General features: G+C 40.2%; 1 protein-coding gene across 1 annotated transcript; it reads right to left on the bottom strand.

Annotated features, from left to right (window-relative positions):
- Positions 1-12338: 12338 nt before the first annotated feature.
- On the bottom strand, positions 12339-46609 carry LOC123741870 (zinc finger protein 239-like; the record flags this gene model as incomplete). The annotated part of the gene is made up of 3 exons (XM_045716099.1): positions 12339-12562; positions 16950-17749; positions 46473-46609. Coding segments are annotated over 3 exons (1161 nt in total), but the record flags the coding sequence as incomplete, so codon positions are not given.
- Between the last annotated feature and the right edge of the window lie 25480 nt (positions 46610-72089).

Below are 72089 nucleotides of genomic sequence, written 5' to 3'. Positions count from 1 at the left end.
GTGTCAATACTGCCCCCTAGCCCTAACAGGTTAACTTCGGCGATGTCATTTTCAAAATAGCCTCCAACACTCTACTCAGCAAACTGGATGCAGTCTATCACAGTGCCATCCGTTTTGTCACCAATGCCCCATATACCACCCACCACTGCGACCTGTACGCTCTCGTCGGCTGGCCCTCGCTACATATTCGTCGCCAAACCCACTGGCTCCAGGTCATCTATAAGTCTTTGCTATGTAAAGCTCCGCCTTAACTCAGCTCACTGGTCACCATAGCAACACCCACCCATAGCACACGCTCCAGGAGGTATATCTCACTGGTCATCCCCAAAGCCAACACCTACTTTGGCCGCATTTCCTTCCAGTTCTCTGCTGCCAATGACTGGAACAAATTGCAAAAATCGCTGAAGTTGGAGACATATATCTCCCTCACTAACTTTAAGCATCAGCTATCTGATCAGCTTACCGATCGCTGCAGCTGTACACAGCCCATCTGTAAATAGCCCATCCAACTGCCTACCTCATCCCCATGTTTTTATTTACTTTCTCTGCTCTTTTTCACCCCAGTATTTCTACTTGCACATCATCTGCACATCTATCACTCCAGTGTTCATTTGTTAAATTGTAATTACTCTGCTTCTATGGCCTATTTATTGCCTTTCCTCCGTACTCCATTTGCACACACTGTATATAGATTTTTCTGTCGTGTTATTGACTGTACGTTTGTTTATCCCACTTGTAACTCTGTGTTGTTTGTGTCGCACTGCTTTGCTTTATCTTGGCCAGGTCGCAGTTGTAAATGAGAACTTGTTCTCAACTGGCCTACCTGGGTAAATAAAGGTGAAATAAAAAAATAGAATCTTAACTTTATTGACAACACCCAAATGGATACTGTCATTAACGCAGTTCTTCAATAATTACACATAATTCTTAATGCTTTAGCAAACATTTTATTAAACAGGACATTCAAAAATATCCTTACAATTATAATCCAAAGTAGTGTGAAATGAACTCCTAAGCAACCTGGAAATGGAGGTTACTCCCCTGAGTTTTCCCCTATTCACATTCAGAATACATTGTGAAAAACTAAAATCTTTGCTCACCATTTTTGTTCCAGGCAGATATAGTACATCCGTAACTATCGCTTTCCTCATTAGCAGGGAGGAGTTTCTACAATCAAATTGCCCTCGTGCCGCAATTTTAGCAAACACAGAAAGGGGCCTATATTGGAGACCAATATTCGTCTGGCACACTGCTTAGAGTTTCAACAACATGAATAACTTATTTCTAGCCTACAATCATCGATGTTACTACTAATGTGAAAACAAGACAAAATATGAGTTTTCTTGCTCATTTTAAGACAATTGTCAAATTATTTTAACATTCATTACAGACGTCAATTGTTGTCCAACATAATGGCTCCGCTGTTGGCATCACCTTTTACAGTGGGTTACCGCTGTTGTGGGCCTTTAATCATCTGTCTGACTTTGTTGTTCACACAGGAGAGATACTTCACTATCGTGGATCCTCTGGGGAGCCTCAACAACCTCATGATGCTGAAGAGGCAGAGAAGAGTCTCTCCACATTAGGACACCTCAATAAACACCTGCAGACATCCACAGGGAAGAGAACTCACTGCTGCTCTGACTGTGGGAAGAGATTCACCTCCCCATCAGGCATTAAAATTCATCAGAGAATCCACACAGGAGAGAAACCTTATAGCTGTGATCAATGTGGGAAGAGTTTTACTACATTTGGCCATCTGGTATCACACCAGAGAATACACACAGGAGAGAAACCTTATAGCTGTGACCAATGTGGGAAGAGTTTTGGTGGATCTGGAGTGCTGACAGTGCACCAGAGAACACACACAGGAGAGAAACTTTATAGCTGTGGTCAATGTGGGAAGAATTTTGCTGCATCTAGAACTCTGACACTACACCAGAGAACACACACAGGAGAGATACCTTATAGCTGTGATCAATGTGGGAAGAGTTTTACTACATCTTGCTATCTGACTATACACCAACGAACACACACAGGAGAGAAATCATATAGCTGTAATCAATGTGGGAAGAGTTACTACATCTGGCTCTATGACTTCACACCAGAGAATACACACAGGAGAGAAATCTTATATCTGTGATCAATGTGGGAAGAGTTTTAGTCAATCTAGCTATCTGACAAAGCACCAGAGAACGCACACAGGAGAGAAACCTTTTATCTGTGGTCAATGTGGGAAGAGTTTTAGTCAATCTAGCTATCTGACAATGCACCAGAGAACGCACACAGGAGAGAAATCTTATAGCTGTGATCAATGTGGGAAGAGTTTTAGTCAATCTGGCTATCTGACTATACACCAACGAACACACACAGGAGAGAAACCTTATAGCTGTAATCAATGTGGGAAGAGTTTTGTTTCATCTAGCGGTCTGACAGTACACAAGAGAACACACACAGGAGAGAAATCTTATAGCTGTGACCAGAGATAATCTGATAAAAGACTTCTGATCAAATATCAGAAAATACATACATGAAGGAGTTGTTTCATGATATCAATGAATTAATGTCACAATGTAGAATGTTTAAACATTGTAGTAGGAGTATTTTAATGATGTCACAATGTAGAACCTAAACGTTTGTCCCCTGTTCTATTGATTTCAGCATGATATGGATATTAGCCTCAGGGGGAAAATCCAGGCTCTGAAATGGAAGAGTACTATTTATGTGATTTAACAAAAAGTGACTAACAAAAAAAGAGTTGTGTTACACTTACCATGTTGGTGACCCACTGGAATCAAAATGCAACACTTCAAAATGTATCTGGCTGTTTTCTACATGTTGTCCACTAACAAGTGATGTACACATTATTCCCAGATTCCGCGTGGTTTTTGAGCTGTTAGTTTTAACAGGACGTGCAACCTCATCTCCCTCCTCTCGCACAATTGATTTCAACATGATATCGATGAGTGATGACAAATAAGTGTTGTGTTCCTTTGTTCAGCGACCCCTAAATTTAAATGCATCACTCCAAAATGTAGTTGACTGTCTTCTGCTGGTTGTCCTCTAGTCAGTGAGGTAAAATATATCTCCCATTTCCATGTGTTTTTTTAGTTGTGTTAGTTTCAACAGCACGAACAACCTGATTTCCCCCTAATGGATATCAGTGATTTATTGCTGCTTGCGCAGTTTTATAAAGGTGCTTGTTTAAAAAAAAATCCAAGTAATATGATTATTGTGGCAGATGTTTGTGTAAATAGGCACATGTTATGTTTAGGTTTTCAATTTATCACAAACAGTTTTTGCATATTGGTTATTGATTTGGACACGTTAAAACTGTGTTTTGACATCGGGGATATCCCACCCAGCAAAATGTAATTGAAAAGACTTTGAAAATAAGACTATGCAACCAAATATTTAATATTTACATTTCATGTGACATTTAGTAATCATAATTATTTATGTAACCAACTGACAATTTTTGGTACAATTATATTGACATTGTTGCCCTGCTTTTATAATATCAGGGTTCATTCTCAGATGTGCCAACCCAAATGTACTAGAGCATGACATTGGGGACTGGGCCCCGATCCAACAACATGCCTATCTAGTGAACCCTGAGAAGAGAGAGAAGCTCTGCAGTGAGGTGGAAAGTTACTATGGATATTGCAGGAGTTTCCTCTTGAAATCAGACATGTCTGTGGTGAGGACAACTTGGTTGCTGATTGTCTCAAGGTGGGCAGTCAAAAAGATTTGTGTTTTGCGTTTAGCCAGTGCGTTGCCATGGATCACAATTTATTATAACTGCACGTTTTTCCGTATTGGAGATGAGTTTTGTTTGGGCTCGTTCCAAGGGGACGAGAGTTCTAGAAGCTAGTGAGTTTTAGGAAGATGAGAGTTCTAGAAGCTAGTGAGTTTTAGGAAGACGAGAGTTCTAGAAGCTAGTGAGTTTTAGGATTCTATAGAGAACCAAGGTGGGGGATTCTATAGAAAGAAAAAGGTGAAAAAATACTATTGTATATTATTATTATTTAAAAGTAAGTGTTTTTTCTTGTTTTTAAATGTTGACAGCCAGTAGACATCATGTTTATATTGGTGAAGGTGAAGCATTGTAGTTGATTATAATGTGAAATGGAAGTTGTTTTCTGTTGGTGGTGAGCAAACTTGTCCAACGAAAATATAGGATATATTTGTTGTCTTAAAGGGGAAGGTGTTACAGGCTTTGGTTTTTCCATTTATGTTTTGTGGTTGGACTTTAGCTCGTTAGCACTGATTGGTGTCACCTCGTTAGTCAGAATGTGTTACACCTGTGCTGGCTTGTCCATCTCGTTATTGTTGAATATTGCATCCAATTGTTAATATTTTAATCAATGGATTTTCCTTGGAATGTTCCGTAGTCTTTCAGTTGTGTAGTAAATATCCGTTTATTTTCATTGTTTTTTCCTGTGAAGCCATTGCGTTGCATCCATGTCTGAAAAGTGCTGTATAAATAAAGCTTGATTTGATTTGAGCATATTGCAAAACAAAGGAACCCAATGACTGACCAATCAACAGACTTCATTATTTTTACATTTTATTTAACCTTTATTTAATTAGGCAAGTCGGTTAACCTCTAGAGGACCCCTTCCCGCTCTGATCCCGCTAATGGGATTTATTGATAAGATACCATGGCGGGAAATTCAAAACTGCAAGAATCTAATAATTTCAATTTCTCAAACAATCAACTATTTTTCACCATTTGAAAGATAAACATCTCCTAAATCCAACCACATTGTCCGATTTCAAAGAGGCTTTACGGCGAAGCATAAAGTTAGGTTATGTTAGGAGAGTACATTGAAAATAGCTGCGTGTAATGTTTTGTCAATTCAAAGACGGGCGTCACCAAAAGCAGAAAACCAGCTAAAATTATGCACTAACCTTTGACAATCTTCATCAGATGACACTCCTAGGACATTATGTTATACAATACATGCATTTTTTTGTTCCATCAAGTTCATATTTATATCCAAAAACAGCATTTTACAGTGGCGGTGAAATTCTGAATTTTTTTTCCCTCAAATGCTTCCGGTGAAGCAGCGTTACAATTTACAAAATTACTATTCGAAAACATTGGTAAATTATAATATTGTCATTCAAAGAATTATAGATTAACATCTCATAAATGCTACCGCATTGCCAGATTTCAAAATAACTTTACTGGGAAATCACACTTTGCAATAAACGGGTGCTATGCTAAGAACAATAGGCTAGGATATACAGGTTAGCACCATCTTGGAACCATCTAATATCAATAATACTATTGTAAATAATCCCTTACCTTTGATTATCTTCATCAGAAGGAACTTCCAGGATTCCCAGATCCACAACAAATGTGGTTTCTTTCGACAAAGTTCATAATTTGTGTCCAAATAACTCCAAGTTGTTCCATGTTGTTAGCGCGTTCAGTAGGCTCCTCAAAATGTAGGGGGGGGGGGGGGGAGTCACGACGAAAAGTTAAAAAAAAAATCTATTTACGTTCGTTCAAACATGTCAAACGTTGTTTAGCATCAATCTTTAGGGCCATTTTTAACGTGAAACATCAGTAATATTTCAACCCGACCTCTCCTGTGTCTTGAAAAACGTTTTTGAAAAATGTCTCGCCTCACATGCACGCGCAGGTGCGCACAATAATGAAGTGACGACATCCCAGGGACGTCAACTTCCCTGCATTCTAATTCGGTCTCTGTTCATCATAGACGCTTCAAACAACTTTATAAAGATCGTTGACATCTAGTGGAAGCCGTAGGAAGTGCAAAATGAATCCTTTGTCACTGTGTGATTTATTAGCAATGACTCGAAAATAGTACAGCCACAAAATTCTAATTTCCTGGTTGTATTTTTCTCAGGTTTTTGCCTGCCATATGAGTTTTGTTATACTTACAGACACCATTCAAACAGTTTTAGAAAATTCAGAGTGTTTTCTATCCAAATATGTTAATAATATGCATATCCTAGCTTTTGAGTTGGTGTAGGAGGCAGTTAAAAATGGGCGCATATTTTTTTCAAAATTCTCAATACTGCCCCCTAGCCCCAACAGAACAAATTCTTATTTACAATGATTGCCTACCAGGGAACAGTGGGTTAACTGCCTTGTTCAGGGGCAGAACAACATATGCTACTCAAAAAAATAAAGGGAACACTAAAATAACACGTCCTAGATCTGAATGAATGAAATAATCTTATCAAATACTTTTTTCTTTACATAGTTAAATGTGCTGACAACAAAATCACACACAAATAATCAATGGAAATCCAATTTATCAACCCATGGAGGTCTGGATTTGGAGTCACACTCAAAATTAAAGTGGAAAACCACACTACAGGCTGATCCAACTTTGATGTAATGTCCTTAAAACAAGTCAAAATGAGGCTCAGTAGTGTGTGTGGCCTCCACGTGCCTGTATGACCTCCCTACAATGCCTGGGCATGCTCCTGATGAGGTGGCGGATGGTCTCCTGAGGGATCTCCTTCCAGATCTGGACTAAAGCATCCGCCAACTCCTGGACAGTCTGTGGTGCAACGTGGCGTTGGTGGATGGAGCGAGACATGATGTCCCAGATGTGCTCAATTGGATTCAGGTCTGGGGAACGGGCGGGCCAGTCCATAGCATCAATGCTTTCCTCTTGCAGGAACTGCTGACACACTCCAGCCACATGAGGTCTAGCATTGTCTTGCATTAGGAGGAACCCAGGGCCAACAGCACTAGCATATGGTCTCACAAGGGGTCTGAGGATCTCATCTCGGTACCTAATGGCAGTCAGGCTACCTCTGGCGAGCACATGGAGTGCTGTGCGGCCCCCCAAAGAAATGCCACCCCACACCATGACTGACCCACCGCCAAACCGGTCATGCTGGAGGATGTTGCAGGCAGCAGAACGTTCTCCACGGCGTCTCCAGACTCTGTCACGTCTGTCACGTGCTCAGTGTGAACCTGCTTTCATCTGGGAAGAGCACAGGGCGCCAGTGGCGAATTTGCCAATCTTGGTGTTCTCTGGCAAATGCCAAACGTCCTGCACGGTGTTGGGCTGTAAGCACAACCCCCCACCTGTGGACGTCGGGCCCTCATACCACCCTCATGGAGTCTGTTTCTGACCGTTTGAACAGACACATGCACATGTGGCCTGCTGGAGGTCCTTTTGCAGGGCTCTTGCAGTGCTCCTCCTGCTCCTCCTTGCACAAAGGCGGAGGTAGCGGTCTTGCTGCTGGGTTGTTGCCCTCCTACGGCCTCCTCCACGTCTCCTGATGTACTGGCCTGTCTCCTGGTAGCGCCTCCATGCTCTGGACACTACGCTGACAGACACAGCAAACCTTCTTGCCACAGCTCGCATTGATGTGCCATCCTGGATGAGCTGCACTACCTGAGCCACTTGTGTGGGTTGTAGACTCCGTCTCATGCTACCACTAGAGTGAAAGCACCGCCAGCATTCAAAAGTGACCAAAACATCAGCCAGGAAGCATAGGAACTGAGAAGTGGTCTGTGGTCCCCACCTGCAGAACCACTCCTTTATTGGGGGTGTCTTGCTAATTGCCTATAATTTCCACCTATTGTCTATTCCATTTGCACAACAGCATGTGAAATGTATTGTCAATCAGTGTTGCTTCCTAAGTGGACAGTTTGATTTCACAGAAGTGTGATTGACTTGGAGTTACATTGTGTTGTTTAAGTGTTCCCTTTATTTTTTTGAGCAGTGTATTTTTACCTTGTCAGCTCTAACCACTAGGCTACCTGCCGCCCTCTTGCATAACCAATGAGCACATATCTTAGTATGAAAAACAGTATCAATTCAGTATATCTTCCACTATGTCAAAACAGTATCACTTTTCAACCAACCCAGTGCATTTGTTGAAAGTGAAAAGTTTTGAAGTCAACAATACGTCAAGGATTCAACAACTGAAAACTGAAACAAACAATTGGATCAAACAGATCAATCCCACTGGACATTAGGTTTCATTCAGACCCTGCAGAGCTTAGATTCAGCCAGAACTAGTTAAACTAGGATATTTAAGTAGCTTTCGTGATCGTGTCTTAAATTTGGCTTAGTTAGTCGGAGACTGGAGTAAGGTAAGTAAGCCTGAATGAGAACACCTGGGTTAAGCCTGATTAGGTTCAGTATGAACACCTGGGTTAATCCTGATTAGGTCCAGTATGAACACCTGGGTTAATCCTGATTAGGTTCAGTATGAACACCTGGGTTACTCCTGATTAGGTTCAGTATGAACACCTGGGTTAATCCTGATTAGGTTCAGCATGAACACCTGGGTTAAGCCTGATTAGGTGCAGCATGAACACCTGGATTAATCCTGATTAGGTTCAGCATGAACACCTGGGTTAATCCTGATTAGGTTCAGTATGAACACCTGGGTTAATCCTGATTAGGTTCAGTATGAACACCTGGGTTAATCCTGATTAGGTTCAGTATGAACACCTGGGTTAATCCTGATTAGGTTCAGTATGAACACCTGGGTTAATCCTGATTAGGTTCAGTATGAACACATGCTGTTGGTCTAGTGGTGCTCATTAAAACCCGGAATAGAAAACACCAATACTGGTGTGAATCTGGAGACGAAACAACGGCAGAGGCAAAAATAATTTGTTCAAAAAAACGCTCCAAAACAAATGTTGTCAAACCATCCAGTTATTGAAGGTACATTTAGTCTGCTAAATTTAGTCATTTAGCAGATGCTCTTATCCAGAGCGACTTACAGTAGTGAATGCATACATTTAATTTCATTTTCATGCATTTTTTGTACTGGCCCCCGTGGGAATCAAACCCACAACCCTGGCGTTGCAAACACCATGCTCTACCAACTGAGCCACGGGGAAGGCCAGTATGTATAACACACCATGCTGGCGTTGTAAACACCATGCTCTACCAACTGAGCCACACTGCTGCTACTGAGCAGTAGAACAAGCGGGTTGGGCTGCAATTTGCTGTGAATTCAATGGAAATGTAACCACAAGAAGAGTACAACAACTTCAGGTGAGATATCTGCATTATTATCAGGATTACAGGAAGAAACAACAACTAGAGGTGAGATATCTGCATTATTATCAGGATTACAGGAAGAAACAACAACTAGAGGTGAGATATCTGCATTATTATCAGGATTACAGGAAGAAACAACAACTAGAGGTGAGATATCTGCATTATTATCAGGATTACAGGAAGAAACAACAACTAGAGGTGAGATATCTGCATTATTATCAGGATTACAGGAAGAAACAACAACTAGAGGTGAGATATCTGCATTATTATCAGGATTACAGGAAGAAACAACAACTAGAGGTGAGATATCTGCATTATTATCAGGATTACAGGAAGAAACAACAACTAGAGGTGAGATATCTGCATTATTATCAGGATTACAGGAAGAAACAACAACTAGAGGTGAGATATCTGCATTATTATCAGGATTACAGGAAGAAACAACAACTAGAGGTGAGATATCTGCATTATTATCAGGATTACAAGAAGAAACAACAACTAGAGGTGAGATATCTGCATTATTATCAGGATTACAGGAAGAAACAACAACTAGAGGTGAGATATCTGCATTATTATCAGGATTACAGGAAGAAACAACAACTAGAGGTGAGATATCTGCATTATTATCAGGATTACAGGAAGAAACAACAACTAGAGGTGAGATATCTGCATTATTATCAGGATTACAGGAAGAAACAACAACTAGAGGTGAGATATCTGCATTATTATCAGGATTACAGGAAGAAACAACAACTAGAGGTGAGATATCTGCATTATTATCAGGATTACAGGAAGAAACAACAACTAGAGGTGAGATATCTGCATTATTATCAGGATTACAGGAAGAAACAACAACTAGAGGTGAGATATCTGCATTATTATCAGGATTACAGGAAGAAACAACAACTAGAGGTGAGATATCTGCATTATTATCAGGATTACAGGAAGAAACAACAACTAGAGGTGAGATATCTGCATTATTATCAGGATTACAGGAAGAAACAACAACTAGAGGTGAGATATCTGCATTATTATCAGGATTACAGGAAGAAACAACAACTAGAGGTGAGATATCTGCATTATTATCAGGATTACAGGAAGAAACAACAACTAGAGGTGAGATATCTGCATTATTATCAGGATTACAGGAAGAAACAACAACTAGAGGTGAGATATCTGCATTATTATCAGGATTACAGGAAGAAACAACAACTAGAGGTGAGATATCTGCATTATTATCAGGATTACAAGAAGAAACAACAACTAGAGGTGAGATATCTGCATTATTATCAGGATTACAGGAAGAAACAACAACTAGAGGTGAGATATCTGCATTATTATCAGGATTACAGGAAGAAACAACAACTAGAGGTGAGATATCTGCATTATTATCAGGATTACAAGAAGAAACAACAACTAGAGGTGAGATATCTGCATTATTATCAGGATTACAGGAAGTAACAACAACTAGAGGTGAGATATCTGCATTATTATCAGGATTACAGGAAGAAACAACAACTAGAGGTGAGATATCTGCATTATTATCAGGATTACAGGAAGAAACAACAGCTAGAGGTGAGATATCTGCATTATTATCAGGATTACACATTTCTCATATTCATATTTTTGTGACATCACTTTTATTATTAAATGATGTCTGCCTTTTATAGACTGTGGAAGAACCTTAAACTGACTTTAAAAAGAGAGAAAGCAGAGATCAGAAGAGAGAGATTTACTACTGGTGGTGGACCACCAAAACAAGACAACACTGATGAATTGACTTCCTGTCAGGAAAAATAGAGCAGCAGCAACCTCTGGATGGTATACCAGATGATGACCAACCTCTGGATGGTATACTAGACGATGACCAACCTCTGGACGGTATACCAGATGATGACCAACCTCTGGATGGTATACCAGATGATGACCAACCTCTGGATGGTATACTAGACGATGACCAACCTCTGGACGGTATACCAGATGATGACCAACCTCTGGATGGTATACCAGACGATGACCAACCTCTGGATGGTATACTAGACGATGACCAACCTCTGGATGGTATACCAGACGATGACCAACCTCTGGATGGTATACCAGACGATGACCAACCTCTGGATGGTATACCAGACGATGACCAACCTCTGGATGGTATACCAGATGATGACCAACCTCTGGATGGTATACCAGATGATGACCAACAGGTTTGAAGAGCCAGCACACAGTGAGGGTGGAATGTGAACAGGTTGGAAGAGCCAGTACACAGTGAGGGTGTAATGTGAACAGGTTGGAAGAGCCAGTACACAGTGAGGGTGTAATGTGAACAGGTTGGAAGAGCCAGTACACAGTGAGGGTGTAATGTGAACAGGTTGGAAGAGCCAGTACACAGTGAGGGTGTAATGTGAACAGGTTGGAAGAGCCAGTACACAGTGAGGGTGTAATGTGAACAGGTTGGAAGAGCCAGTACACAGTGAGTGTGTTCCCTCCACATCTGCTATAACATCCCTGAGAGAAGATGCTGCCACCACCTTTCAGCAGAGAACAAAGTAGATGACCAGGCATGAAACGTTAACCAAAGAATTCCATGAGCATAAAATGAAATATCTGAAGGAAGAACATGAGATGAGAATTGTCCAGGTTGAATTGGATATGAAGTTGGAAGAGAGAGGTATGATCCAACAAAGAGACAGTAATGAGACAATAGTGATGACCAGCCATGGTGAACAATATGATATGTAAAACAATACATGTTTTGTCATTTGGATATTCATGAGAGTATTTTAAACACCACAAACTACATTTTAAACCAGCCTTGGTTTAGTCACTCATTTCATTTTGCTCCACACTATTTGAATTGTGTACAGAACAAACATTATCAAAGCAAAAATAATCCATAATGAATACATTCCATATTTAAATGCATCTCATCTAGTTGAAGTGCTGCAATGTGAAGCATCTCCCTGTGCAACTGTGCAAGTCCTCGTTGGTCATTGCCTGCCTCAGTCATGGACACATCTGCCTCAATCACATCTGCCTCAGTCATGGGAACATCTGCTTGATGCTGATCATGGGAGGATCAGGACAGTCATGGGAACATCTGCTTGATGCTGATCATGGGAGGATCAGGACAGTCATGGGTACATCTGCTTGATGCTGATCATGGGAGGATCAGGACAGTCATGGGTACATCTGCTTGATGCTGATCATGGGAGGATCAGGACAGTCATGGGAACATCTGCTTGATGCTGATCATGGGAGGATCAGGACAGTCATGGGAACATCTGCTTGATGCTGATCATGGGAGGATCAGGACAGTCATGGGTACATCTGCTTGATGCTGATCATGGGAGGATCAGGACAGCCATGCTGCTTCAGGTAGTTGTGCAGCACAGCTGTAGCAATGATCACCTTGCAGCAACTTCTTGGCTTGAAACCAAGTGTATTGCGAAAACACTGGAATCTATTTTTCCATACGCCAAACACACGCTGGACCATCCCTCTCGTGTGGATATGAGGTCTGTTGTATCTTTGCTGCTCAGCTGTTGTGGGATTTATGTCTGGAGTGAATAAAAAGTTACTCTAGTAGTCCACTATGTTGTCCTCTCTGAAACTGAGACCAATGAAGAGTTGAGGGAAATCCTTCAATGGTGAGTTGCACCTTTCCAACAGGCAACAATGTTTGAGAACTCTAAATGAGGATTAGCATCCACCCTGAACATTGATGGTTGACCAGTTGTTATGGTTACGGTACTCCTCAGCATCAGGAGTTGATGGAGAACCAGTTGTTATGGTTACGGTACTCCTCCGCATCAGGAGTTGATGGTAAACCAGTTGTTATGGTTACGGTACTCCTCAGCATCAGGAGTTGATGTAAAACCAGTTGTTATGGTTACGGTACTCCGCAGCATCAGGAGTTGATGGAAAACCAGTTGTTATGGTTACGGTACTCCTCAGCATCAGGAGTTGATGGTAAACCAGTTGTTATGGTTACGGTACCCCGCAGCATCAGGAGTTGATGGACACTTGATGGGAACATGACATCCATCTAACCAGCCAATCACTCCTGGGAGCTGCCCACATTCAGATATTCATATTGCACTTTATAGTTGGCTTGGCCAGCAGCATCAGGAAACTAGATGTAAAGACTCCTCCTGCAGACTTTATAGTTGGCTTGGCCAGCAGCATCAGGAAACTAGATGTAAAGACTCCTCCTGCAGACTTTATAGTTGGCTTGGCCAGCAGCATCAGGAAACTAGATGTAAAGACTCCTCCTGCAGACTTTATAGTTGGCTTGACCAGCAGCATCAGGAAACTAGATGTAAAGACTCCTCCTGCAGACTTTATAGTTGGCTTGGCCAGCAGCATCAGGAAACTAGATGTAAAGATTCCTCCTGCAGACTTTATAGTTGGCTTGGCCAGCAGCATCAGGAAACTAGATGTAAAGACTCCTCCTGCAGACTTTATAGTTGGCTTGACCAGCAGCATCAGGAAACTAGATGTAAAGACTCCTCCTGCAGACTTTGTGAACTATTAAACACACAGTTGCTTCACTGGCACCGACACAAATCACCAGTTTCACAATGAAAGATTCCAGATGCCAAAAATCTCACAGTGATCAGAACTTGGAGAGAATTGGGTAAAGGCCTTCCTCTTTGAGACAGAGAGGAAAGTCTAGGCTCAAGCAGAGATATGATCTCCAATGCATTTTCTTTGTACATAAGAAAGCGGTCTCAAGGTAATGTAATGGATTCCTCCTATCCACAAGTACTGGTCTGGCCTCTGTAGTGCATGCTGGTCTTCCTTTAGACATTCCACATCATCCAGGCTCCCTCACAAACAGCACTAAGTAGAAGTTAAACCTGCCTCTTTGAAAGATTCATTTAATCTTCCATTTAGTCCTGGAGTAGCTCTAATCCTCCCTCTTGCAATCGCCTTTGATTTGTCCAGAACAGTCTAAATCTACGACTATTTTAAGATAAGTCTGTGCAAGTCGCTTTGAGTTAAGACAGCTCAAACAAGCATTTTAGTCTGAGACTAAGCTTAAGCCTTCTATGTGAAACCGGCTCTGTGTTTTATATAATATGACTAAATGTGTTTCTGTGTTGCAGGGGCAGTCAAGAAATGGAACAGCAAGGCCACAGAACATGACATAAGCAGAGCTGTGGGAGACCACCTCAAGCCCCTGGTAGAGCCGGGGTGGTGTTTACCACTCCACCACGCCTTCAGCAGGCTGGAAAAGTGGGATTGATACTGTTTTTCATACTAAGAGGGACCAAGAGTTTGTTGATTGGTCAGTCATTGGGTTCATTTGTTGAAATCAAATTAAGTTTTATTTATACAGCACATTTCAGACACGGATGCAACACAATGGCTTCACAGGAAAAAATAAATAAAAATGAAAATATTTAGAACACAACAAACAGAAGACTAACAACTGAAAGACTAATGAACATTCTAAGGAAATGACATTGACTAAAATATTAATTGGATGCAACATCCAACCCAAAATATAACTTGTTTTTTAGGAGGGGTTCTGAAAGACACTATGGGGGTGTCCACTGAAAGTTGACTAGTAACAACAACTGGGATCTAAAAGACACCCACCATGAGACCCACTAAATCTGCCCAAGAAGAGGAAAACAACATAAAAACCCACACCAAACTTAAAGACAGGAAGCAAACCAAAAAGGTGGAGCAACTAAAGGTGTTGACTCTCCACATGTATCAAGACAACTGGAGCACTGGGCCAGACACTCTTAAATAGAACCTGGACCAGCTCAGGTGAAACACCTTCCCACTAACGAGATGGACAAGCCAGCACAGGTGTAACACATACTGACTAACGAGGTGACACCAATCAGTGCGTCCTACGTGCTAACGAGCTAGACGTGCTGACGAGCTAGACGTGCTGACGGAGCTAGACGTGCTAACGAGCTAGACGCGCTAACGAGCTAGACGCTCTGACGGAGCTAGACGTGCTAACGAGCCAGACGTGCTAACGGGCTAGACGTGCTAACGAGCTATACGTGCTAACGAGCTAGACGTACTAAAGTCCAACCTCAAAACATAAATGGAAAAACCAAAGCCTGTAACACCTTAAGACAACAAATATATCCTATATTTTTGTTGGACAAGTTTGCTCACCACCAACAGAAAACAACTTCCATTTCATATTAAAATCAACTAAAATGCTTCACCTCCTGTCAACAATTAAAAACAAGAAAAACACACGTATTTCTAAATAATAATATACAATTGAAATATTTTTTTCTCCTTTTTCTCTTCTTTCTATAGAATCCTAAAACTCACTAGCTTCTAGAACTCTCGTCTTCCTAAAACTCCCTAGCTTCTAGAACTCTCGTCTTCCTAAAACTCACTAGCTTCTAGAACTCTCGTCTTCCTAAAACTCACTAGCTTCTAGAACTCTGGTCCACTTGGAACGAGCCCAAACAAAACTCATCTCCAATACGGAAAAAGTCCAAATAAATTGTGATCAAATGTACACCCCTTGGTTAATATGTATTGGCAATAATTAACTTAATGGTGAGGCATGGAATAATAAAACGTATATTTTGTCAGGCTGAATGTTTGAAATATGAGGTGATGTGAGACATGATTCTTCAGTAGTGGAATAAAGACAATTAACGCTTGAATGTTGTGAAGAAATACTGGAGTGATGTAGGATTGTTAATAAAATTGATTACAGACCAAATGATTATACTGCGTCCATGTGTATTTATTTCTTTATTTTAACCTTCATTTAACAGTAACCGAAAGGTTGCTGGATTGAATCGCGAGCTGACAAGGTAAATCTGTCGTTCTGCACCTGAACATGGCAGTTAACCCTCTGTTCCCCGGTAGGCAATAATTGTCAATAAGTCAGTTATGAACAAATTCTGATTTTCAATGACGGCCCAACGCTCTAACCACTAGGCTACCTGCAACTAAGTTGAAATTAAGTTGTTTTCAAGTCACTGAAAAAACTTGGCATAGTCTTCTTTTCAACGTCTTTTCAATTACATGTTGCTAGGTGGGATATCCCCAATGTCAAAACACAGTTTAAACGTGTCCAAATCAATAACCAATAAGCAGAAACAGTTTGGGATGAATTGAAAACCTAAACATAACATGTGCTATATACACAAACATCTGCCACAATAATCATATTACTTGTATTTTTTTAAAACAAGCACCTTATAAACTGCACCAGAAACGCTGTTGTTTTGACAAGTAGCAATAAATCACTGATATCGATTAGGAGGGAAATCAGGTTGTACTGCTGTTGAAACTAACACAACTAAAAAACACATGGAAATGGGAGATATATTTTACCTCACTGGTTAGAGGACAACCTGCAGAAGACAGTCAGCTACATTTTGGAGTGATACATTTAAATGTAGGGGTCGCTAAACAAAGGAACTTATTTGTCATCACTCATCGATATCATGTTGAAATCAATTATGCAAGAGGAGGGACATGAGGTTGCACATCCTGTTAAAACGAACAGCTGAAAAACCACATGGAATCTGGGAGTAATGTGTACATCCCTGGTCAGAGGACAACTTGTAGAAAGCTGCTAGCTACATTTTGAAGTGTTGCATTTTGATTCAAGTGGGTCACCAACGTGGTAAGTGTAACACAACTCTTTTTTTGTTAGTCATTTTTTGTTAAATCACATAAATAGTAACTCTTCCATTTCAGAGCCTGGATTTTCCCCCTGAGGCTAATATCCATATCATGTTGAAATCAATAGAACAGGGGACAAACGTTTAGGATTCTACATTGTGACATCATTAAAATACTCCTACTACAATGTTAAAACTTTCTACATTGTGACATTAATTCATAGATATCATGAAACAACTTCTTCATGTATGTATTTTCTGATATTTGATCAGAGATTTTTTTTATCAGATTATCTCTGGTCACAGGTATGAGGTTTCTCTCCTGTGTGTGTTCTCTGGTGTTTAGTCAGACCACCAGACTCAGTAAAACTCTTCCCACACTGACCACAGCTATAGAGTTTCTCTCCTGTGTGTGTTCTCTGGTGTACTGTCAGCTGGCTAGATTTAACAAAACTCTTCCCACATTGACCACAGCTATACGGTTTCTCTCCTGTGTGCGTTCTCTGATGTAAAGTCAGATGGTCAGATCTAGTAAAACTCTTCCCACATTGATCACAGCTATAAGATTTCTCTCCTGTGTGCGTTCTCTGGTGCACTGTCAGATGGCCAGATTGACTAAAACTCTTCCCACATTGACCACAGCTATAAGATTTCTCTCCTGTGTGTATTCTCTGGTGTAGAGTAAGATAGGTAGATGCCGCAAAACCCTTCCCACATTGACCACAGCTATACGGTTTCTCTCCTGTGTGCGTTCTCTGGTGTAAAGTCAGATGGTCAGATCTAGTAAAACTCTTCCCACATTGATCACAGCTATAAGGTTTCTCTCCTGTGTGCGTTCTCTGGTGTAAAGTCAGCTGGCCAGATGTAGTAAAACTCTTCCCACATTGATTACAGCTATAAGATTTCTCTCCTGTGTGTATTCTCTGGTGCACTGTCAGATGGCCAGATTGACTAAAACTCTTCCCACATTGACCACAGCTATAAGATTTCTCTCCTGTGTGTATTCTCTGGTGTAGAGTAAGATAGGTAGATGCTGCAAAACCCTTCCCACATTGAGTACAGCTATAAGGTCTCTCTCCTGTGTGGATTCTCTGATGAATTTTAATGCCTGATGAGGTGAATCTCTTCCCACAGTCAGAGCAGCAGTGAGATTTTTTCCCTGTGGATCTCTGCAGGTGTTTATTGAGGTGTTCTGATCTGGAGAGACTCTTCTCTGCCTCTTCAGCATCAAGAGGTTGTTGAGACTCCCCAGAGGATCCACAACTGTCCCGCCTCTCTCCTGTGTGAACAACAAAGACAGACAGATGGTTAAAGGCCCACAACAGCGGTAATCCACTGTAAAAGTGTTGCCAACAGCGCAGCCACGATGTTGTACAACAATTGACGTCTGTAATGAATGTTAAAATTATTTGACAATTGTCTTAAAATGAGCAAGAATAGTCATATTTTGTCTTGTTTTCACATTAGTAGTAAAATCGATGATGGTAGGCTAGAAATAAGTTATTCATGTTGTTGAAACTCGAAGCAGTGTGCCAGACAACTCTTTGTATCCAATGTAGGCCCCTTTTTGTGTTTAATAAAATTGCGGCACGAGGGCGATGCACACACAATTTGATTGCATAAACTCCTCCCTGCTAATGAGGAAACCGCTAGTTATGGATGTAGTATATCTGGTAATGAGGAAACCACTAGTTATGGATGTAGTATATCTAGTAATGAGGAAACCACTAGTTATGGATGTAGAATATCTGGTAATGAGGAAACCACTAGTTATGGATGTAGTATATCTGGTAATGAGGAAACCACTAGTTATGGATGTAGTATATCTGGTAATGAGGAAACCACTAGTTATGGATGTAGTATATCTGCTAATGAGGAAACCACTAGTTATGGATGTAGTATATCTGGTAATGAGGAAACCACTAGTTATGGATGTAGTATATCTGGTAATGAGGAAACCACTAGTTATGGATGTAGTATATCTGCTAATGAGGAAACCACTAGTTATGGATGTAGTATATCTGGTAATGAGGAAACCACTAGTTATGGATGTAGTATATCTGCTAATGAGGAAACCACTAGTTATGGATGTAGTATATCTGGTAATGAGGAAACCACTAGTTATGGATGTGGTATATCTGGTAATGAGGAAACCACTAGTTATGGATGTAGTATATCTGGTAATGAGGAAACCACTAGTTATGGATGTAGTATATCTGAAATGGTGAGCAAAGATTTTAGTTTTTCACAATGTATTCTGAATGGGGGAAAACTCAGGGGAGTAACCTCCATTACCAGGTTGCTTATGAGTTCATTTCACACTACTTTGGATTATAATTGTAAGGCTTGTTTGAATTTCCTGCTTAATATAATGTTTGTGTCGTCATCGCAAATCAACCGCTTTGTACTTAAAAAACACTTCAACCAGTAAAATGCTCTTTGGCTTTTCCATCAGCCTGACAATGAGGGGTTGTACACTGTTTGCCAAATTGGCCCATAACTTCACCTAACAACAATCATACCTATGTAATGAACGAAGAAGCACTTTGGTTGTTGTTGCATGACATACATAGTGTCCTCTAGGACCCATAACAATAACATAGACCTACTGTAGGACCCATAACTTCCCCTAACAATAACAGAACTACTGTTGGACCCATAACTTCACCTAACAATAACATAGACCTACTGTAGGACCCATAACTTCACCTAACAACAACATAGACCTACTGTAGGACCCATAACTTCACCTAACAACAACATAGACCTACTGTAGGACCCATAACTTCACCTAACAACAACATAGACCTACTGTAGGACCCATAACTTCACCTAACAACAACATAGACCTACTGTAGGACCCATAACTTCACCTAACAACAACATAGACCTACTGTAGGACCCATAACTTCACCTAACAACAACATAGACCTACTGTAGGACCCATAACTTCACCTAACAACAACATAGACCTACTGTAGGGCCCATAACAACAAATATAGGAAAATAGCTCTGTGTGTTGAACAATAGCCTATCCATCAAGGAACATTTCTCTACACATTATGAGCAAAGTAGGGATGTTGGATCCAACGTGGAGCGTATCTCTGTGTCCAAACAGACTAACGAGACCCTACTGTAAATCAACCAGACAATAACACATTATAAACATCCATTTGTTAGGGATGTTGGATCCAACATGGAGAACGGCATAACTGTCTTTACCAGAGTAATGAATGAAGAAGCACTTTGGTTGTTGTTGCATGTTGTGGCTTCTGTCATGTGACTGTCATTCAGAAAATGATTTCCTGGATCAGCTGATGATAGTTGAACATGTGACTGTAACTAAACAGCTACAGTATTAAGAATGATGTGTAATTATTGAAGAACTGCGTTAATGACAGTATCCATTTGGGTGTTGTCAATAAAGTTAAGGTGACTCTCGGTTAGAACCATTGGATTTAGTAAACTCTGAAATGATTTAGGATTTCTGTTCCCATGAAAACTGTTTTCCCAGCGTAACATAAGGAGACACTAAATGTTACGTAGTTAGAGAGCATTTCAGAGATCTGAATACAAAAAACTGTCCTAACAGGACAATAACCTAAACCACAAGGCCAAATCTACACTGGAGGAGCTTACCAAGATGACATTGAATGTTCCTGAGTGGCCTAGTTACAGTTTGGACTTAAATAGTCTTGAAAGTCTATAGCAAGACTTGAAAACGGCTTTCTAGCAATGATCAACAACCAACTTGACAGAACAGGAAGGATTTTAAAAAGAATAATGAATATTCACATGAAGATCAGTCTCCTATTGGATGACATCACGACTTCCCATCAAGCCAACTCCTTGGAGGCCTTACTATGACATCATTCACTCCTTCTAGTTTGCAGTTGTTAAAAAAAACACTATTTTACTCAAAACATTTATTTGTTTCCCATTAGTGTGTTTATACTTTACTGTATTTATATATCACTTTTCAACAGGAAAAGTTTAAAAATCCCTGGAGGACGTCATGAACAATTCATACAGTACAAAAACATATTTGAGTGTAGAATGCCCTTTTAAAAATCACACATTAGTTCAACAACTGCAGAGTTTGTGTCCCTGTTTTATAAGATAGTACTCACTGTATTTACTGGTGTTAATCAGATCAATGTCCCTGTTTTATTAGATAGTAATCACTGTATTTACTGGTGTTAATCAGATCAATGTCCCTGTTTTATTAGATAGTACTCACTGTATTTACTGGTGTTAATCAGATCAATGTCCCTGTTTTATTAGATAGTACTCACTGTATTTACTGGTGTTAATCAGATCAATGTCCCTGTTTTATTAGATAGTACTCACTGTATTTACTTGTGTTAATCAGATCAATGTCCCTGTTTTATTAGATAGTACTCACTGTATTTACTGGTGTTAATCAGATCAATGTCCCTGTTTTATTAGATAGTACTCACTGTATTTACTGGTGTTAACCAGATCAATGTCCCTGTTTTATTAGATAGTACTCACTGTATTTACTGGTGTTAATCAGATCAATGTCCCTGTTTTATTAGATAGTACTCACTGTATTTACTGGAGTTAACCAGATCAATGTCCCTGTTTTATAAGATAGTACTCACTGTATTTACTGGTGTTAATCAGTTCTCCAGTCTTCTCTTCTTCGTGCTCCTCTAATGTGACAGTAATCTCCCCCTCTTCATCTTTCACTCCAAAAACTGCATCTTCCTCCTTTTCTTTCACAGTAACATCCTCCTCCTCTTTCACTCTGAACGCGTCTTCCTCTTCTTTCACTGTAACGTCTTTCTCTTCTTTTTTCACGGTAACAGCCTCACCCTCTACTTGTTTTTGTATTGTAACAGCCTCCTCCTCCTCCTCCTCTTTCACGAGAGCTTCTTTCTCCGTCCAACAGACCTCTTCTTTAGCAGGAGGAGAGTAGCTTAGTGAACTCATGGTCGGGGATGTTAGCTAGCTAGGCTAGTGCTAACTTAACCAGCCAGCTAGTTGACTTACAACGTAAATATTAAATTAAATGGGGTAGCTAGTTGTTTCCACATAAGTATGTTTAAAGCAAAGTGACAAATAAACCACGAAATTGTCTAAAGAACTTGAATGTTCCGACTTTGTCGGCTAGCGAGCTACCGAGGTGGCTGCAGTTGTTGAAGAAGCGTTCCGTCCACTAGATTATACGTCACACTAGAAACATCGCCTGAAAGACACATATCGCCATCTGCTGTCTGGAGGGAGGAAACGCAGTTGAGGAGGGAAAACTATTTTTATTCTTCATTGAATTATAATATTATAAAGCAGTTTAGGGAAACGTTTTTTTCTCTCCATTAAATATTAATATTATATCAACACGTACAAAAAGCAACAAGTGCTGTTTGATTAATTCCGTTTTTATGAGAATTTAAAACAAACTCTACATCTACTCCACTGTATTTACTGGTGTTAATCAGATCAATGTCCCTGTTTTATTAGATGGTACTCACTGTATTTACTGGTGTTAATCAGATCAATGTCCCTATTTGACTCAGTCAAAAAACAAGATATCAAAATAAGCACCTAGTTATTAATACCCTTGATAAAGATGAGCAAAAATGTATAAAATAAATCAACTTTAACCACTACCAGGATATTTTAGCCCAAAACCTGGTTATCTCTCTGCTAGGAGGCTGAAACTTGGCCATAAGTGGATCTTCCAGCAAAACAAAGAAACTGTAAATTGGGCACAAAATCAAAAATGTTCTATGGCCAACTCAGTCTTCGGACTTGAACTCCATTGAAAACCTGTGGTTTGAATTGAACAGGGCAGTCCATAAGACAGACTAAATAAATCAAGGACCTGGAGAGATTCTGTATGGAGGAAGGGTCTAAGGTCCCACCCAATGTGTTCTCTAATCTCATTAAACATTTCAGTGTCGTTATTCTCCCAAGGGGAGGGTGCTGGAGTTTTGAAAACATGGGAGGCAATAATTCAGACCCCTACCTTTTGAGAATTACATGATAAACTAAATCTCTTTCTCTGAGCAATTCTATTAGTATAAAATAATATAATTTCTGTATTTTTTACATACAATATAGCTCAGTATTTTAATTATTTATTTAATAGAGTCGTTTATCTCATCTTTATCAAGGGTGTCAACAATTTTGTCCCCCACTGACCTCCATACTGCTGCTACATGGTGTAACAATACATCATGTAGATGTCTATAATGAACAGACTAGGTCTATACTGCTCCTACATGGTGTAACAATACATCATGTAGATGTATATAATGAACAGACTAGGTCTATACTGCTCCTACATGGTGTAACAATACATCATGTAGATGGATATAATGAACAGACTAGGTCTATACTGATCCTACATGGTGTAACAATACATCATGTAGATGTATATAATGAACAGACTAGGTCTATACTGCTGCTACATGGTGTAACAATACATCATGTAGATGTATATAATGAACAGACTAGGTCTATACTGCTCCTACATGGACTAACAATACATCATGTAGATGTATATAATGAACAGACTAGGTCTATACTGCTCCTACATGGTGTAACAATACATCATGTAGATGTATATAATGAACAGACTAGGTCTATACTGCTCCTACATGGTGTAACAATACATCATGTAGATGTATATAATGAACAGACTAGGTCTATACTGCTCCTACATGGACTAACAATACATCATGTAGATGTATATACATCAACTATACATCAACTATACATAATGAACAGACTAGGTCTATACTGCTCCTACATGGTGTAACAATACATCATGTAGATGTATATAATGAACAGACTAGGTCTATACTGCTCCTACATGGTGTAACAATACATCATGTAGATGGATATAATGAACAGACTAGGTCTATACTGATCCTACATGGTGTAGCAATACATCATGTAGATGTATATAATGAACAGACTAGGTCTATACTGCTGCTACATGGTGTAACAATACATCATGTAGATGTATATAATGAACAGACTAGGTCTATACTGCTCCTACATGGACTAACAATACATCATGTAGATGTATATAATGAACAGACTAGGTCTATACTGCTCCTACATGGTGTAACAATACATCATGTAGATGTATATAATGAACAGACTAGGTCTATACTGCTCCTACATGGTGTAACAATACATCATGTAGATGTATATAATGAACAGACTAGGTCTATACTGCTCCTACATGGTGTAACAATACATCATGTAGATGTACATAATGAACAGACTAGGTCTATACTGCTCCTACATGGTGTAACAATACATCATGTAGATGTATATAATGAACAGACTAGGTCTATACTGCTCCTACATGGTGTAACAATACATCATGTAGATGGATATAATGAACAGACTAGGTCTATACTGATCCTACATGGTGTAACAATACATCATGTAGATGTATATAATGAACAGACTAGGTCTATACTGCTGCTACATGGTGTAACAATACATCATGTAGATGTATATAATGAACAGACTAGGTCTATACTGCTCCTACATGGACTAACAATACATCATGTAGATGTATATAATGAACAGACTAGGTCTATACTGCTCCTACATGGTGTAACAATACATCATGTAGATGTATATAATGAACAGACTAGGTCTATACTGCTCCTATATGGTGTAACAATACATCATGTAGATGTATATAATGAACAGACTAGGTCTATACTGCTCCTACATGGACTAACAATACATCATGTAGATGTATATACATCAACTATACATCAACTATACATAATGAACAGACTAGGTCTATACTGCTCCTACATGGTGTAACAATACATCATGTAGATGTATATAATGAACAGACTAGGTCTATACTGCTCCTACATGGTGTAACAATACATCATGTAGATGTATATAATGAACAGACTAGGTCTATACTGCTCCTACATGGTGTAACAATACATCATGTAGATGTACATAATGAACAGACTAGGTCTATACTGCTCCTACATGGTGTAACAATACATCATGTAGATGTACATAATGAACAGACTAGGTCTATACTGCTCCTACATGGTGTAACAATACATCATGTAGATGTATATAATGAACAGACTAGGTCTATACTGCTCCTACATGGTGTAACAATACATCATGTAGATGTATATAATGAACAGACTAGGTCTATACTGCTCCTACATGGTGTAACAATACATCATGTAGATGGATATAATGAACAGACTAGGTCTATACTGATCCTACATGGTGTAACAATACATCATGTAGATGTATATAATGAACAGACTAGGTCTATACTGCTGCTACATGGTGTAACAATACTTCATGTAGATGTATATAATGAACAGACTAGGTCTATACTGCTCCTACATGGACTAACAATACATCATGTAGATGTATATAATGAACAGACTAGGTCTATACTGCTCCTACATGGTGTAACAATACATCATGTAGATGTATATAATGAACAGACTAGGTCTATACTGCTCCTACATGGTGTAACAATACATCATGTAGATGTATATAATGAACAGACTAGGTCTATACTGCTCCTACATGGTGTAACTATACATCATGTAGATGTATATAATGAACAGACTAGGTCTATACTGCTCCTACATGGTGTAACAATACATCATGTAGATGTATATAATGAACAGACTAGGTCTATACTGCTCCTACATGGTGTAACAATACATCATGTAGATGGATATAATGAACAGACTAGGTCTATACTGATCCTACATGGTGTAACAATACATCATGTAGATGTATATAATGAACAGACTAGGTCTATACTGCTGCTACATGGTGTAACAATACATCATGTAGATGTATATAATGAACAGACTAGGTCTATACTGCTCCTACATGGACTAACAATACATCATGTAGATGTATATAATGAACAGACTAGGTCTATACTGCTCCTACATGGTGTAACAATACATCATGTAGATGTATATAATGAACAGACTAGGTCTATACTGCTCCTACATGGTGTAACAATACATCATGTAGATGTATATAATGAACAGACTAGGTCTATACTGCTCCTACATGGACTAACAATACATCATGTAGATGTATATACATCAACTATACATCAACTATACATAATGAACAGACTAGGTCTATACTGCTCCTACATGGTGTAACAATACATCATGTAGATGTATATAATGAACAGACTAGGTCTATACTGCTCCTACATGGTGTAACAATACATCATGTAGATGGATATAATGAACAGACTAGGTCTATACTGATCCTACATGGTGTAGCAATACATCATGTAGATGTATATAATGAACAGACTAGGTCTATACTGCTGCTACATGGTGTAACAATACATCATGTAGATGTATATAATGAACAGACTAGGTCTATACTGCTCCTACATGGACTAACAATACATCATGTAGATGTATATAATGAACAGACTAGGTCTATACTGCTCCTACATGGTGTAACAATACATCATGTAGATGTATATAATGAACAGACTAGGTCTATACTGCTCCTACATGGTGTAACAATACATCATGTAGATGTATATAATGAACAGACTAGGTCTATACTGCTCCTACATGGTGTAACAATACATCATGTAGATGTACATAATGAACAGACTAGGTCTATACTGCTCCTACATGGTGTAACAATACATCATGTAGATGTATATAATGAACAGACTAGGTCTATACTGCTCCTACATGGTGTAACAATACATCATGTAGATGGATATAATGAACAGACTAGGTCTATACTGATCCTACATGGTGTAACAATACATCATGTAGATGTATATAATGAACAGACTAGGTCTATACTGCTGCTACATGGTGTAACAATACATCATGTAGATGTATATAATGAACAGACTAGGTCTATACTGCTCCTACATGGACTAACAATACATCATGTAGATGTATATAATGAACAGACTAGGTCTATACTGCTCCTACATGGTGTAACAATACATCATGTAGATGTATATAATGAACAGACTAGGTCTATACTGCTCCTATATGGTGTAACAATACATCATGTAGATGTATATAATGAACAGACTAGGTCTATACTGCTCCTACATGGACTAACAATACATCATGTAGATGTATATACATCAACTATACATCAACTATACATAATGAACAGACTAGGTCTATACTGCTCCTACATGGTGTAACAATACATCATGTAGATGTATATAATGAACAGACTAGGTCTATACTGCTCCTACATGGTGTAACAATACATCATGTAGATGTATATAATGAACAGACTAGGTCTATACTGCTCCTACATGGTGTAACAATACATCATGTAGATGTACATAATGAACAGACTAGGTCTATACTGCTCCTACATGGTGTAACAATACATCATGTAGATGTACATAATGAACAGACTAGGTCTATACTGCTCCTACATGGTGTAACAATACATCATGTAGATGTATATAATGAACAGACTAGGTCTATACTGCTCCTACATGGTGTAACAATACATCATGTAGATGTATATAATGAACAGACTAGGTCTATACTGCTCCTACATGGTGTAACAATACATCATGTAGATGGATATAATGAACAGACTAGGTCTATACTGATCCTACATGGTGTAACAATACATCATGTAGATGTATATAATGAACAGACTAGGTCTATACTGCTGCTACATGGTGTAACAATACTTCATGTAGATGTATATAATGAACAGACTAGGTCTATACTGCTCCTACATGGACTAACAATACATCATGTAGATGTATATAATGAACAGACTAGGTCTATACTGCTCCTACATGGTGTAACAATACATCATGTAGATGTATATAATGAACAGACTAGGTCTATACTGCTCCTACATGGTGTAACAATACATCATGTAGATGTATATAATGAACAGACTAGGTCTATACTGCTCCTACATGGTGTAACTATACATCATGTAGATGTATATAATGAACAGACTAGGTCTATACTGCTCCTACATGGTGTAACAATACATCATGTAGATATACATAATGAACAGACTAGGTCTATACTGCTCCTACATGGTGTAACAATACATCATGTAGATGTATATAATGAACAGACTAGGTCTATACTGCTCCTACATGGTGTAACAATACATCATGTAGATGTATATAATGAACAGACTAGGTCTATACTGCTCCTACATGGTGTAACAATACATCATGTAGATGGATATAATGAACAGACTAGGTCTATACTGATCCTACATGGTGTAACAATACATCATGTAGATGTATATAATGAACAGACTAGGTCTATACTGCTGCTACATGGTGTAACAATACATCATGTAGATGTATATAATGAACAGACTAGGTCTATACTGCTCCTACATGGACTAACAATACATCATGTAGATGTATATAATGAACAGACTAGGTCTATACTGCTCCTACATGGTGTAACAATACATCATGTAGATGTATATAATGAACAGACTAGGTCTATACTGCTCCTACATGGTGTAACAATACATCATGTAGATGTATATAATGAACAGACTAGGTCTATACTGCTCCTACATGGTGTAACTATACATCATGTAGATGTATATAATGAACAGACTAGGTCTATACTGATCTTACATGGTGTAACAATACATCATGTGGGGCTTTAAGGTGATGTTAGTGTGACGTATAATGTAGTGGACGGAACGCTTCTTTCAACAGCAGCAACAGGCGATTTGTAGATCAGTCAGTCTGCAGTCGCCTGCAGTGTCGAACAAGCCCAATACCAAACCAATCAGGTGGTTGTTTGATGAAATGAAGCTTCAGACGTCATTGATGACGTGCTGCTGATAAAGTGATACAGGCATCGGTACACTGCTTTGAAGTTTACTGCTTATCGATTTGGACGCAGGCCTCGTAGCTCCGGTATCAAAAGTAACATCCCTACTGACAACAAGGCAGCAGAGTCTACCGTGCTAATGCGTTCCCACTAGATAACACAACCACACAGTATATGAAAGCATGAGGTGTGGCTGACGTTTACAAGCTGGAGCTAGATACCGAGCTAGCTCAAACTCTGTAGCACATAGTGCATTGTGGGTAGTTTAGAAGATATCCGGAAATAAGTTTAAGAAATATGTAACAACGCAAAAACATAACTCTTTGTACTTATAGGTAACCAGATTGTGACTACAACTAAGTTACTAAGTCTTTAACCACACTGTGTTGTTACACGGGTGAGTAAAAACGAACGCTTCCTACCCTTTAACTTTTTGTCAGAAAATAAAATAAACGTTTTACTCAACTGCGTTACCCACTCCAGTCAGCAGATGGCGGTGTGGGAATTTAAGGCGATGCTGTTGGTGTGACGTATAATCTAGTGGACGGAACGCTTCTTTCAACAGCAGCAACAGCTATTCAGCCACCTCGGTAGCTTGCTAGACAAAATAGCCGAACCAATAAAGCTCATTAGACGCTTTAGTGTATATTAGCCACTGTGTTTTAAACCCACTTCTGTCGTCTAGTTAGTTATCAGATTTAATTTCATATTTACGGTGTTGTTGTTATTATTCAGCTAGCGGGCTGGTTAAGTTAGCATTAGCCTAGCTAGCTAACATCCCCGACCATGCGGTCACTGAGCTACTCTCCTGCTAATGAAGAGAACATCACAGTAAAACAAGAAGTAGAGGGTGAGGCCGTTACTGTGAAAGAAGAAAAATATGCATTCAGAGTGAAAGAGGAGGAGGATGTTACAGTAAAAGAAGAGGAGGATGCAGTTTATGAAGAGGAAGAGGGGGAGATGACTGTTACATCGATAGAGGAGGAAACTGGACATCTGGGCCCGGTTTCCCAAACGCATCTTAAGGCGTCCAATGGTTCTAACGGTGAACTTAGCCATAAGATGGTTTTGAGAAACCGTTCCCTGATTAACACTAGTAAGTACTGTCTTAAATACAGAGGCACAAACTCTGCAGTTGTTGAACTGATGTGTGGTGTTAAAGCAGAAATATCCAATAGCTACATCCATATTTGGACTTTTAAATTATTTATTTATAGCCATTGATTCTTGAAGAATATAACACATGCCTCATGAGCTTAGTTCAACTGTTGTACCCCATCAGATCCCCAAATAAGCTTGGTTCTAAACATTAGAGTAAAGAAATGTAAATCAACACTGTATACCCTCAACATGGTTAAAACTATAATGTTGATATCATGGATGGTCAGTCCTTGCATCCATAGGTCTGTCTATGAATTTGAAAGTAGTTACATTTCTCCAACCCCATAATCATCTTATTACCAAAACAGTGGTGGAATTACAGCTTTGTTATTGTTTGAACTGCAGATTGATGGGTTGTGTGGGTTTTTTAAATGGCAACAAAATGGCTGCCCAGAGGCTTGGTTTGGTAAACAGCTGAGGAATGGGGGAAGAAGTGTAACCACTCAAATTCATAGAGAAAGCTATTGTAGAAACCGTAACCCAACACCTAGCAACCTCTTCAAGAAGTTTAGACATCTTGGCGTAACAGTTATAAGGTGTTGGCATGACAGTCGCTGGACCCAGGTTTGAGTTCAGCTCAGGGCCTCCCCCTGAATTCACTACACTATGAATACAAAGACTGGCCATCCATGATGTCATAATGATAGTTTAACCAGGTTTCTAGGCTATATAGTATATTCTAGAATTCATCCATGATGTCATAATGATAGTTTAACCAGGTTTCTAGGATATATAGTATATTCTAGAATTCATCCATGATGTCATAATGATAGTTTAACCAGGTTTCTAGGCTATATAGTATATTCTAGAATTCATCCATGATGTCATAATGATAGTTTAACCAGGTTTCTAGGCTATATAGTATATTCTAGAATTCATCCAGGATGTCATAATGATAGTTTAACCAGGTTTCTAGGCTATATAGTATATTCTATAACTGCCAGTGAAGATTTCCTGTGGGGGGCAAATTGTTAGAGCTGTTGATAAGTCATTGTATAAAATTCAGCCAATTTTTTTTCATGCCATTACATTAAAGGCAAGACATACCTAGATTCAATTACATTCATGAATTGGTTTGAAACCTTCTCAAAGTTGGTGCCTTGCCGGATTTGTAAAAAATGGTTTGTCATAAAACACAATTTTTTAAATTTATTTCAACGTAACCTTTATTTAACTAGGCAAGTCAGTTAAGAAAAAATTCTTATTTACAATGACTGACGACGCTGGGCCAGTTGTGCGCCGCCCTATGGGACTCCAAATCACGGCCGGTTGTGATACAGCCTGGATTTGAACCAGGGTGTCTGTAGTGATGCCTCAAGCACTGAGATGCAGTGTCCGCTGCGCCACTCGGGAGCCCCAAAATCATGTTCTAGTGCTGTCCCCAACTAAAATACATCTTGGTCAACCAAGAGTCATCTGTTCTTTCTACCAATCACCCCATGTGTTTTAATAAAATCAACTATATGTACTGAACTTGTCTGATGCTTTAAGCATGCTATTTCATTAAATAATTAAAACACAGAAATGACGAGGGAGCCAGTCGTCAACATAACCTGACTGGAAGGAGCCAGTCATCACTATAACCTGACTAGAGGGAGCCAGTCATCACTATAACCTGACTAGAGGGAGGGAGCCAGTCATCACTATAACCTGACTAGAGGGAGCCAGTCATCACTATAACCTGACTAGAGGGAGCCAGTCATCACTATAACCTGACTAGAGGGAGCCAGTCATCACTATAACCTGACTAGAGGGAGGGAGCCAGTCATCACTATAACCTGACTAGAGGGAGGGAGCCAGTCATCACTATAACCTGACTAGAGGGAGGGAGCCAGTCATCACTATAACCTGACTAGAGGGAGGGAGCCAGTCATCACTATAACCTGACTAGAGGGAGCCAGTCATCACTATAACCTGACTAGAGGGAGGGAGCCAGTCATCACTATAACCTGACTAGAGGGAGGGAGCCAGTCATCACTATAACCTGACTAGAGGGAGGGAGCCAGTCATCACTATAACCTGACTAGAGGGAGGGAGCCAGTCATCACTATAACCTGACTAGAGGGAGGGAGCCAGTCATCACTATAACCTGACTAGAGGGAGGGAGCCAGTCATCATTATAACCTGACTAGAGGGAGGGAGCCAGTCATCACTATAACCTGACTAGAGGGAGCCAGTCATCACTATAACCTGACTAGAGGGAGGGAGCCAGTCATCACTATAACCTGACTAGAGGGAGCCAGTCATCACTATAACCTGACTAGAGGGAGGGAGCCAGTCATCACTATAACCTGACTGGAGGGAGCCAGTCATCAGTATAACCTGACTAGAGGGAGGGAGCCAGTCATCACTATAACCTGACTAGAGGGAGGGAGCCAGTCATCACTATAACCTGACTGGAGGGAGCCAGTCATCACTATAACCTGACTAGGTTAGTCTCACTGACCCCCCTCAGCTCCCAGCAGTGCCCTGGACACCATATGTGAATTGATTGGCCCCCATCTATCTTCAGAGTTTGTTCTGTTAGGTGACCTAAACTGGGATATGCTTAACCTCTCTAGGGGGTGTGGGACGCTACCGTCCCACATGGCCAACATCCAGTGAAATTGCAGAGCACCAAATTCAAAAACAGAAATACTCACTATAAGAATTCATAAAACATACAAGTGTTATACATCGGTTTAAAGATTAACTTTTTGTTAATCAAACCACGGTGTCAGATTTCAAAAAGGCTTTACCGTGAAAGCATACCATGCGATTATCTGAGAACAGCGCCCAGCAGACAAATCATTAGTAACAGTTACCAGCCAAGTAGAGGAGTTACACAAGTCAGAAATAGCGATAAAATGAATCACTTACTTTTGATGATCTTCATATCGTTGCAACTCACAAGACTCCCATTTACTCAATAAATGTTTGTTTTGTTCGATAAAGTCTCTCTTTATATCCAAAAACCTCCGTTTTGTTCATGCGTTTTGTTCAGTAATCCACAGGCTCAAAGGCAATCACAACAGCCAGACGAAAAATCCTAAAAGTATCAGTAAAGTTCGTAGAAACATGTCAAACGATGTTTATAATCAATCCTCAGGTTGTTTTTAGCCTAAATAATATATAACATTTCAACCGGACAATAACGTCGTCAATATAAAAGGTAAACAAGAAAGGTGCGCTCTCGGTCTCGCGCATGAAAAATCTCTGAGATACTGAATGGTCCACTCATTCAGAGTGGTCTTACACTCTCATTTTTCAGGATGCAAGCCTGAAACTATTTCTAAAGACTGTTGACATCTAGTGGAAGCCCTAGGAAGTGCAATTTGAGACCTAAGTCAATGGAATCTGTATAGGCAGTCAATGGAAAACTACAACAACAACAAATCCCACTTCCTGGATGTATTTTTCTCAGGTTTTCGCCTGTCATATCAGTTCTGTTATACTCACAGACATTGTTTTGGAAACTTTAGAGTGTTTTCTATCCAAATCTACCAAGTTTACTTTGGCACGCTTTTCATCCGGAGGTGAAAACAGTGCCCCCTACCCTAGTGAGGTTAACACCCCGGCCGTCCTACAATTCAAGCTAGATGCCCTCAATCTCACACAAATTATCAAGGAACCCACCAGGTACAACCCCTAAATCTGTAAACATGGGCACCCTCATAGATATTATCCTGACCAACTTGCCCTCCAAATACACCTCTGCTGTTTTCAATCAGGATCTCAGCGATCACTGCCTCATCGCCTGCATCCGTTATGGGTTTGCGGTCAAACGGCCACCCCTCATCACTGTCACATGCTCCCTAGAACACTTCTGCGAGCAGGCCTTTCTAATCGACCTGGTATACATATTCGTCGCCAAACCCACTGGCTCCAGGTCATCTATAAGTCTTTGCTAGGCCGACTTCACTCAGCTCACTGGTCACCATAGCAACACCCACCCATAGCACGCGCTCCAGGAGGTATATCTCACTGGTCATCCCCAAAGCCAACACCTCCTTTGGCCGCCTTTCCTTCCAGTTCTCTGCTGCCAATGACTGCAACGAATTGCAAAAATCGCTGAAGTTGGAGACATATATCTCCCTCACTAACTTTAAGCATCAGCTATCTGAGCAGCTTACCGATCGCTGCAGCTGTACACAGCCCATCTGTAAATAGCCCATCTGTAAATAGCCCATCCAACTGCCTACCTCATCCCCATGTTTTTATTTACGTTTTTTTGCTCTTTTGCACACCAGTATTTCTACTTGAACATCTATCACTCCAGTGTTAAATTGTAATTACTTCACTACTATGGCCTATTTATTGCCTTACCTCCGTACTCCATTTGCACACACTATATATAGATTTTTCTATTGTGTTATTGACTGTTCGTTTGTTTATCCAACGTGTAACTCTGTTGTTTTTGTCGCACTGCTTTGCTTTATCTTGGCCAGGTTGCAGTTGTAAATGAGAACTTGTTCTCAACTAGCCTACCTGGTTAAATAAAGGTGAAATACATTTTTTTTTTTAATCTTAGCTTTATTGACAACACTCAAATGGATACTGTCATTAACGCAGTTCTTCAATAATTACACATAATACTTAATACTGTAGATGTTTAGTTACAGTCACATGATCAACTATCAGAAGATCCAGGAAATACTTTTCTGAATGACAGTCAAATTACAAACATCACGACATGCAACAACAACCAAAGTGCTTCTTCATTCATTACTCTGGTAAAGACAGTTATGCCGTGCTCCACGTTGGATCCAACATCCCTAACAAATTGATGTTTATAATGTGTTATTGTCTGCTTGATTTACTGTAGGGTCTCGTTAGTCCGTTTGGAAACGGAGATACTTAGCTCATAATGTGTAGAGAACTGTTCCTTGATGGATAGGCTATTGTTCAACACACAGAGCTATTTTCCTATATTTGTTGTTAGGTGTAGTTATGGGTCCTACAGTAGGTCTATGTTATTGTTAGGTGAAGTTATGGGTCCTACAGTAGGTCTATGTTATTGTTAGGTGAAGTTATGGGTCCTACAGTAGGTCTATGTTGTTGTTAGGTGAAGTTATGGATCCTACAGTAGGTCTATGTTATTGTTAGGTGAAGTTATGGGTCCTACAGTAGGTCTATGTTATTGTTAGGTGAAGTTATGGGTCCTACAGTAGGTCTATGTTGTTGTTAGGTGAAGTTATGGGCCAATTTGGCAAACAGTGTACAAACCCTCATTGTCAGGCTGATGGAAAAGCCAAAGAGCATTTTACTGGTTGAAGTGTTTTTTAAGTACAAAGCGGTTGATTTGCGATGACGACACAAACATTATATTAAGCAGGAGATTCAAGCGAGCCTGACAATTATAATCCAAAGTAGTGTGAAATGAACTCATTAGCAACCTGGTAATGGAGGTTACTCCCCTGAGCAAAAATCTTTTCTCACCAGCAAACATAGAAAAGGGCCTCCAATCTTAGATGTTACTACTAATGTGAAAACAAGACAAAATATGACTATTGTTGCTCATTTTAAGACAAATGTCAAGTAATCATTACATTCATTACAGATGTCAATTGTTGTACAACATCATGGCTACGCTGTTGGCATGACCTTTTACAGTGGATTTCTGCTGTTGTGGGCCTTTAACCATCTGTATGACTTTGTCATTCACACAGGAGAGAGACGTGACTATCGTGGATCCTCTGGGGAGCCTCAACAACCTCATGATGCTGACGAGGCAGAGAAGAGTCTCTCCAGATCAGAACACCTCAAGAAACACCTGCAGAGACCCACAGGGAAGATAATTAACCTCTCTGACTGTGGGAAGAGATTCACCTCATCAGGCATTAAAATTCATCGGAGAAGCCACACAGTAGAGAAAGCTTATTGCTGTACTCAATGTGGGAAGAGTTTTGATACATCTAGCCATCTTATTGTACACCAAAGAACACACACAGGAGAGAAATCTTATAGCTGTGATGAATGTGGGAAGAGTTTTACTCGTTCAACCAGCCTGAAATTACACCAGAGAACACGCACAGGAGAGAAATCTTTTAGCTGTGATCAATGTGGGAAGAGTTTTACTCATCGAAGCAGCCTGATATCACACCAGAGAATACACACAGGGGAGAAATCTTATAGCTGTGATGAATGTGGGAAGAGTTTTGTTCAATCTGGAGAACTGAAGATGCACCAGAGAAGACACACGGGAGAAAAACCTTATAGCTGTGATCAATGTAACAAGAGATACTCCGATAAAAGACATCTGATCAAACATCAGAAAATACATGAAGGAGTTGTTTCATGATATCAATGATATAATGTCACAATGTAGAATGTTTTAACATTGTAGAAGGAGTATTTTAATGATGTCACAATGTAGAACCCTAAATGTTTGTCCCCTGTTCTATTGATTTCAACATGATATGGATATTAGCCTCAGGGGGAAAATCCAGGCTCTGAAATGGAAGAGTTACTATTTTTGTGATTTAACAAAAAGTGACAAACACAAAAATAGTTTTACATTTACCATGTTGGTGACCCACTGGAATCAAAATGCAACACTTCAAAATGTAGCTAGCTGTTTTCTACAAATTGTCCTCTAACCAGGGATGTACACATTACTCCCAGATTCCATGTGGATTTTGAGCTGTTAGTTTAACAGGACGTGCAACCTCATCTCCCTCCTCTCACAAAATTGATTTCAACATGATATCGATGAGTGATGACATAAATGTTGTGTTCCTTTGTTTAGCGACCCCTACATTTAAATGTTTCACTCCAAAATGTAGCTGACTGTCTTCTGCAGGTTGTCCTCTAATCTGTGAGGTAAAATATATCTCCCATTTCCATGTGTTTTGTTTAGTTGTTAGTTTCAACATCACGTACAACCTGATTTCCCCCCTAATCGATATCAGTGATTTATTGCTACTTGTCAAAACAACAGCATTTTTGGTGCTTGTACAGTTTTATAAGGAGCTTGTTTAAAAAATACAAGTAATATGATTATTGTGGCAGATGTTTGTGTATATAGCACATTTTATGTTTAGGTTTTCAATTTATCACAAACTGTTTCTGCATATTGGTTATTGATTTGGACACGATAAAACTGTGTTTTGACATTGGGGATATCCCATCTAGCAACATGTCATTGAAAAGACGTTGAAAATATGACTATGCAACCAAATATTTCATATTTACATTTCATGATCAGATTTAGTAATCGATTTATTGATGATATTTATTCATGCAACCAACTGACAATTTTTGGTACAATTATATTCACATTGTTGCCCTGCTTTTAAAATATCAGGGTTCATTCTCAGATGTGCCAACCCAAATGTACTAGAGCATGACATTGGGGACTGGGCCCCGATCCAACAACATGCCTATCTAGTGAACCCTGAAAAGAGAGAGAAGCTCTGCAGTGAGGTGGAAAGTTACTATGGATATTGCAGGAGTTTCCTCTTGAAATCAGACATGTCAGTGGTGAGGACAACTTGGTTGCTGATTGTCTCAAGGGTGGGCAGTTAAAAAGTTTTGTGTTTAGACAGTGCGTTGCCATGGATCACAATGTATTTTGACTGCACGTTTTTCTGTATTGGAGATGAGTTTTGTTTGGGCTCATTCCAAGGGGACGAGTGTTCTAGAAGCTAGTGAGTTTTAGGAAGAAGTGAGTTCTAGAAGCCAGTGAGTTTTAGGAAGACGAGAGTTCTAGAAGCTAGTGGGATTTAGGAAGACGAGAGTTCTAGAAGCTAGTGAGTTTTAGGAAGACGAGAGTTCTAGAAGCTAGTGAGTTTTAGGAAGACGAGAGTTCTAGAAGCTAGTGAGTTTTAGGAAGACGAGTGTTCTAGAAGCTAGTGGGATTTAGGAAGACGAGTGTTCTAGAAGCTAGTGAGTTTTAGGATTCTATAGAAAGAAAAAGGAGAAACAAATAATACTATTGTATATTATTATTTAGAAATACGTGTTTTTTTCTTGTTTTTAATTGTTGACAGCCAGTAGACACCATGTTTATATTGGTGAAGGTGAAGCATTGTAGTTGATTATAATGTGAAATGGAAGTTGTTTTCTGTTGTTGGTAAGCAAACTATAGGATATATTTGTTGTCTTAAAGGGGAAGTTGTTACAGGCTTTGGTTTTGAGGTTTTTCCATTTATGTTTTGAGGTTGGATGTTAGCACGTCTAGCTCGTTAGCACGTCAAGCTCGTTAGCACGTCAAGCTCGTTAGCACGTCAAGCTCGTTAGCACGTCAAGCTCGTTAGCACGTCTAGCTCGTTAGCACGTAGGACGCACTGATTGGTGTCACCTCGTTAGTCAGTATGTGTTACACCTGTGCTGGCTTGTCCATCTCGTTAGTGGGAAGGTGTTTCACCTGAGCTGGTCCAGGTTCTATTTAAGAGTGTCTGGCCCAGTGCTCCAGTTGTCTTGATACATGTGGAGAGTCAACACCTTTAGTTGCTCCACCTTTTTGGTTTACTTCCTGTCTTTAAGTTTGGTGTGGGTTTTTCTTTTGTTTGTCTCTTCTTGGGCAGATTTAGTGGGTCTCATGGTGGGTGTCTTTTAGGTCCCAGTTGTTGTTACTAGTCAACTTCCAGTGGACACCCCCATAGTGTCTTTCAGAGCCCCTCCTAAAAAACACAAGTTATATTTTGGGTTGGATATTGCATCATATTGTTGATATTTTAATCAATGGCATTTCCTTACAATGCTCATTAGTTTTTCAGTTGTTATTATTGTTTTTTATCCTCATATGTGTACTAAATATTTCTGATTATGTTCATAGTTTTTTCCTGTGAAGCCATTGTGTTGCATCCATGTCTGACATGTGCTGTATAAATAAAGCTTGATTTGATTTGAACATATTGTAAAACAAATTAACCCAATGACCGATCAATCAACAGACTCTTGCAAAACCAATGAACAAATATGTGCAAAAGCAACACATATTGGTCCATCTTAGTATAAATTCAATATATCTTCCACTGTCAAAATAGTGCAAATGGTATGCATGTTTAGTATCACTTTTCAACCAACCCAGTTCATTTGTTGAAAATGAAAAATGTTGAACTCAACAATACATCAGAGGATTCAACTACTGAGAACTGAAACAAACAAATGGATCATTCCCACCTTTCCAGCCTGCTGAACACCACCCCCGGCTCTACCAGGGGCTTGAGGTGGTCTCCCACAGCTCTGCTTTTGTCATGTTCTGTGGCCTTGCTGTTCCATTTCTTGACTGCCCCTGTAACACAGAAACACATTTAGTCATATTATATAAAACACTCAAAGTAATGGATATGGAGCATCTATGGCCTCAGTTACACCTGGCACCTAAATGTGACTTCTGTCATCCGATCACTCCAAGCTGCATTAGGTTCAGATCTACCAGGATGGGCCTTTGACACAGTCAGGCCACTGATTATGCATCAGCAATGTAAAGAGATGGGGTGAATGAGTGGGGAAAGGTACATTTGACACAAATGACCTTCATAATATCAAAGAACAAATGTGTGTCTGAGGGGAAATTAACTTTCATACAGCCAAAAGGGGTGAGAAATTACACCAATATCAGTGGACAATTTGCACTAATGTAAATAAACATAGATGATGGAACATATTCCCTTTTGCTGACGTGATGAACCGCTAAGGGGACATAAATATTTACCATCTAAACCATGTGTGACCTCTCACCTCTCTGGCTGTAGAAGTGTTCTTCCTAACCAGTCCCTCAACAGCTCTCTGACTGAGCTCCACCCTCACTGGGTCTTCAGAGGAGAGGAAGGCTGAGGAGGGATGGAAGGATCAGTCAGTCAATAAAGTGTAGAGCTGCTGTCTGACAAAATCACTATTTTTAGTAGTTCATTAAAGTAAATAAGGCTTTATGACTGCTGAATACCAACTATCAATCACTTAGATCATGTATTTTCAGGTAGAGATACATCCTTGGGACGTCCCTAGCCCGTTGAAGTTGACATTTAAAATGGTTAAGGTAGGGGTTAAGGTTAGGGTTTAGGATAGGGATGTCCCAAGGATTCCAGATAGCATTGACCATTGTGCATTCTTCTCTCTTTTACATAGCAGGTGATGGGTTCTGAACTTGAAAATATGAAATATCCTTATTCATGTCACTGTTTGAGGGGAATGTAGAACGTTTACATTCTGTCACAATGTGTTATTGTTAGACATCAGGGATCCTATGGAAGGAGAAGGGCCACAGTCTGGAACAAGTCAACATGACAGCCGTGAGGTGGGGAGGAGAAGGACCACAGTCTGGAACAAGTCAACAGGACAGCCGTGAGGTGGGGAGGAGAAGGACCACAGTCTGGAACAAGTCAACAGGACAGCCGTGAGGTGGGGAGGAGAAGGACCACAGTCTGGAACAAGTCAACAGGACAGCCGTGAGGTGGGGAGGAGAAGGGCCACAGTCTGGAACAAGTCAACAGGACAGCCGTGAGGTGGGGAGGAGAAGGGCCACAGTCTGGAACAAGTCAACAGGACAGCCGTGAGGTGGGGAGGAGAAGGACCACAGTCTGGAACAAGTCAACAGGACAGCCGTGAGGTGGGGAGGAGAAGGACCACAGTCTGGAACAAGTCAACAGGACAGCCGTGAGGTGGGGAGGAGAAGGACCACAGTCTGGAACAAGTCAACAGGACAGCCGTGAGGTGGGGAGGAGAAGGACCACAGTCTGGAACAAGTCAACAGGACAGCCGTGAGGTGGGGAGGAGAAGGGCCACAGTCTGGAACAAGTCATCAGGACAGCCGTGAGGTGGGGAGGAGTGAGGAATTTAGGCTGAGGTCAGGTCAGGTCAAGTGAGGAAGAACTCATGTGACTAAAGTTCTGCCTAGCAACAGAGGTGTAATTCAACATCAGTTCACCGTCTCACCTCATACTGTATTGGAGCTGCAGCAGCTTCTACTAACGTTAGCTTCGTTAACTAACTAACTAAGGACGGTGACCTGTCCAGACGAGATGTTACAACGAACTGAATCGTCAATGGAGGTCTTCCTCTTTATATAGCCTGCTACAGCATGCAATACTATTAACTCACAAGGGGGCATAACGTTACATGTACAATACTATCCCATTTTGGAAACGTTACATGGATAATACTATCCCATTTTGGAAACGTTACATGTACAATACTATACCATTTTGGAAACGTTACATGTACAATACTATCCCATTTTGGAAATGTTACATGTACAATAATATCCCATTTTGGAAACATTACATGTACAATACTATCCCATTTTGGAAACGTTACATGTACAATACTATCCCATTTTGGAAACATTACATGTACAATACTATCCCATTTTTGAAACGTTACATGTACAATACTATACCATTTTGGAAACGTTACATGGACAATACTATCCCATTTTGGAAACGTTACATGTACAATACTATCCCATTTTGGAAACGTTACATGTACAACACTATCCCATTTTGGAAACGTTACATGTACAATACTATCCCATTTTGGAAACGTTACATGTACAATACTATCCCATTTTGGAAACGTTACATGTACAATACTATACCATTTTGGAAACGTTACATGTACAATACTATCCCATTTTGGAAACGTTACATGTACAATACTATACCATTTTGGAAACGTTACATGGACAATACTATCCCATTTTGGAAACGTTACATGTACAATACTATCCTATTTTGGAAACGTTACATGTACAATACTATCCCATTTTGAAAACGTTACATGTCCAATACTACCCCATTTTGGAAACGTTACATGTACAATACTATCCCATTTGGGAAACGTTACATGTACAATACTATCCCATTTTGGAAACGTTACATGTCCGCCCCCTTGTGGAGGGAAATTAATATCTTGATGGTAGCTGTAGATGGGATTCAAATGCATAATGGTATTAATACAGTGTCTAGACTACCTCTTTGGTATAAATGCCCTTCAGAATCCAAACACAGTATTGCCACGCAGCAAAATGTTGCATATAATCTTTCAAGTCAGCCTGATAAAATATTGAACAATTTGTGTACAAAGATATCTTGAAATGTGATATTAGGGCTGTATGGCAGTACTGTTACTGTATGGCAGTACTGTATTGGCTAGTGCTTTCTCCAATATGTTCTTCTATTTTACATTACATTGTATGTCGATGACATTTATCTTTAAATATTGATGTAGTACATTTACAATTACGTAATTTAGCAGACGATCTTATCCAGAGCGACTTACAAATTACAAAGTATATATATATAGATATATATATATATATATTAATGCTTGTAAGACTATTCTTTGACACATTTTCTCTTCCTTTGAAATTCTTATAGGACAGAACATGGACACAATGCAATTGGGATCAAGAAGAAGGTACAGATATGTTGTAGGACAGCTGCATTTGAAGTGTACATTTAACCTACATAGCAGTCAATACAAACTGAAATCTATTAGCATACAAATGTGTGCAAATGATCTTTTGAGATCTTCTCAGAAATGAATCAAGTCCATGGAATGGATATAGACAAAAAGATAATTCAAGGACTATCAGAGGTAGAGAGGCGAGGCAGGGGTGAGGACATCATCCTGCTATTTTGACAGTCCCTGAAGGACAATACAGAAGAGGTATCTGCTCTTATTCCTTCCCTTTCTCTAATGAATTTGGTAATAAAATTAGCAAGTGTAGTAAGATCATTGCTTTACTTTACTAGGACTGGAGACCACAGCAGCGATTCTGCTCTTGCCCAACCTCTTCAATGAGGACCCGAGTGGCCTTTATGTCCGTGACAAGGTATGTCTATGCACCAATCATCTGTTTCTTCATAAACATAGGTGTGCATGCTTATATAAAACTACAGCTGAACATTTGTTATGTTCTTTGTTAATTGTATGTGTATTAATCTTTTCTTACTTTTGTTGACACAGATTTCACCGCTCTTCACTCCTTTACTGCACATCGGTGGAAATCCATTTCACCATGAGAGTGAAATCCCGCTGGCCTTTGATGGGGAGAACATCCAGGCCCTCGAGGACGTCCCCATGGGACTTGGAGCTCTGCTACGGCTGGATTTTTTATTTTCCCTTCAATTTCCCAAAAATGTCAGAAAAACACTTATGTTGTTAAGTTACTGTGTTCTGGGGATCAGAGAAGTTGGGGTGAAGTTACCAGGGCCGGTCATAAAGATGGAAAACTTCCTAACATAACTAAGTGGATATGATATACATTTACATTTACATTTAAGTCATTTAGCAGACGCTCTTATCCAGAGCGACTTACAAATTGGTGCATTCACCTTATGATATCCAGTGGAACAACCACTTTACAATAGTGCATCTAAATCTTTTAAGGGGGGGGGTTAGAAGGATTACTTTATCCTATCCCAGGTATTCCTTAAAGAGGTGGGGTTTCAGGTGTCTCCAGAAGGTGGTGATTGACTCCGCTGTCCTGGCGTCGTGAGGGAGCTTGTTCCACCATTGGGGTGCCAGAGCAGCGAACAGTTTTGACTGGGCTGAGCGGGAACTGTGCTTCCTCAGAGGTAGGGGGGGCCAGCAGGCCAGAGGTGGATGAACGGAGTGCCCTTGTTTGGGTGTAGGGCCTGATCAGAGCCTGAAGGTATGGAGGTGCCGTTCCCTTCACAGCTCCGTAGGCAATCACCATGGTCTTGTAGCGGATGCGAGCTTCAACTGGAAGCCAACTGGAAGCCAGTGGAGAGAGCGGAGGAGCGGGGTGACGTGAGAGAACTTGGGAAGGTTGAACACCAGACGGGCTGCGGCGTTCTGGATGAGTTGTAGGGGTTTAATGGCACAGGCAGGGAGCCCAGCCAACAGCGAGTTGCAGTAATCCAGACGGGAGATGACAAGTGCCTGATTAGGACCTGCGCCGCTTCCTGTGTGAGGCAGAGTCGTACTCTGCGAATGTTGTAGAGCATGAACCTACAGGATCGGGTCACCGCCTTGATGTTAGTGGAGAACGACAGGGTATACACACTAAAGCTGAAAAATCTGTATTTAGCATCAAGTCTACAATACTGTTAGTTTACCTATGATTCATCTTTAATGTTGTTTTTATTGTACATCATTATTTTATATATTTTAAATGTCATGAAAAGCACTATACAAAGAAATGTATTATATATTATGGTCTGACATGTCTGCAGAAATGTTGCAATATTGTAATGTGTTTTGTTTGGTAAATTGTTTTGTAAATATTAATTCATATTTGTGGTGGCACTAAATAAACAATGCATTATTTAAATCCATATTGTCAATATTATTATTATTAAAATATTTCTTATAAGGAGGGAGGGTGGACAGGGAGTTTAAAAAATGAACCCCAAAAGGTTCTTTGAGGAACCATGATAAGGGTTTCTTCAAATAACTTTTAGGGGTTCCCCCACAGTTCCAGTTTGAAGAACCCCTAAAGGATACTCCAGGAACCTTTACTTTTTAGAGTGTATATTGATAAAAGTCACCTGGTCCGAGAGACATTTACATAGTTATACATATATAAACCAATTTGGGATGACTATTTTGGGGTGAAATAGCGGCCACAACAGACAGACCTGATATCGACCATAATTCGACGTCTTTGGACGTCATGTGCTGACTGGGTATGACCAAAGTTATAGGGATCCCTGGTGCACCATTTACCCAGGTCGTCAGGAGCGGTCACCAAGTCAAGATTCACATCGCCAAATGTGGTGGTTAATTTCTTTAATATCAAATGAGAAGAGAAACTTATCACACAAGTCAGAGTTATTCTTAAACTAAATCTTTATTCACTTATTAATAAGGGAGCAGATCAATACAACACACATACAAAATGAATCGATTGGGTGCCCTACGATAATGATGGCTGGTCGACGAATCACCCCCAGATGATTCATTGAGAGACCAGGGTCTGGCCCTGAGGTCATCTCTCCCTGGTACCATATAGAACAGAAACATTAACTCATGCTCTGGAATGCAGTCTCTTTAGGTTTTATCACCCAAAAGACATTGTAAATCTCCTGTCAGTGTTTTCTCCCAGAGGCCCATCCTCAGTAGAACACAGACACAATAGTTCTAAGAACCCTCTATTCTGTTGCACAAAACAACCATTTGATGCAATAAAAGTATTATAACAATGTTGCAGTTTTGCTCTCTCAGTGTCCACTGAAAGTTGACTAGTAACAACAACTGGGACCTAAAAGATACCCACCATGAGACCCACTAAATCTGCCCAAGAAGAGGAAAACAAAAGAAAAACCCACACCAAACTTAAAGACAGGAAGTAAACCAAAAAGGTGGAACAACTAAAGGTGTTGACTCTCCACATGTATCAAGACAACTGGAGCACTGGGCCAGACACTCTTAAATAGAACCTGGACCAGCTCAGGTGAAACACCTTCCCACTAACGAGATGGACAAGCCAGCACAGGTGTAACACATACTGACTAACGAGGTGACACCAATCAGTGCGTCCTACGTGCTAACGAGCTAGACGGGCTAACGAGCTAGACGTGCTACGAGCTAGACGGGCTAACGGGCTAGACGGGCTAACGAGCGAGACGTGCTAACGAGCTAGACGTGCTATCGAGCTAGACGTGCTAACGAGCTAGACGTGCTAAAGTCCAACCTCAAAACATAAATGGAAAAACCAAAGCCTGTAACACCTTAAGACAACAAATATATCCTATATTTTTGTTGGAAAAGTTTGCTCACCACCAACAGAAAACAACTTCCATTTCACATTATAATCAACTACAATGCTTCACCTTCACCAATATAAACATGGTGTCTACTGGATGTCAACAATTAAAAACAATTAAAAAAACGTATTTCTAAATAATAATTTACAATAGTATTATTTGTTTCTCCTTTTTCTTTCTATAGAATCCTAAATCCCACTAGCTTCTAGAACTCTCGTCTTCCTAAAACTCACTAGCTTCTAGAACTCTCGTCTTCCTAAAACTCACTAGCTTCTAGAACTCTCGTCTTCCTAAATCCCACTAGCTTCTAGAACTCTCGTCTTCCTAAAACTCACTAGATTCTAGAACTCTCGTCTTCCTAAAACTCACTAGCTTCTAGAACTCTCGTCTTCCTAAAACTCACTAGCTTCTAGAACTCTCGTCTTCCTAAAACTCACTAGCTTCTAGAACTCTCCTCTTTCTAAAACTCACTAGCTTTTAGAACTCTCGTCCCCTTGGAACGAGCCCAAACAAAACTCATCTCCAATACGGAAAAACGTGCAGTCAAAATAAATAAAGATCCATAGCAACGCACTGGCTAAACGCAAAACACAAATCTTATATCCATTTGGGGGAAATCAGGTTGAATCTGCTCCTGAAACTAACACAACAAAACAAAAAACACATGGAGATATCTTTTGTGCAGAGAGGAGGGAGATGAGGTTGCACGTCCTGTTAAAACTAACAGCTCAAAAACCACACAGAATCTGGGAATAATGTGTACATCCCTGGTTAGAGGACAATTTGTAGAAAACAGCCAGATACATTTTGATTCAAGTGGGTCACCAACGTAAGTGTAACACAACTCTTTTTGTTAAATCTCATAAATAGTAACTCTTTCAATTCAGAGCCTGTATTTTTCCATAAGGCTGATATCCATATCATGTTGAAATCAATAGAATAGGGGACAAACGTTTAGGTTTCTACATTGTGACACTATTAAAATATTCCTACTACAATGTTAAAACATTCTACATTGTGACATTAATTCATTGCTATCATGAAACAATTCCTTCATGTATTTTCTGATGTTTGATCAGATAACTTTTATATAAGTATCTCTTCCCACATTGATCACAGCTATAAGATTTCTCTCCTGTGTGTGTTCTCTGGTGTGATACCAGATGGCCAGATTGACAAAAACTCTTCCCACATTGATCACAGCTATAAGGTTTCTCTCCTGTGTGTGTTCTCTGGTGTGATACCAGATGGCCAGATTGACAAAAACTCTTCCCACATTGATCACAGCTATAAGATTTCTCTCTTGTGTGTGTTCTCTGGTGTAGAGTCAGAGTGAAAGATGCCGCAAACCTCTTCCCACATTGACCACAGATATAAGATTTCTCTCCTGTGTGTGTTCTCTGGTGTGCAGTCAGATTTCCAGATAGACCAAAACTCTTCCCACATTGAGTACAGCTATAAGATTTCTCTCCTGTGTGGATTCTCTGATGAATTTTAATGCCTGATGGGGAGGTGAATCTCTTCCCACAGTCAGAGCAGCAGTGAGTTCTCTTCCCTGTGGATCTCTGCAGGTGTTTATTGAGGTGTTCTAATGTGGAGAGGCTCTTCTCTGCCTCTTCAGCATCAAGAGGTTGTTGAGGCGCCCCAGAGGATCCACGATAGTCCCGTATCTCTCCTGTGTGAACAACAAAGTCAGACAGATGATTAAAGGCCCACAACAGCGGTAATCCACTGTAAAAGGTGATGCCAACAGCGGAGCCATGATGTTGGACAACAATTGACATCTGTAATGTCATGTTAAAATTATTTGACATTTGTCTTAAAATGAGCAAGAATAGTCATATTTTGTCTTGTTTTCACATTAGTAGTAACATCGATGATTGTAGGCTAGAAATAAGTTATTCATGTTGTTGAAACTCTAAGCAGTGTGCCAGACGACTTTTGGTCTCCAATATAGGCCCCATTCTGTGTTTGCTAAAATTGTGGCACGAGGGCAATTTGACTTATGAGTTCATTTCACACTACCTTGGATTATAAGCAGGTATATCTCTCTGGTCACCCCTAAAGCCAACTCCTCCTTTGGTCGTCTCTCCTTCCAGTTCTCTGCTGCCAATGACTGGAACGAACTATAAAAATCTCTGAAACTGGAAACACTTATCTCCCTCACTAGCTTTAAGCACCAGCTATCAGAGCAGCTCCCAGATCACTGCACCTGTACATAGCCCATCTATAATTTAGCCCAAACTACTACCTCTTCCCCTACTGTATTTATTTATTTTGCTCCTTTGCACCATATTATTTATATTTTAACTTTGAACTTTCTTCAAATAACATATCTACCATTCCAGTGTTTTACTTGATATATTGTATTTACTTTGCCACCATGGCCTTTTTTTGCCTTTACCTCCCTTATCTCACATCATTTGCTCACATTGTATATAGTCTTATTTTTTTGTACTGTATCATTGATTGTATGTTGTTTTACTCCTAGTGTAACTCTGTGTTTTTGTATGTTGTCGAACTGCTTTGCTTTATCTTGGCCAGGTCGCAATTGTAAATGAGAACTTGTTCTCAACTTGCCTACCTGGTTAAATAAAGGTGAAATAAAAATAAATAAAAAAATAAAAAATTGTAAGGATATTTGAATGTCCTGTTTAATATAATGTTTGCTAAAGCATTAAGAATTATGTGTAATTATTGAAGAACTGCGTTAATGACAGTATCCATTTGGGTGTTGTCAATAAAGTTAAGATTTTATTTATTTATAGAAACTAGAATATGCATATAATTATTAGCTTTGGATAGAAAACACTCCAAAGTTTCTAAAACTGTTTGAATGGTGTCTGTGAGTATAACAGAACTCATTTGGCAGGCCAAAACCTGAGAAGATTCTGTACAGGAAGTACCCTGTCTGACCATTTCTTGGCCTTCTTGATCATCTCTATCCAAAACAGGGGATCTCTGCTGTTACGTGACACTTCCTACGGCTCCCATGGGCTCTCAGAAGGCGGCAAAAAGCTGAATGGTGGCTTTGCAGGCCATGGCTGAAAAACATTAGCGCGTTTGGATAGTGGTCGGTCAGAATACTATGAGACTGAGGCGCATGCACGAGTCGACTCCATGTTTACTTTCTCTCTCTTTGAACGAAAACAACCACTCCCGGTCAGAATATTATCGCTTTTTTTACGAGAAAAATGGCATAAAAATTGATTTTAAACAGCGGTTGACATGCTTCGAAGTACGGTAATGGAATATTAAATTTTTTTGTCACGAACGCGCGTCGGGCGCGTAACCCTTCGTCACCCTTGGATAGTGTCTTGAACGCACAAACAAAACGCTGCTATTTGGATATAACTATGGATTATTTTGAACCAAACCAACATTTGTTATTGAAGTAGAAGTCCTGGGAGTGCATTCTGACGAAGAACAGCAAAGGTAATAACATTTTTCTTATAGTAAATCTGACTTTGGTGAGGGCTAAACTTGGTGGGTGTCTAAATAGCTAGCCCTGTGATGCCGGGCTATCAACTTAGAATATTGCAAAATGTGCTTTCACCGAAAAGCTATTTTAAAATCGGACATAAGCGAGTTCATAGAGGAGTTCTGTATATATAATTCTTAAAATAATTGTTATGTTTTTTGTGAACGTTTATCGTGAGTAATTTAGTAAATTCACCGGAAGTTTTCGGTGGGAATGCTAGTTCTGAACGTCACATGCTAATGTAAAAAGCTGGTTTTTGATATAAATATGAACTTGATTGAACAAAACATGCATGTATTGTTTAACATAATGTCCTAGGAGTGTCATCTGATGAAGATCTTCAAAGGTTAGTGCTGCATTTAGCTGTGGTTTTATTTTTTGTGACCTTATATGCTAGCTTGAAAAATGGGTGTCTGATTATTTCTGGCTGGGTACTCTGCTGACATAATCTAATGTTTTGCTTTCGCTGTAAAGCCTTTTTGAAATCGGACAGTGTGGTTAGATAAAGGAGAGTCTTGTCTTTAAAATGGTGTAAAATAGTCATATGTTTGAAAAATTGAAGTTTTTGTATTTTTGAGGAATTTGTAATTCGCGCCACGCCTATCATTGGATATTGGAGCAGGTGTTCCGCTAGCGGAACGTCTAGATGTAAGAGGTTAACACAGTGTCCAAAGAAGGGCCAGATGTATACAGAATGGTGTCGTCTGAGTAGAGGTGGATCAAGGAATCACCCGCAGCAAGAGCAACATCGTTGGTATATACAGAGAAAAGAGTCGGTGTGAGAATTGAACCCTGTGGTACCCCCACAGAAACTGCCAGAGGTCTGGACAACAGGCCCTCTGATTTGACACACTGAACTCTATCTAAGAAGTAGTTGGTGAACCAGGCGAGTCAGTCATTTGAGAAACCAAGGCTGTTGAGTCTGCCGATAAGAATACAGTGATTGACAGAGTCGAAAGCCTTGGCCAGGTCGATGAAGACGGCTGCACAGTACTGTCTTTTATCGATGGCGGTTATGATATCGTTTAGTACCTTGAGTGTGGCTGAGGTGCACCCGTGTCCAGCTCGGAAACCGGATTGCACAGCGGAGAAGGTACGGTGAGATTCAAAATGGTCAATGATCTGTTTGTTAACTTGGATGTTGAAGACTTTAGAAAGGCAGGGCAGGATGGATATAGGTCTGTAACAGTTTGGGTCTAGAGTGTCACCCCCTTTGAAGAGGGGGATGACCGTGGAAGCGTTACAATCTTTAGGAATCTCGGACGATACGAAAGAGAGGTTGAACAGACTAGTAATAGGGGTTGCCACAATGGCAGTGGAACATTTTAGAAAGAGAGGGTCCAGATTGTCTATCTCAGCTGATTTTTACGGGACCAGGTTTTGCAGCTCTTTCAGAACATCTGCTATCTGGATTTGGGTGAAGGAGAAGCTGGGGAGGCTTGGGGAAGTAGCTTCGGGGGGTGGGGAGCTGTTGGCCGGGGTTGGGGTAGCCAGGAGGAAAGCATGGCCAGCCGTAGAGAAATGCTTATTGAAATTCTCGATTATCGTGGATTTATCGGTGGTGACAGTGTTTCCTAGCCTCAGTGCAGTGGGCAGCTGGGATGAGGTGCTCTTATTCTCCATGGACTTTACAGTGTCCCAAAATTTTTGGAGTTAAAGCTACAGGATGCAAATTTCTGTTTGAAAAAGCTAGCTTTTGCTTTCCTAACTGACTGTGTATTGGTTCCCGACTTCTCTGAAAAGTTGCATATCGCGGGGACTATTCGATGCTAGTGCAGTACGCAACAGGATGTTTTTGTGCTGGTCGAGGGCAGTCAGGTCTGGAGTGAACCAAGGGCTATATCTGTTGTTAGTTTTACCATTTTTGAAAGGGCCGTGCTTATTTAAGCTGGTGAGGAAATTACTTTTAAAGAACAACCAGGTATCCCAGTTTAGGTCACCTAACAGAATGAACTCTGAAGATAGATGGGGGCAATCAATTCACATATGGTGTCCAGGACACAGCTGGGAGCTGAGTGGGGTCTGTAACAGGCGGCAACAGTGAGAGACTTATTTCTGGAGAGAATCATTTTTTTAATTAGAAGCTCGAACTGTTTGGGCTTAGACCTGGAAAGTATGATAGAACATTGCAGGCCATCTCTGCAGTAGATTGCAATTCCTCCCCCTTTGGCAGTTCTATCTTGACGGAAAATGTTGTAGTTGGGGATGGAAATTTCAGAATTTTTGGTGGCCTTCCAAAGCCAGGATTCAGACACGGCAAGGACATCAAGGTTGGCGGAGTGTGCTAAAGCAGTGAGTAAAACAAACTTAGGGAGGAGGCTTCTGATGTTAACATGCATGAAACCAAGGCTTTTACGGTTACAGAAGTCAACAAATGAGAGCGCCTGGGGACACACAGGGCCTGGCTTAACCTCTACATCACCCGAGGAACAGAGAAGTAGGATGAGGGAATGGTTAAAGGCTATCAGAACTGGTCATCTAGTGCGTTTTGAACAGAGAATAAAAGGAGCAGATTTCTGGGCGTGGTAGGATAGATTCAAGGGATAACGTACGGACGGGTATAGTAGGGTGCGAGTACAGTGGAGGTAAACCTAGGCATTGAGTGACGATAAGAGAGGTTGCATTTCTGGAGGCACCAGTTATGCTAGGTGAGGTGTCAGGGAAATTGCAAGATTATGTTATAATGCTTGTATTGCATTATAATGGTTGTTTTATTTGACAGAATAGAGTATTTTGTTAACTATTGTGTGTGTTTTACTGAGGATGGGCCTCTATGAGATAACACGGACAGAAGATTTACGATGTCTTTGGGTGATAAAACCTAAAGAGCATTCCAGAGAACATGAGTTAATGGTTCTATTCTATACCGTACCAGGAAGAGACGGTTCCAGTTTGGAGTAGGAGGACCAGACACTGGTCTTTACAATGAAAACTGCTGACACAGCAGATGCTGTCTGCTATGTATTATAGATATCTTTCATACAAATGTTAACCTTGTGACCATTCTATGTATCTGTTGTTCGTCATGTAGGTTGAAAGGGGTGTATCTTGGCTATAAAAGATATTTGTACTTTTGTTTTGCCACTCTCAACGGATCATTAGAAAATGGTGAATCGTTGATAAGTCATTGCTATTGTAAAGATCTTATTATTAAAGATTTAGTTTAAGTATAACTCTAACTTGTGTGAAGTTTGTCTCTCCTCATTTGATAGTAAAGAAATTAACCACCACAGAGGTCACCGCATGTGTGGGAGGTGGGACAAAAGAGCTCTCTGAGGCATGTTGAGTGGGACGAGGGGCTCCGCAGTAAAATAAAACAATGATAACTACCCTAAACAACAGTATACAAGGCATATTGACATTAGAGAGACATAAAGCGAGGCAAAAAGCAATCACAAGTGTTTATTGGGAGAGCTAGCTAAGACAACAACGGGTAAGACAACAGTTAATCAGCTAAGACAACAACAACAGGTAAAATGGTGATGAATGGGCAGAGAGGGTCAGTTAACTACACACAGGGCCTGAGTTCGAGGCTGGGGCCGACAGATAAACAAAACAAACAAAATGGAGTACCGTGATTAATGAACAGTCCAGCAGGCATCAGCTATGTAGCCAAGTGATCATAGGGTCCAGTGAACAGGAATATATGAAACAGGGAAGCAGTTAGGTAGTCGTTACTACGCTAGCCGGGAGATGCGCCTGGCTCGAGACTAACTGGAGCTAACTTCGGGACAAGGGCGTCACCGACGTCTGGCAAAGGCCGGTTGAGGGCACATCGGACGGAATTACGTCGGCAGACCAGTCGTGATGGATCGGTGGAGCTCCGTGTTGACAAAGGGTACAGGCCAAGTGGCAAAATAGCTATTGTAGCTGGAGTAATTTTGTTTGCTAGCCGGGAGAAGCACCTGGCTCGAGGCTAACTGGTGCTAGCTTCGGGACAAGGGCGTTAGCCACTATAGCCAATCTGGTGCAAAGGTCCAGAGCTTACGGCAGGAATCCGGTGATGTATTGGCTTCTAGTCGTCTTAGTGAAGAGTCTGGGAGGAATCAGCTGTGTAGCCGAGTGATCATAGGGTCCACTGAGCAGGCTGGGAGATGGGCCTGGCTCAAGGCTAGCTTCGAGGCTGGGCCACTCGGTAGCAGCTAGCTAGCTGCGATTATCCAGTGTAATGGTCGGCTTGTCACCAAAAACACTCACAAACTTTTACAGATGCACAATCGAGAGCATCCTGTCGGGCTGTATCACCGCCTGGTATGGCAGCTGCTCCGCCCATAACCGAAAGGCTCTCCAGAGGGTAGTGAGGTCTGCACAATGCATCACCATCACCAGAAACGTTAGGAGCATAACATCAACATTTACGAAGGCAAGCAGCAGCGGGAGGAGTAGGCTAAGGAAGAGGTTTTTTTCTGATGGTTAGGCTCTTATTTCAGAGGGGTGTCATCAATAGCCCATAATGACAAAGTGAAAACAGGTAAAAAACAAAAATACCTTATTTACTGAAGTATTCAGACCCTTTGCTATGAGACTCAAAATTGCTTTCAGGTGCATCTTGTTTCCACCTGTCTATATAAGGTCCCAGAGTTGACAGTGCATGTCAGAGCAAAAACCAAGCCATGAGGTCGAAGGAATTGTCTGTAGAGCTCCGAGACAGGATTGTGTCGAGGCACAGATCTGGGGATGGGTCCCCAAGAACACAGTGGCCTCCATCATTCTTAAATGGAATACTCTTCCTAGAGCTGGTCACCCGGCCAAACTGAGCAATTAGGGGAGAAGGGCCTCGGTCAGGGAGGTGACCAAAAACCTGATGGTTACTCTGACAGAGCTCCAGAGTTCCTCTGTGGAGATGGGAGAACCTTCCAGAAGGACAACCATCTCTGCAGCACTCCACCAATCAGACCTTTATGGTACAGTGGCCAGACAGAAGCCACTCCTCAGTATAAAGCATATGACAGCCTGCTTGGAGTTTGACAAAAGGCACCTTAACCTCTCTAGGGTATGTGGGACGAAATCGTCCCACCTACTCAACAGCCAGTGGAATCCCGTGGCGCGATATTCAAATACATTAGAAATGCTATTACTTCAATTTCTCAAACATATGACTATTTTACACCATTTTAAAGACAAGACTCTCGTTAATCTAACCACACTGTCCGATTTCAAAAAGGCTTTACAACGAAAGCAAAACATTAGATTATGCCAGCAGAGTACCCAGCCAGAAATAATCAGACACCCATTTTTCATACTAGCATATAATGTCACATAAACCCAAACCACAGCTAAATGCAGCACTAACCTTTGATGATCTTCATCAGATGACACTCCTAGGACATTATGTTATACAATACATGCATGTTTTGTTCAATCAAGTTCATATTTATATCAAAAACCAGCTTTTTACATTAGCATGTGACGTTCAGAACTAGCATACCCACCGCAAACTTCCGGTGAATTTACTAAATTACTCACGATAAACGTTCACAAAAAACATAACAATTATTTTAAGAATTATAGATACAGAACTCCTTTATGCAATCGCTATGTCCGATTTTAAAATAGCTTTTCGGTGAAAGCACATTTTGCAATATTCTGAGTAGATAGCTCGCCATCACGGGCTAGCTATTTTGACACCCACCAAGTTTAGCCCTCACCAAACTCAGATTTACTATAAGAAAAATTGGATTACCTTTGCTGTTCTTCGTCAGAATGCACTCCCAGGACTTCTACTTCAATAACAAATGTTGGTTTGGTTCAAAATAATCCATAGTTATGTTCAAATATCCTCTGTTTTGTTTGTGCGTTCAAGACACTATCCGAAGGGTGACGAAGGGTGACGCGCCCGACGCGTTTCGTGACAAAAAAAATCTAAATATTCCATTACCGTACTTCGAAGCATGTCAACCGCTGTTTAAAATCAATTTTTATGCCATTTTTCTCGTAAAAAAAGCGATAATATTCCGACCGGGAAACCCTGTTTTCGTTCAAAGACGAAAAAATAAAAACATGGTGTCGGCTCGTGCACGCGCCCCCAGTCTCATTGTTCTCAGAGCGACCACTATCCAAATGCGCTAGTGTTTTTCAGCCATGGCCTGCAAAGTCATCATTCAATGTTCTGCCACCTTCCGAGAACCTATGGGAGCCGTAGGAAGTGTCACGTTACAGCAAAGATCCTAAATGTTCAATAAACAGAGCCAAGAAGTCCAAGGAATGGTCAGAGAGGGTACTTCCTGTTTGGAATCTTCTCAGATTTTTGTCTGCCATATGAGTTCTGTTATACTCACAGACACCATTCAAACAGTTTTAGAAACTTTAGGGTGTTTTCTATCCAAATCAAACAATTATATGCATATTCTAGTTTCTGGGCAGTAGTAATAACCAGATTAAATCAGGTACGTTTTTTATCCGGCCGTGCAAATACTGCCCCCTACACTAGAGAGGTTAAGACTCTAAGACCATGAGAAACAAGAGTCTCTGGCTTGATGAAACCAAGATTGAACTCATTGGCCTGACTGCCAAGAGTCACGTCTAGAGGAAACCTGGCACTATCCTTATGGTGAAGCATGGTGGTGGCAGCATCATGCTGTGGGGATGTTTTTCAGCAGCAGGGACTGGGAGACTAGTCCGGAAAGTATTATGTGAAATTATTTTGATGTGATATTTAAATATTGTGTGAAATTATTCTGAATTGATATGAAAGTACATCAATTTATGCTTCTAGAAATGTATCTTAATTGAGAATCGATTCACATTTAGATGGAATAGTTGACTATTTTAGCTACCAGAGCCAGTCTACCTCTGAAAATAACATACAGTCCTTGGACCTTGAGGAGTAACGGGGCAGCAATCAGCAGTAGAAACAATAACAAAGCGAACTCCCTGCCCGTTTCGGTAAAAAGCTGAGGGATGGGGCTGGAGAAATGTAACCATTCATGATATCAACATTCTAGTTTTAACCATGTTTTGAGGATATACAGTGTTTGTTTATATTTACTGACAAACATTGGAGTGAATAAAAGCTTATATTTTGGGTTCTGATGGGGTATGACAGTTGAACTAAGCTCATGAGGCATTTATAAGTGATTTCTTCAAGAAACAATGGGTACATATCATTAATGTATAAGTCCCAAAATGGATGTAACAACTGCTGATTGCCCCTTTAAGAGAACATCTTGGGCTAATCTAATAGGAGATATTGAGGACTACAGTATTTCAGGCATTGTCATTGGATGCATTTGATCAATTGTTAACGTTTTGTTGATGGTCCACTCTTGATGTTCTACACGTTACAGTGAAGCTTCAGCCATTCCTACAGAACAACATTAAAGTGTAGAACCCCTTTACTGCATATTGGTTCAACGACTGCAGAGACGGTACTTACTGGTGTTAAACAGATCTCCAACCTCCTCTTCTTCCTCCAATGTAACAGTCATCTCCCCCTCCTCCTCTTTCACTCCAAAAACTGCCTCCTCTTTCTCTTCCTCCTCGTCTTTCACTCTGAACGCGTCTTCTTCTTCTTTCACTGTAACAGCCTCACCCTCTACTTCTTGTTTTTGTATTGTAACATCTTTCTCTTCCTCCTCCTCTTTGACGAGAGTTTCTTTCTCCGTCCAGCAGACCTCCTCTTCTTTAGCAGGAGAGTAGCTTAGAGAACTCATGGTCGAGATGTTAGTTAGTTAGCATTAGCGACTAGCTTAGTTCTAAGCTAACTTAGCAAACCAGCTAGCTGACAAACAACGTAAATATATAATTAAATGGGCCAACAAGTACATACGACAGAAGTGTGTTTAATACACAGCGACAAATATACACCAAACCAGTGTAAAGAGCGTGAATGTTGTAGCTATGTTTGCTAGAAAGCTACCGAGGTGTCTGACTAGCTGTTGTTGTTGAAGGAGCGTCCCGTCCACTAGATTATACGTCACACTGGCAGCATCGCCTGAACCTAAAAGACGCACATCGCCATCTGCTGACTGGAGGGCAACGCAGTTGAGGAACCAAACGTTTATTTTTCATTTATTTCATATAAGTTTAATATTATATTAAATCGGTCAAAGAGAAGCATGTGTTGATTGATTCGTTTTTAATGAGTGAGAATTTAATACAAACTTTACACCCACTACATATTTTCATTGAACCATACTTCTGACATGGATCATTTTGACCCCAGAGGCATATCTTTGATCATAGCCAAAATGTGGTTCATTCAATTATTCCAATTTTTAATGACTTTGTCAAACAACTTGTTTTTAATATATATAAATCATGGTTTAGTGTTTCTTTATCAAAATTGACTTTTAATTCAAATCCTTTGGAGTCATTTTGACTCCAGCCAAAAGCACCTTTGTTAAATAGGACGTTTATTTCAAATCAAATCGCATTTTATTGGTCACATACACATGTTTAGCAGATATTATTGTGGGTGTAGCGAAATGCTTGTGTTTCTAGCTGCGACAGTGCAGTAATATCTATCAAGTAATATCTAACTATTTCACAACATATACCCAATAAACAAACATCTAAGTATTTGAATCTAGGTTTCTCTGTAGACATGATCCATCCCACCAGAGGGTGGAGGGGCTCCTGTATCAGTGGTTTTGACAGATAGACACCTGCAGACACACTGTATAGTGCGTGTACTCTCCATGTACTCTCCTAAGATTGGACTTTTCTATACCACGTATCACATGACTGTGTACAAAACTGCCAGTGGTAGAAAACACTCCCAGCGGTAGAAAACACTGCCAGAGGTAGAAAGCCCTGCCAGTGATATACAGAGCATTCATTAAGTATTCCGACCCCTTCACTTTTTCAACATTTTGTTACGTTACAGCCTTATTCTAAAATTGTATAATTTTTCCCCCTCATCAATCTACACAAAATACCCCATAATGACAAACCAAAAACAGTTTGACATTTTTGCAAATTGATTAACTTAAGTATTCAGACCCTTTGCAATGAGACTCAAAATTGAGCTCAGATGCATCCTGATTCCATTGATCATCCTTGAGATGTTTCTACAACTTGATTGGAGTCGACTTGTGGTAAATTCAATTGATTAGACATGATTTGGAAAGGCACACACCTGTCTATATAAGGTCCCACAGTTGACAGTGCATGTCAGAGCAAAAACCAAGCCATGAGGTCAAGGAATTGTCCATATAGCTCTGAGACAGGATAGTGTCGAGGCACAGATCTGGGGAAAGGAACCAAAAAATATCTTCAGCATTGAAGGTCCCCTTGAACACAGTGGCCTCCATCATTCTTAAATGGAAGAAGTTTGGAACCACCAAGACTCTTCCTAGAGCTGGCCGCCCGGCCAAACTGAGAAATCGTGGGAGAAGGGCCTTGGTCAGGGAGGTGAACAAGAACCCGATGTTCACTCTGACAGAGCTCCAGAGTTCCTCTGTGGAGATGGGAGAACCTTCCAGAAGGACAACCATCTCTGCAGCACTCCACCAATCAGGCCTTAATGTAGCAATGATTAAAGTGTCAAAATGTATTTCAATGGACAATTCAGTGAACTGTTCTGTGAAAGGTGTTGGCTAGAGATGACATGCAGGAGGTTGCAGGGATTTGTAGTCTTGCATGTCGTCTACTTTGATGCTAATTAGCATTTTAGAATCCAAGAGTAAAGAGACACAAATATATTGATACAAGTATTTGTATTGATTATGGATCCCCATTAGTTCCTGTCAAGGCAGCAGCTACTCTTCCTGGGGTTTATTATGGATCCCCATTAGTTCCTGCCAAGTTAGGTCAGGGAGCGTGCCAGCCTGCCTGAACCGCCCCTGAATTAACAGGTATAAATGATGGATTATGAACTAACAGGTATAAATGATGGGTTATGAATTAACAGGTATAAATGATGGGTTATGAATTAACAGGTATAAATGATGGGTTATGAATTAACAGGTATAAATGATGGGTTATGAACTAACAGGTATAAATGATGGGTTATGAATTAACAGGTATAAATGATGGGTTATGAACTAACAGGTATAAATGATGGGTTATGAACTAACAGGTATAAATGATGGGTTATGAACTAACAGGTATAAATGATGGGTTATGAATTAACAGGTATAAATGATGGGTTATGAACTAACAGGTATAAATGATGGGTTATGAACTAACAGGTATAAATGATGGGTTATGAATTAACAGGTATATATGATGGGTTATGAATTAACACATCCCCTGCGAGCCCAGACATTTCAATACCTTCAGGATTTCTTACGGTCCATGTGCAATGTATATGGTTATCTCTGTCTCTCTCTCCATCTCTTCTTTAACAAGCAGCCATGTTGTTGTCATTCCACTAGGGACCTGTTTTCAGCATTTTAAGTCTCCAGTCAATAACCAGTGCACTGGGATTATCCCTCTACACCCTTTACACATGTACTGCACTGGAATTATCCCTCTACACCCTTTACACATGTACTGCACTGGGATTATCCCTCAACACCCTTTACACATGTACTGCACTGGAATAATCCCTCAACACCCTTTACACATGTACTGCACTGGAATTATCCCTCAACACCCTTTACACATGTACTGCACTGGGATTATCCCTCAACACCCTTTACACATGTACTGCACTGGGATTATCCCTCAACACCCTTTACACATGTACTGCACTGGGATTATCCCTCAACACCCTTTACACATGTACTGTACTGGGATTATCCCTCAACACCCTTTACACATGTACTGCACTGGAATTATCCCTCAACACCCTTTACACATGTACTGCACTGGGATTATCCCTCAACACCCTTTACACATGTACTGTACTGGGATTATCCCTCAACACCCTTTACACATGTACTGCACTGGAATTATCCCTCAACACCCTTTACACATGTACTGCACTGGGATTATCCCTCAACACCCTTTACACATGTACTGTACTGGGATTATCCCTCTACACCCTTTACACATGTACTGTACAGGAATTATCACATTGGCTGGCAGAAACTTACTGTTTTTTTTATTGGGCCATCAAAGCTGTCTCAGTGAGAGACTAGTTGATTATGGACTAACAGTCTAACAGTCTGAAGGTCACAACTCACGTTATTCCGGTTAAACAGTGAGAGACTAGTTGATTAAGGAGTGGGGATTTTTTGACAATTATGAAATAATATGTCATGTTTTACTAGTACCTCAGCCAGCATTGTGAATGGTTAGGAAATAATATGTCATGTTGTACTAGTACCTCAGCCAGTATTGTGAATGGTTAGGAAATAATATGTCATGTTTTACTCGTACCTCAGCCAGCATTGTGACTGGTGTCTGAGGCGATGACATACTAGACCATGACAGTAAATCTAATACTTAGGTGTTTTTAGTCATCCATGAAAGGTCTGGGGTGGTTCTGTGGTTATAAGTTACTGACCTTGGAATACATTTCTGGCCATGCTGGCAGGGTCTGAATCAAACCCAATGTCCACCTGGTACACTGGCAGGGTCTGAATCAAACCGAATGTCCACCTGGTACACTGACAGGGTCTGAATCAAACCCAATGTCCACCTGGTACACTGGCAGGGTCTGAATCAAACCCAATGTCCACCTGGTACACTGACAGGGTCTGAATCAAACCCAATGTCCACCTGGTACACTGACAGGGTCTGAATCAACCCAATGTCCACCTGGTACACTGGCAGGGTCTGAATCAACCCAATGTTAAGGGGAGGGAAGATTGGTCAAGAGGGTGATGATTATTGTTGTTCTACTGCCTGATTGTTATGCAACAACACTGTTTACAAAAGCTTTGTTAAATCAGCACAACAGTTTTCAGCTGTGCTAACATAATTGCAAAAGGGTTTTCTACTGATCAATTAGCCTTTTAAAATGATAAACTTGGATTAGCTAACACAACGTGCCATTGGAACACAGGAGTGATGGTTGCTGATAATGGGCCTCTATACGCCTATGTAGATATTCCATAAACAATCAGCTGTTTCCAGCTACAATAGTCATTTACAACATTAACAATGTCTACACTGTATTTCAGATCAATTTGATGTTATTTTAATGGACAAAAAAAGTGTTTTTCTTTCAAAAACAAGAACATTTCTAAGTGACTCCAACCTTTTGAACGGTAGTGTTAATCATTTTAGAATAAGGATGTAATGTAACAAAATGTGGAAAAAGTGAAGGGGTCTGAATACTTTCTGAATGCACTGTATTGTTACACCATGTAGGAGCAGTATAGACCTAGTCTGTTCATTATATTCATCTACATGATGTATTGTTACACCATGTAGGAGCAGTATAGACCTAGTCTGTTCATTATATACATCTACATGATGTATTGTTAGTCCATGTAGGAGCAGTATAGACCTAGTCTGTTCATTATATTCATCTACATGATGTATTGTTACACCATGTAGGAGCAGTATAGACCTAGTCTGTTCATTATATTCATCTACATGATGTATTGTTACACCATGTAGGAGCAGTATAGACCTAGTCTGTTCATTATATACATCTACATGCTGTATTGTTACACCATGTAGGAGCAGTATAGACCTAGTCTGTTCATTATATACATCTACATGATGTATTGTTACACCATGTAGGAGCAGTATAGACCTAGTCTGTTCATTATATACATCTACATGATGTATTGTTACACCATGTAGGAGCAGTATAGACCTACAGTAGCTGGCTTCTTATTTATATGTTGTTTGACTGAATGAAACTGCCTTAAATGTTCTGTGGTAAACATGTTTTATTCTCACTAATCAATCACCACATTCCTGTCTTTGTATGTCTCAATATAATAGTATTATTTAATTAAATCCATGTAAAATAATCTTTGTCTGAAAATAAAATGTGATCCTGAACAGCGTTTCCCTCCAGTCAGCAGACGGCGATGTGCGTCTTTCAGGCGATGCTGCAGCGTGACGTATAATCTAGTGGACGGTTCTTCATAAACAGCTCGTCAACCACCTCGGTAGCTTGCTAGCCAAAATAGCCGAAAGATTCAAGCTATTTATACGCTTTCGGTCTATATTAGCTACTGTGTTTTAGACACACTTCTGTCGTATCTACTTGTTAACCTATTTAATTTAATATTACGTTATTGTTTATTAGTCAGCTATAGTAGCTGGCTGGTTAAGTTAGCATTAGCCTAGTCGCTAATGATAGTTAGCTAGCTAACATCCCCGAACATGAGCTCCCTAAACTACTCCCCTCCTGTTAAAGAAGAGGAGGTCTGCTGGACGGAGAAAGAAGCTCTGGGGCTGAACATTGTCGTGAAAGAGGAGAAGGAAGAGGAGGATGTTACAGTAAAACAAGAAGTAGAGGGTGAGGCTGTTACTGTGAAAGAATAAGAGAAAGACGTTTCAGTGAAAGAAAAGAAAGACGCGTTCAGAGTGAAAGAAGAGGATGATGTGAAAGAAGATGAGGAAGGGAAAGAGGAGGATGTTACTGTGAAAGAGGAGAAGGTTGCAGTGTTTGGAGTGAAGAAGGAAGGAGAGATTACTGTCACATTGAAAGATGAAGAGGAGGAGATAGGAGATCTGATTAACACCAGTAAGTACCGCCTTCAATTAGTTTTTAACTTTGGATATTCGGAGTTGGCTCGTCAATACCTCTTCAACGGAGGGTCCTGGGATGATGACTGATATGTCTAGAATCAGACGGCGTAGAGACAAGCTACCCCTTGTTTTCTCCGTTCCGTTATCAAAAAGTGACTTAACATATATATTTGAGGAGGGTCTATCTGCTGACCGCAGACTGGGGGCCACGGCATGTAGTGATTTTAATGTAGTGATGTTTTACTACACACCGTGACCCCCAATAGAGCCATGTGAGAGTTGGGTTGGCTACACCAAAGATTATGGATATACTGACAAGATGTCTCTCCGTCCTGACAAGGGGAGTCGTTGTCCACAAAGCTGCACTGTGGGTTGTCTCGCTCCCACCTATCCTGTCTTTGGATTGGTGGATACATCTTATTATTGTAATCTATTGTTTATATTCTATGAGGGTTGTTGTCGTCAACCGCCTGTATTCAATGGAGAGAGATGCTAAGCTACTAGCATGAATATGCATAGCGATCTGAAGACAACTCCTATAGTGTTTTTATCAAAGTTGTCGGTATGTCACGTGTCCACGTAACAACTTAATCATTACGAAACTTCTGTTAGATCAAGTAAACCTCACGTAGCAAATAAGCCATTCATTTTGTTGTTGACCAAATTCGACACTTTCCACATTGGGTTGATAATTGTTTCCACTTGGATACAACCAACTGTAACCTACTGGCATGACCTAGAGAGATACAACCTACTGTAGCCTACTGGCATGACCTAGAGAGATACAACATACTGTAACCTACTGGCATGACCTAGAGAGATACAACCTACTGTAACCTACTGGCATGACCTAGAGAGATACAACCTACTGTAACCTACTGGCATGACCTAGAGAGTTACAACCTACTGTAGCCTACTGGCATGACCTACAGAGATACAACCTACTGTAGCCTACTGGCATGACCTAGAGAGATACAACCTACTGTAACCTACTGGCATGACCTAGAGTGTTACAACCTACTGTAACCTACTGGCATGACCTAGAGAGTTACAACCTACTGTAACCTACTGGCATGACCTAGAGAGTTACAACCTACTGTAACCTACTGGAATGACCTAGAGAGTTACAACCTACTGTAGCCTACTGGCATGACCTAGAGAGATACAACCTACTGTAACCTACTGGCATGACCTAGAGAGTTACAACCTACTGTAACCTACTGGCATGACCTAGAGAGATACAACCTACTGTAACCTACTGGCATGACCTACTGTATTCTTTCTACCAATTGATTGGTTGAAATTTTATGACGTGTATTTGTTCATATAGACACACCCCATGTGTTTAATAAAATCAACTGAATGTGCAGAACTTGAACTGAACTGATGCTTCAAGTATTTGATTAAATAATTAACACACACAAATGACTTGAGGAAGCCAGAGGTCAATATAACCAGAAGAAAATAACCAATTCCCCACCTGCTGCTGGCCTTCGTTAATTCTGACGTTATGCTCCTGAAGTTTCCGGTAAAATAGGCAAACTTTTTCCATTTCCGTTTGAAGTGCCAATTTATCTGACCATTTCTACCGATCTGCGTGCCAGTTATGAACGAGTTACAACACCTGTTTGGCTCCGCCACTTCCTGGGTCGGTGAAGTGAGGTATTAAATTTAAGGATTAAATCATTTAAGGAATATATCCGAGTCTCACGCTCATCACCTGTGGAATGCGGGGCTTCCAGCGAGGTGTGGATTTAATAGTATGTTGTACCTTGTTTCCCTCCTTCAGGGAACAGTAGTTATAGTCATAACATGTGGATTTAATAGTATGTTGTACCTAGTTTCCCTCCTTCAGGGAACAGTAGTTATAGTCATAACATGTGGATTTAATAGTATGTTGTACCTAGTTTCCCTCCTTCAGGGAACAGTAATTATAGTCATAACATGTGGATTTAATAGTATGTTGTACCTAGTTTCCCTCCTTCAGGGAACAGCAGTTATAGTCATAACGTGTGGATTTAACCTCTTGGGGCTAGGTGGGACGCTAGCGTGCCACCCGTGGTGCACTCCATCAACAGCAGGTGCATTTCAAGAGCGGCAAATTTGAATCCAAATAAATGTCAAAATTCAAATTTTTCAAAAATACAACTATGTTACACCATTTGAAAGATAAACATCTCCTTAATCTAACCACGTTTTACGATTTCAAAAAGGTTTTACGGCGAAAGCATAAATTTAGAGTATGTTAGGACAGTACATTTACAAGAGTTGTGTGTAATGTTTTGTCAAGTCAAAGACAGGGTCACCAAAACCATAAAACCAGCTAAAATGATACACTAACCTTTTACAATCTCCATCAGATGACACTCCTAGGACATTATGTTAGACAATGCATGCATTTTTAGTTCTATCAAGTTGATATTTATATCCAAAAACAGCGTTTTACTATGGCATTGATGTTGAGGAAATCGTTTCCCTCCAATAACCGGCAGTCAAGTCAGCGTCACAAATTAAATAATTAAAATTAGAAAACATTGGTAAAATATTATATTGTCATTTAAAGAATTATAGATTTACATCTTTTGAACGCAATCAACTTGCCAGATTTAAAAATAACCTTACTGGGAAATCACACTTTGCAATAATCTGAGCACTGTGCCCAGAAAAATACGCGTTGCGATACAGACTAGACGTCATGTTGGGGAGATCTAAAATCGAAAATACTATGTAAATAATCCATTACCTTTGATTCTCTTCATCAGATGTCACTTCCAGGTATCACAGGTCCATAACGAATGTAGTTTTGTTCAAAAAAGCTCATCATTTATGTCCAAAAATCTCCGTCTCGTTAGCACATGATGTAAGCCAGCCGGACTTCTCGTCATGAACGAGGGGAAAAAATATATTTCCGTTCGTTCAAACATGTCAAACGTTGTATAGCATAAATCATTAGGGCCTTTTTAACCAGAACATGAATAATATTCAAGGTGGACGAATGCATAGTCTTTTATAACGTATTGGAACGAGGGTACCCAACATGAAGTAGCGCGCCAGGTGTCTAATGGGACATCACCGTTCCATGGCTCTTGTTCGGTCAGATCTCCCTCCAGAAGACTCAAAACACTTTGTAAAGGCTGGTGACATCTAGTGGAAGCAATAGGAAGTGCCAAAATATTCCTAAACCCCTGTGTTTTTCAATGGGATAGGTTTAAAGTCAATACAACACATCAGGTATCCACTTCCTGTCAGAAAATGTCTCAGGGTTTTGCCTGCCAAATGAGTTCTGTTATACTCACAGACACCATTCAAACAGTTTTGGAAACTTTAGAGTGTTTTCTATCCATATATAATAAGTATATGCATATTCTAGTTACTGGGTAGGATTAGTAACCAGATTAAATCGGGTACATTTTTTTTATCCAGACGTGCAAATGCTGCCCCCTAGACCCAACAGGTTAATAGTATGTTGTACCTAGTTTCCCTCCTTCAGGGAACAGTAGTTATAGTCATAACATGAGGATTTAATAGTATGTTGTACCTAGTTTCCCTCCTTCAGGGAACAGTAGTTATAGTCATAACGTGTGGATTTAATAGTATATTGTACCTAGTTTCCCTCCTTCAGGGAACAGTAGTTATAGTCATAACGTGTGGATTTAAGAGTATGTTGTACCTAGTTTCCCTCCTTCAGGGAACAGTAGTTATAGTCATAACGTGTGGATTTAATAGTATGTTGTACCTAGTTTCCCTCCTTCAGGGAACAGTAGTTATAGTCATAACGTGTGGATTTAAGAGTATGTTGTACCTAGTTTCCCTCCTTCAGGGAACAGTAGTTATAGTCATAACATGAGGATTTAATAGTATGTTGTACCTAGTTTCCCTCCTTCAGGGAACAGTAGTTATAGTCATAACGTTAGGCTTGTAATATGATGAACTTATATACTGGATCTTGCTGTCGGACAGTTTTTTTGTATTCAGATCTCTGAAATGCTCTCTAACTACGTGACATTTAGTGTCTCCTTATGTTACGCTGGGAAAACAGTTTTCATGGGCACAGAAATCCTAAATTATTTCAGTTTACTAAATCCAATGGTTCTTACCGAGAGTCACCTTAACTTTATTGACAACACCCAAATGGATACTGTCATTAATGCGGTTCGTAAATAATTACGCATAATACTTAATACTGTAGCCTTTTAGTTACAATCACATGTTCAACTATCATCAGCTGATCCAGGAAATCATTTTCTGCATGCCAGTCAAATGTAGTTCTTCATTCATTACACCGGTAAAGACAGTTATGCCGTGCTCCACGTTGGATCCAACATCCCTAACAAATTGATGTTTATAATGTGTTATTGTCTACTTGATTTACAGTAGGGTCTCGTTAGTCCATTTGGAAATGGAGATACTTAGCTCATAATGTGTAGAGAACTGTTCCTTGATGGATAGGCTATTGTACAACACACAGAGCTATTTTCCTTTATTCAGAACATTTAGAATGACAACACATTACAGAGTAGCCTAGTGGGATTATTCACAAAATTATCTGGTGATCAGGTTATGAATTGTCATGACAAAGACATTTTAGTCTCCTTGTTTCACCTAAAATATTAAATGATTTATAGTCCTAGGTCTATGTTGTTGTTAGATGAAGTTATGGGTCCTACAGTAGGTCTATGTTATTGTTAGGTGAGATTATAGACCATTTTGGCATACACTTAGTGGACAAAACCTCATTGTCAGGCTGATGTCAGGCTGATGGAAAACTAGCCAATGATCATTTTACTGGTTGAAGTCGTTTTTAAATATAAAGTAGTACATTTTCGACAATAACACAAACATTATATTAAATCAGGACATTCAAACGAGCCTTACAATTATAATCCAAAGTAGTGTCAAATGATAATAATAATCATAATCAACCTGGAAATGGAGGCTATTTTTGCTGTCAGCCTATGAGAACTCCCCTGAGTTTTCCCCCACGGTGGTGAATTAGTGAATAGACACAGAGCTTAATGTGAGTTTCCTTGAGTAGCACTCCTGATCTAGTGCTGTAATATTCAGAATACATTGTGAAAACTAATCTTTGCTCACCATTTTTTAAATATATTTTTTTTTTTCACCCCTTTTTTCTCCCCAATTGGTACTTACAGTCTTGTCTCATCGCTGCAACTCCCATACGGACTCTGGAGAGGCGAAGGTCGAGAGCCCTGCGTCCTCCGAAACACAACCCAACCTAGCCGTGCTGGTTCTTGACACAATGCCCATCCAACCCGGAAGCCAGCAGCACCAATGTGTCGGAGGAAACACCGTACACCTGGCGACCTGGTCAGTGTGCACTGCGCCCGGCCCGCCACATGAGTCGCTAGTGCGCGATGAGACAAGGATATCCCTGCCGGCCAAACCCTCCCCTAACCCGGACGACGGTGGGCCAATTGTGCATCGCCCCATGGGCCTCCCGGTCGCGGCCGGCTGCAACAGAGCTTGGACTCGAACCCAGAATCTCTAATGGCACAGCTTAGGCCACTTGCTCACCATTTTTGCTCCAGGCAGATATACTACATCCATAACTAGCGGTTTCTGCATTAGCAGGGAGGTGTTTCTGCAATCAAATTGTGTGTGCATCGCCCTTGTCGCAATTTTAGCAAACACAGAAAGGTGCCTATATTTGAGAACAAAAGTCGCCTGGCACACTGCTTAGGAGTTCAACACCTTTTACTTATTTCTAGTTACTACTAATGTGAAAACAAGACTAAATATGACTATTGTTGCTCACTTGACTGTCTTAAGACAATTGTCAAGTAATTTTAACATTCATTACAGACGTCAATTGTTGTACAGTATCATGGCTACGCTGTTGGCATCACCTTTTTCAGTGGATTTCTGCTGTTGTGAGCCTTTAACTATCTGTCTGACTTGTTCACACAGGAGAGAGACGTTACTATCATGGATCCTCTGGGGATCCTCAACATCATGATGCTAACGAGTCAGAGAAGAGTCTGTCCAGATTCTATCACCTCAAGAAACACCAGCAGAGACCCACAGGGAAGAAATCTATCTGCTGCTCTGACTGTGGAAAACATTGCAAATCTTCATCAGAACTTAAAATACACCAGCGAACACACACAGGAGAGAAATCTCACCACTGTTTTGATTGTGGGAAGAGTTACTTAAGATTAAAAGCACTAAAAGTACACCTGAGAATTCACACTGGAGAGAAATCTTACAGCTGTGATCAATGTGGGAGGAGTTTTACTACATCTTTCTCTCTGACTCTACACCAGAGAACACACACAGGAGAGAAACTATACAGCTGTACTCAATGTGGGAAGAGTTTTACTCAGTCAAGCAACCTGTTATCACACCAGAGGATACACACAGGAGAGAAATCTTTTAGTTGTAATCAATGTGTGAAAAGTTTTATTTAATCTAGTTACCTGACTGTACACCAGAGAATACACACAGGAGAGAAATCTTATAGTTGTGATCAATGTGGGAAGACTTATATTTCATCTTGCCATCTGACTAGACACCAGCGAGTACACACAGGAGAGAAACCTTATAGCTGTAATCAATGTGTGAAGAGTTTTACTCGGCCAGACAGCCTGATATCACACCAGAGAACACACACAGGAGAGAAATAATATAGCTGTGATCAATGTGGGAAGAGTTTTGCTGCATCTGGCTCTCTGACTCTACACCAGAAAACACACACAGGAGAGAAATCTTATAGTTGTGGTCAATGTGGGAAGAGTTTTACTACATCTGGCTATCTGACTCGACACCAGAGAAGACACACAGGAGAGAAACCTTCTAGCTGTGGTCAATGTGGGAAGAGTTTTACAACATCTGGCTGTCTCTCCAGATCAAAACACCTCAAGAAACACCTGCAGAGATCCACAGGGAAGAGAATTCACTGCTCCTCTGACTGTGGGAAGAAATTCACCTCTTCATCAGGCATTAAAATTCATCAGAGAATCCACACAGGAGAGAAATCTTTTAGCTGTGGTCAATGTGGGAAGAGTTTTACTAGTTCAACCAGCCTCATATCACACCAGAAAATCCACACAGGAGAGAAACCTTATAGCTGTACTCAATGTGGGAAGAGTTTTACTTCATCTAGCCATCTGACTCTACACCAGAGAACACACACAGGAGAGAAATCTTATAGCTGTGATCAATGTGGGAAGAGTTTTGCTGCATCTGGCTCTCTGACTCGACACCAGAGAAGACACAGGAGAGAAACCTTAAAGCTCTGGTCAATGTGGGAAGAGTTTTACTACATCTGGCTGTCTGACTCGACACCAGAGAACACACACAGGAGAGAAACCTTATAGCTGTGATCAGTGTGACAAGAGATTCTCCGGTAAAAGACATCTGATCAAACATCAGAAAATACATGAAGGAGTTGTTTCATGATATCAATGATATAATGTCACAATGTAGAATGTTTTAACATTGTAGTAGGAGTATTTTAAGGATGTCACAATTTAGAATGTTTTAACATTGTAGTAGGAGTATTTTAGTGATGTCACAATGTAGAATGTTTTAACATTGTAGAAGGAGTATTTTAATAGTGTCACAATGTAGAACCCTAAACGTTTGCCCCCTGTTCTATTGATTTCAACATGATATGGATATTAGCCTCAGGGGGAAAATCTAGGCTCTGAATTGAAAGAGTTACTATTTATGAGATTTAACAAAAAGTGACTAACAAAAAAAGAGCTGTGTTATACTTACCACGTTGGTGACCCACTGGAATCAAAATGCAACACTTCAAAATGTAGCGATCTGTTTTCTACAAGTTGTCCTCTAACCAGTGATATACACATTATTCCCAGATTCTGTGTGGTTTTGAGCTGTTAGTTTTAACAGGACGCGCAACCTCATCTCCCTTCTGTCACACAATTGATTTCAACATGATATCGATGAGTTATGACAAATAAGTGTTGTGTTCCTTTGTTTAGCGACCCCTACATTTAAATGCATCAGTCCAAAATGTAGCTGACTGTCTTCTGCAGGTTGTCCTCTAATCAGTGAGGTAAAATATATCTCCCATTTCCATGTGTTTATTTTAGTTGTGTTAGTTTCAACAGCACGTACAACCTGATTTCCCCCCTAATCGATATCAATGATTTATTGCTACTTGTCAAAACAACAGCGTTTTTCGTGCTTGTGCAGTTTATAAGGAGCTTGTTTTAAAAAATACAAGTAATATGATTATTGTGGCAGATGTTTGTGTATATAGCACATTTTATGTTTAGATTTGGACATGTTAAAATTGTGTTTTGACATTGGGGATATCCCACCTAGCAACATGTAATTGAAAAGCTGTTGAAAATAAGACTATGCAACCAAATATTTCATATTTACATTTCATGGAACATTTAGTAATAATTATTTATGTAACCAACTGACTATTATATTGACATTGTTATCCTGCTTTTAGAATATCAGGGTTCATTCTCAGATGTGCCAACCCAAATGTACTAGAGCATGACATTGGGGACTGGGCCCCGATCCAACAACATGCCTATCTAGTGAACCCTGAAAAGAGAGAGAAGCTCCGCAGTGAGGTGGAAAGTTACTATGGATATTGCAGTAGTTTCCTCTTGAAATCAGACATGTCCGTGGTGAGGACAACTTGGTTGCTGATTGTCTCAAGGGTGGGCAGTTAAAAAGTTGAGTGTTTTGTGTTTAGCCAGTTGCCATGGATCACAATTTATTTTGACTACATGTTTTTACCTATTGGAGATGAGTTTTGTTTGGGCTCGTTCCAAGGGGATGAGAGTTCTAGAAGCTAGTGAGTTTTAGGAAGACTAGAGTTCTAGAAGTGTATATATATTGTCTTGAATTGTTGACAGCCAGTGGACACCATGTTTATATTGGTGAAGCATTGTAGTTGATTATAATGTGAATAGGAAGTTTTTTTCTGTTGTTGGTAAGCATTCTCTTAAGGTGTTACCGTCTTTGGTTTTTCTATTTTTGTTTTGAGGTTTGGAATGTAGCACGTAGGACGCACTGATTGGTGTCACCTCGTTAGTCAGTATGTGTTACACCTGTGCTGGCTTGTCCATCTCGTTAGTGGGAAGGTGTTTCACCTGAGCTGGTCCAGGTTCTATTTAAGAGTGTCTGGCCCAGTGCTCCAGTTGTCTTGATACATGTGGAGAGTCAACACCTTTAGTTGCTCCACCTTTTTGGTTTACTTCCTGTCTTTAAGTTTGGTGTGGGTTTTTCTTTTGTTTTCCTCTTCTTGGGCAGATTTAGTGGGTCTCATGGTGGGTGTCTTTTAGGTCCCAGTTGTTGTTACTAGTCAACTTTCAGTGGACACTGAGAGCAAAATTGCAAGATTATGTTATTGTACTTTTATTGCATCAAATGTTTGTTTTATGCAACTGAATAGAAGGTTCTTAGAACTATTGTGTCTGTGTTCTACTGAGGATGGGCCTCTGGGAGAAAACACTGACAGGAGATTTACAATGTCTTTTGGGTGATAAAACCTAAAGAGACCGCATTCCAGAACATGAGTTAATGTTTCTGTTCTATATGGTACCAGGGAGAGATGACCTCAGGGCCAGACCCTGGTCTCTACACAAAGAGTACTGTTTTTACAGCAGATACTGTCTGCTGAGAATTATAAGTATCTTTCATACAAATCTTAACCTTGTGACCCGTTCTATACATCTGTTGTTTGTCATGTAGGTTGAAAGGGGTGCAAAAGACCTTGGTACTTTTGTCTCATGGCTCTC

This window comes from Salmo salar, chromosome ssa03 (assembly GCF_905237065.1).
Source record: "Salmo salar chromosome ssa03, Ssal_v3.1, whole genome shotgun sequence".
Lineage (NCBI taxonomy): Eukaryota > Metazoa > Chordata > Actinopteri > Salmoniformes > Salmonidae > Salmo > Salmo salar.
Note: the sequence above shows the minus strand (reverse complement) of the source record. Positions and strands in the feature narration are given on the sequence as shown.